At 45.1% G+C, this 72,089-nt stretch overlaps 2 protein-coding genes across 2 annotated transcripts; both read right to left on the bottom strand.

Annotated features, from left to right (window-relative positions):
- Positions 1 to 14,786: 14,786 nt before the first annotated feature.
- Positions 14,787 to 39,718, bottom strand: LOC144148393 (uncharacterized). The gene is made up of 4 exons (XM_077679933.1): positions 39,599 to 39,718; positions 38,313 to 38,557; positions 21,188 to 21,403; positions 14,787 to 16,234 (listed from the first exon to the last, which is right to left on the bottom strand). Exons 1-4 carry the CDS (start codon positions 39,716 to 39,718, stop codon positions 16,018 to 16,020), a joined length of 798 nt encoding a protein of 265 aa, XP_077536059.1. The 3' UTR covers positions 14,787 to 16,017.
- Positions 39,719 to 49,216: 9,498 nt separating this feature from the next.
- Positions 49,217 to 65,208, bottom strand: LOC144149362 (protein spaetzle 5-like). The gene is made up of 3 exons (XM_077680930.1): positions 64,948 to 65,208; positions 58,472 to 58,684; positions 49,217 to 50,943 (listed from the first exon to the last, which is right to left on the bottom strand). The coding sequence occupies exons 1-3, from the start codon at positions 65,028 to 65,030 to the stop codon at positions 50,724 to 50,726; spliced, it is 516 nt and encodes a 171-aa protein (XP_077537056.1). The 5' UTR covers positions 65,031 to 65,208; the 3' UTR covers positions 49,217 to 50,723.
- Positions 65,209 to 72,089: the final 6,881 nt, after the last annotated feature.

The raw sequence follows: 72,089 nt of genomic DNA, 5'->3' as shown, positions 1-72,089 counted from the left end.
TCGATTGTTGTAATATATGCAGGTATACTATTTATTGCGTTAGTTAGCGAGTATATCATGCCTTCAACACCGTAATCATGTCACCATTGTTCGTGTTGAGAGTCAGCTCGTTATGATAACGATATGATTACGATAGAAATTCGGAGCACAAAAGCCGCCTTCGAGTACTATATATATGGACAACGTTGTTTAGGGCGCGATCGCGGTGGCGTAGCACAAACCTTCTCATTGTATTTGCATGTGAATGAACAAAGCACGTTGCGGATATGCACCTTCTTGCACGCAGCCGTAATGAAAGCCAACTTGTGAAGAAGGGAATGTATGCCATACAACATGAAGGAAATATCCACACGATCTTTATGAGCCTCCCAAGCATCCCAAAACCTCCTAATAAGACGTTTGTGACGGCGCAGAAAATATAATGCGTTGGTCAGAAAAAAAGAAAGAAACATTTATCTGATACAAGACAACAACAACGACAGAAATAGAAGAAAACCGCTTCATTTCCTGGTGTGCGATGCGCGTGTAGGGGCCGTTGCTTGGTACGTAGTATGAGACCGTTGAGTCTTCATAAGACCATCTACAAAATACTGAGGGAAGCCTACGCATTTTGAATACTTATCGAGGAGCTCTGATCGCTGATCCTCGCGAATAAGCTAGAAAGGACGATTTACACACGATCTTCTGGCCGACGCTCTGAATAAAGTTGTTATCTATCTCCTCGTGTGTTGCAAACTTGTGGGGGATACAGCTTCAAATTATTCAGATGCGTCAGAAGCTGGCAAAATAACTGAGTCACTAGAAATTCGCTTTTCAACGCACTACAGCAACAAAGTGGGCGATTTCTAGCACAGGCACTGCTGCCCCTCACAAGCGGAGTGTAGCAGACGACAGCGGCGCGAGTCCCTAAGCTGACGTCAGAGCCAGGGGGCGCCACTCAAACATCTCACCGCCAATTGAGGGCCACTTGTCAAATCAAAGGGCGCGGATCGCTCGTAAACGAACGGGCCACAGTGTACTGACCCAACTTCAGTGGGTTCCGCGAGACCAGCCCCAGTCGCAGGTGATCCCGGAATCGTGGCGTAAATCTATAATAGTCCACCCGATACCTGGAAATATGCACCCGAACTACCATCAAGGTCGCAGAGAAGCACGCGCAAAAACGCCGAATCAGATCTACTCCCGAGTCCCGACGACGACCTACACCGACGCAGCCCACTACAACGGTAAAAAAGCCATGGTGGCCGTGGTGACGGACGGGTGTAAGCATTTGACCAGTGCATCTATTTCAAGAGCCACGGCCAAAGAAACTGAAGAACTTGCCATCGCTCTCGCCCTCACGCAAACCAACACCACGACCGTTGTCACAGACTAACAAGAGGCATGCCGCAGCTTCATGTCACGATGGATGTCACCCGTAACGCTACGCATCCTGAAAGCAAGGCGCCGGACAGGAATGTCGTAATTGTGTGGTCACCGGCCCGCTCCTTCATGAGAGGCAACACGCCCATCTCATGGCCCGAGATCTCGCCCACCAGGCCGCGGAGGAGCCACCAGAACCCACGTCACTCAGAACCTTCCACGAAATTACCCAACACCACAGGGTGATTAGAAGAACATTCCCGGCACCACACCCAGAGCTCTCAAGGATCCAAGAAACCACACTCAGACTAATACAGACAAATACGTTTCCACATCCAGTGAGGATGAAACTTCTATTTCCTACATGATTCCACGCGCAATGTAAATTCTGTACTAGACCAGGCTCTCTTCGGCCCAAAATATGGGAATGTGTCAAGAACCCAGACCAGCCAGCCGCCATTCCTTCCCCTACCCAAGAGCAGTGGGAGTTACTGCTGTTCAGACCCCTCCCTCAAGATCAACTTCTGGTGGTCGAGAATGCCAGTCGAGCAGGGACGGCACTTGGTTACCTGAAATGAGGAACCACCCCACCTAAACTTAGTTCAATGAGAAGTTTTGTCTCTTTCTCTCAAGTATAGCACGGTAGTACCCTCAAGAGCTTTGGTGGTACGGCTCTTCGACATTGCCAATGAAGTGTTCATAAAAAAAAACGGGTTCGTCTGTCCGACACCAACATCAAAATGCAACTCATGCGGAGTTTAAAAAAAGGACTCTACTACGTTGTGAATATGTATTCTGGGCATTCTTTTTTTTTTCTCATACTGTACTATCGAATCAGCATTCATTAAACGCCAATGTATTGTTCATTTTTGATGTGGTTTTTGTGCAAGATATTATTATTCGTGCAGGTGAGTAACTTTTATTTTGCATATTTGAAGCGCAGGATCCTGACTGCGCAATTGAAGACCCAAAAGAAAGCACCATATGTGTTGCACTTGTAATAGACCAGCGCCACACTTACATTAAACAAGTCTGCAAAGACGTCCACTGGTCCCTGAAAAAATTCGTCTAGGAGCGCTTCTTTGAATTCATTTTATCTCCAGATAATATGCTGCCAGCAGGGTTCATATTCCCACATAATACGTAGTTCGATGTGACTGTTAAATTGTACAATTCATTTTTCCTTAGGACTAACCGATACCGGATTTTAATTTTTAACAATCAAATGTGACGTTAATGTAACGACCCGTTACAATGTCCGAAGTGTAACTGGAAAGCGTTCCTTTCTCACTGTACAAACTTGTAACGGGAACTCGTTTCAAAAATGGGGAGGAACGAGGAACGCGCCTTCGTTAGGATTTTCGAGCAAGGTTTACAACACTGCATTAGGCGACCAGGCCAAAGGTCTGCTGGTCGTGGCCTGTGCCCACTGCCCACAGGCAGTCAGTACTTATAGCAACAGAGACGCCAGCGACAACTCGCTAACGAGTGAGTGTCCGTCTACGGGCGTGCTGCGAACTGGCTCCTGGGGCAGTGAACGTTACAGCCCAAAATTGGTAAATTAAGTGTAGAAAATATCGGCCGAAAACGAAGAAATCAACTTATAAACGGAAAGGATGTATCCTCCGGGATTGGAACTTCCGAATTGCAAAACAGCATACCTAGCGCTCCATACCCCTCGGCCACTAAGCAGTGCGGCGGGGTCGTTGAAACATAAGGTATATAATGTATAACCAATTTACATTTTTATTTAATTTCAGCATTTAAGGCACCTACATGACTATTTGTTGTACAGCGCGCGTGCAGTAAGTGTCCCCCTAATTTCCACGATATCTCATGTCTACCAATTGCATTTGTTAGACGGAAAAGCATTCGCATATGTGTGGTCGTGCTGCTGACCGCTGTGCCTGTTCAGCAAGCGTACTGTAATAGTTTCTCTTGATTTTATTTCCTTAGTATCTATATTACTTCGCTGACTCTTCTCCCTTCAATTCGCCTTAGACTTTTCTACTAGTGTACCAGTCAGCGAAGCGCGCAGGTGCGCTTGTGTAGCGCTTGTTAGGAGTGACTGGAATTTGAGCATGATACAGTGTTAAACTAACAAACTAAAAAAAGCATATTCTGGCATTCACAAATGTGTCGTGCCTTAGCTTCAACTGAGCGAACGAATTGGAACGATCCGTCGGCGGCCGGCGGACTAAACGCTGGGCCGACTGACCCTGTTGGAAAGTCGGCGAGCCGTGCAGTAACGTTGTCAAGCGAAGTCATTTTTCCCGGACGTCACCCTAAAACGCTACAGATAATGGGCGAGGATGCAGTGAGGAGGGCAATATTTTCCGTTTGATTTTTCAACTAAGCAAATTCGCGTAATCGCACCCAGAGTGGTATGAATATTGCCTCGGGACTCCGGACTACAATTTGCGCTAGTAATTACACAATGTTTACAAATAACTTCAGTGTCCTTTAAGGGGCTGAAAATTTCGTTCCAGATGGCCTTTAAGGCGCCGAGCAGCACACTCCCAGCTGATTAGTATATGTCCATACTGGTTCTGTGTTGGGCTGAGACGGGCAATATTAGGTCGAAAAATATTTCTGTAGTGTTCATGAATGGTTGGTATTATTATGATAAGGGTGATGGTGTAAGCGAAAGATGGGCTAGCAAAGTAAAGTGCGGAGTAGCTCAGCTGCCTTCTTATTCCCTGCTTTGACCCCGTTGAACAATTCACGCGCACCCAAGGAACGTTCTGAAATAACACTCTTTGTTCGGCACGCCGACCGCGACTTATTCAGAAACAAAAAAGCTTCGATCCCTTGTTATGGAGAAGAACCGACCAGTTCCGTTTCCCTGAATCCGGTGCGGGCTCATTACGGCCTTAAAGCATGTTTTCACGATACCAGGAGCGGACGTTTTAAGGCCTTTTTGTTTGGAAATGGGTTGGAGAACAGAGAACACATGATTGAACAAACCCGCCTTTCTTAAATAATATAGTGGTGGAGAAGAAAGTACGTTGAAATTAAAATGTAATAAAAACTCTCCACCGCTGCTTTGTAACTCCCCCTTTGATAAGTTCCGTTTCTGAGTGCTGTGACGTGCTTCTTAAGATATTGCTTAACATCCACTTGTGCTTCTAATCTTGAAGGTGGTCAAAGAAAGAAGCGCACGGTTGCACTTATGACCAAATAATTCGTTCCCGACGTCTACATCAAATTTAACAACTGTGCAAAATCGAGTGTAGTGCTATATGGATCTGATGACACGTCCAAAAACCTGTTGCGCGGGCTATTTTATTTGGTTATAGTTTGCATTGATCTTCGGTGACCACTTCTACGATCAAACCGGGGTACGTAGTGTTTTGAAAGGCTTTTTGAGCAGAAAACAATATCGGGCACATCGATGAACAAACGGAAAATAGTATCGACTTTCAATGTCTTGAACAAGATTTTTTCTGCTGCTGTCTTGGTGACAACTATCATATCTCTAGCTTTTTACCAATGACGATGTAGTTCATTGCTGACGTGTCGTCTGTTGTGTGTGTTTTATAACAATCTAAACTAGAAACAGCTGTTCTATTCAAAGTTTCATTTTCTGTCTGGAACGGCGCGTTTGTTCTTGGCACAGTAACTAGTGTTGCATAGAACTCTTCCATTACAACACATACTTTTTGTTGGCAGCGTACACGCTGCATTCCCTTCAAATGTGTTATTATACGTAGCATAACCCCTGATAACCTTTGTGATATGTTTTTATGAGATCGTTTACGAGAGAAAACGCGAATTCACACAGTCATGCAGGTACTAGGGAAAATGACAAACAGAATAAGGCGGATTTCTGGGCAAGTTGGTATTCCATCGGAAGACCGTTCAAAGCGCAAAACGTAAAACGAGGGACGACGAGAGGTGCAGGGACACGCGTGTCCCTGTGCCTCTCGTCGTCCCTTGTTTTACATTTTGGGCTTTGAACGGTCTGACAAACAGAAATAAAAAATTTTGAAACTTACGCTGAACTTTAGCGTAACCTATATACCTACATCCAAACCGAAAATTGGTAGAAATGCGTCAAATGAAATTTCTTTAGTGTACCAGACAAGTGTTATGAAATTCAGTTTGCAGTTGTATTAAGGCATCCCTAGAGTGATTAGAGTTAGGATATGGGCGCAGCAGCTGTCTACCTAGCGACAGTAGGCTGAATCCACCATCATTAAATACAAGGCATTCAAGCATACTCATGCAGATCATGCATCAGCTACCGAGGTTTTGTAGTGCCTGTAGGGGTGCCCGCAGAAGCGCAACACAAGGGGTTAAACAGAGAAAGAGGATGCAAGAAAAGCTTTAAACAAAACATGCCTAATCCAAAAAACCTAATTTTGACAAACAACTTTATAAAAGCGACGCATGGCAATAAAAACGGGACAATAAATTTTTCACTAAAATTTGTAGTTTTAACGGCTTAGACTAAACCGATTGAATTATTGAGCTAGAAAATTAATAATTATTTATGGTGTTTTGCCCAAATTAATTACAGAAAGGCTTTTCAACTGTAAATGAATTCATCAATGACAGCCAAGGAAACGCGTAGGGGTTGGACAAAAGCAAATAAAAATGCAAGTTCAACGCAAACATTCTGCGGTGTGCCAGCCTTTAAATGCCATACAAACACATAAAAACCGAAAGCATTTCTCTCTATGTATGGCAAGTTATAAGCGCTCATCCTATACACGACAAAGAAATCAAACCCAGAATAACTATTGTGTGGTCGGCATACCTTTATGTTTATATACCCTGAGGACCAAGCTTCCTCTGTCGCTCAATCGGCTGTGTACAACCAATGCGTTCTGTCTGTAGTAAAATACAGGGCAGCAACGTGCGGTCTCACAAAGGACGCTGAAAAAACAGGGATGGCCCAATCAGCCAATTAAACAAGAAGCTGGTAGCCACAATTAGAGATAAGAAACGCACCCTGCAGTAGGAAACAGCCCGCGTGGGAAGCGTTTTAATTCGAAGTAAGCGAAACAGATGGGCTTGAGCATGGCAGGATAAGCCTACGGGGGTTAGCAGGTGGTATAAATCCTTAACGCTAGTCAATGTAGCGTGAAAAATAGGGGTGACCAAGGATATTGTGCAGGGATGAACTATATTAGGATGGGGAAAATGGACCTCGGTTAGCTCATTGTAGAAGGCGCTAAAAATCTTCGAGAGATGCCGCTTCCACCTGCAGGAAACACAATTATGCAAATACGGATGACTACGAGGTCAGTTCCTAATTTGTCGTACCATACATTACTGTCCCTTCTTCGTGTCGCCATTGCTTATTTGCTTATCCTGTGATTCGGCATATCAAGTTGTATTGTTCTTCTAAATAATATTCCTGTCATATGGGTGACCCAAAAACACCACCATTTCCTCCATTACTTCATTGTGACAGCTGCGCTGCCTACTTTCTTCTCGGCACAGCTCCTGCTTCAATCGCCCGTGTACGTACACCGATAGCATTAACAAGACTCACCCATAAAATAAAGTCTTTTTCTTAGCTTAATTCAGATGGCGGCATCAGATTAGATGAGCGCCGCTAAGGCAGCCGTGGTAGACGAAGATTCGTTACGTACGCTCTAGAGCGGCAAGAAACGGCGATTCTCCGCTCGAGCAGCAGTGTACACCTTTAAGGCCATTACTAGAATCTTCGTATTCCGATGAAACGTCTGGGCTAGGAACGTTTGTTGTGGCTGCCACGGAAACGTTCCAAAATATTCGCCCCCATATTTATTGCCTGATGGCCCGCGATTTTGAAATTCGCTAAGAAAGGCTTTATTACTTCGTCAAACTTAAACAACCTAAATGGTTGAGTTCACTCGCATGTCGTGAAGTGTTTTGAAACACTCGTCGGGGAATATGTGTCACTCTGTCGGTGGTGCCACTGTGTTAGGACGAAATCTCTCGCGTATTCTTTTTCTGATGGCATGCACATTTCATCTACAGCCTTTGTACCCCGTTAAACGAATCTCCAGTGGTTGATATGCAGGCTCACACAGTGACCTTTGGAAGAACCAAATGACGTGAAATGAATTTTAGTGAAACGACTCACCTTTCGTGGGCACACGGGCTAGGGGCAACAGTGCACCGAGAATCGTTTGTAATTACAAAGTGTGCAAAGGGCGAATAAGAAATACGAGCAACGAATTCACAATATTTTTTTACCCGACACATAGGCAGGCAATTCCCCATAATATCACTCAAGACAGAAGACGACACGGAGGACCAAGTGGCTCTCACCTTGCGCACACAATCTTATTGTCCCATGTACAGTCTGTAAATACGTCCATCGCATCTCATTGTAAATAGACGACTTTCCATCAGCCAAGAACAATCGTCAGTTCTGCCGCCACGTAACAATAGGGCGCAGAGCCGCATCTGGAAAACTAACGTGTAAGTATTCACATTTCTAGGGTAAATCATGAGGGGATTTCAATTACGAAGGGTAACGATTACCGTGGGTATCGGACTACGTTTCTGGGGCGTACCACACATGTAAATTTTTGCAACCTTATTTCAAAGAATATGGAAATTTGTACCGTAAACTAGCGCTATTACAAAACGTATTTTTGGTTCAAATAGCTAAGTTCGCTTACGAGAAACAAACACATCATTTCCCATGGTAATATATACTTCGCGGAAGTACGACCAACGACCTCAATCACTCGGCGGGAATGAATTATCGACGCCCCACTCACACGGAAAAACACACCCCAATTCGAGATATTTAGAAAAGACCAGCTTCTTTAGCTTCTCAACACAGAATGCGAGGTGGTTTGGTTGCGTTGCCTTATAAGGGGATTTTAAAACCGCGCCAAAGAGTAACATTCCCTTTTCGAAAAAAATTGCGACAACATCAGCTGGGCAGTTTAAAGGTCCTCGTGTTATCGGCAGTGTTGTACACGTTCCTCTAAAACAGGGACGAAATCTAGTTCCTCTTAACTTCGAAATTTTGAAACGAGTTCCCGTTACAAATTCTTTAATTCGAAAAGAACGCGTTCCAGTTCGAATTCGAACATTGCAACGTGTCGTTACATTTACGTTACATTTCATTCTTAATTTAGAATATAGTGTGGGATTACTGCGACAATTTAAGTGAGAAATTTCAAACTCACATCGAGCTACGTATTTTACACTAATATGAACACCGGTGCAAGCAGTTTATCGGGACATAAAAACAATCAAAAGAAACGCTCCTAGACTATTGCTTTTCAGGGCGCACCGGAAAAACTCCAGACATGTCTAACTGCGATTTTGGTCCTCGTCTATTATAGGTGCAACACATGTGGCAATTCCCACTTCGGTCTAACAAATTCGCAGCAAGGTTACTGCGCTTCAGATATGCAAACACAAAGCTACTCACATGCACGAACGTAATAAAGTCTTGCATAAGCAATCGCATCGAAAGGAATAATATCTAGGCCTTTAGGAATGCTGATTTACATCTAGAACCATTTTACAGTTTATTTAAAATACCTTACAGTCCCCTCTGCAGGCAATTCAGTAACGGGGTTACAAAGGTGAAGCTTTGCGGATCATATAGCACAAATTTGCGAGTAACAAAACACAGCAGAACAAGTAATCACTGCTATGTTTGCAATCCAATTCCAGGTCGGAAGAAGATAACCAGAAAAAAAGCCAACAGCGTAGTCACACATGAAATCTACGCACAAGAATTACAACGTATGCCGAACACAATCAGGGTAGTAGATTAAGGACACAACCAAAGATAGCCAAGAACTATGTGGACGCGACGCAACAATGAGTTGCGGTAGTCAGAAATACTCATAGGGGAAAAGCACAGGGAATAACACGGAGCCTAATCACGTGCGTAAAAAAATTTACACTCAAAAAAATATAGTCGGACACAAAGTGCGACAATATAAAATAAAAGAAACAACAATAAATAAATAAAAGGTATTGGAAAACAAGAAAACACGCACCGTGGTACGTAACGACAGCTGGTTTGGCTCTACAAGCAGAAGAAAGTTAAGCAAATAGCAAATATATAGGATAGGGCAGAAGATAAAAAATGTAGAGTGAACGAAAAAATGTGAAAACAATTAGTGGGAAAAAATTTTCGAATGCATAGTCGCAACGAATTAGAGTCGCTTCTTTGAACTCAGCAAGAGTTCAACTCGATGTTGGAGTCAGAGAGACGAACCCGTTTTTTCGTCAACACTTAGTTGGCATTGTTGAAGAGCTATTCAACCGAAGCAAGTGAGGGTACTGACGTGTTATACTTGAGAAAAGCTGGTTCGGTCACTCGAAATTTTTCGTCTGTGGCAGCGGGTAGTCAACTGGTACCAGCAGGTACTGCGCCCGCTCATTATGTGCCTCGGCTGGAAGGGTTTGCTGCCAAAGGAAAAGAAATCCTCAGGTGCGGACGAGGTGACAAAATCTGCCCTGGATGTCTCGGTCACTGTAGCCAGCTCTGTCTTTATGTCGTTGGTTACCTTGTCTCGCATACTGTCTGGGTTCCATGATAGCTTAAACCTTGGGATGAAGCAACTGGTGAACACGAGCTCTCGCTCTGCTTTCAGGGTTCAATCTGCAATCCCGAACAATTCCCGGTGGCCCGGTCAGCCTGCAATGTAGGTGACCCAATGAATGACCTCACAGCCATGGCAACTCCCTCGACAACAACGCACCCGCGCCTCGAGCGCACTAATGGGGTAATTACCCCTGACAGTATACGGTGGTTTCACAAGGTACCTAGGTACCTGCAGCGCCGCTCGGACGTAGAAACCTTCCCCGGCAGGGAATAACTCTGCCGGCCAGACGCGCATCTTGGCCTCCCCAGACAAACAATGAAACATGAAAAGAATTCTCCTGGCTGCGCTATTCAGCCGTCGAACGCCGGGTAAGTTCAACCGGCATGAAAGCAAGGACAAGTTGTGATCCGCTGTGTTGTTATTATTCTGCCTTTGACCTTCGTGGAAGCACGTTCTGCTGAAGGTTGAGCGAGCTGGCCAACTTATAGGAAGAGAAACACAGTAGCGACTTGCGGAATTTTTGTACTCAGTCTTGCAATCAAAAACAGGCAATTCCTATCGATGTAACGTTTGCAGAAGGAACGCCGTTCCTGCCATTTCTTCAAAAACCTAACGAGTTACCGTTACAACTCCACCAACCCTTATAGAATGGTGGCGTTCCTCCGTTCCTCCAAAAGGGAACCAGTTATAGGAACCACGTTCCTTGGAACGCCGTTCCGTACCGCACTGGTTATGGGTAGCTGGTGAACGGTAATTCATTCAGGCCCTGATGGATGCCCGTACGCGTAAATCAACTTGTCTTTCTAAAGTAGATTTAAATATATATATATATATATATATATATATATATATATATATATATATATATATATATATATATATATATATATATATATATATGTATATATATATGTATGGCATGCTGGCGATGGGGCCGAAGGCGTGGTGAACACAAAGTAAGAAACCTCGGTAACAGCAACAGCGGAGGGTTTATTTCGACGTTTCGACTTCGAGACAAGTCTTCTACATCATTCCTGTAGAAGACTTGTCTCGAAGTCGAAACGTCGAAATAAACCCTCCGCTGTTGCTGTTACCGAGGTTTCTTACTTTATATATATATATATATATATAGGTTGGCAGTCAAGAAAACCTCGGAAAGCAAAGGGGAGGTTGTGGTGGGTTATAGAAGCAGATGAAGAGTTTTGTGAGTCAGAAAGAAAGTGGTGACTCAAAAATGCCCACCCGGCGGGCATTTTTTCACCACTTTCTTTCTGACTCAAAAAATTATTCATCTTTTTTTGACCCACCACAACCTCCCCTTTGCTTTCCGAGGTTTTCTTAACTGCCAACCCTTATTTTCTGTCTTATTTCACCGAGCGCCTCATTTTCTTTATATATATATATATATATATATATATATATATATATATATATATATATATATATATATATATAAATCTAGAGAAAGATAAACTCACAAAGCGCGCAGAAATAGTATAAGTAAAGAGTCGGATACACAGCAAGAACAATAACAAATTAGGTTTACTTACGTAGCGGCAACGGGAGTTGCCTTCATCAGAGTAAAGTTACATGATTTTGCTGGACAGCAAAATCATGTAACTTTACTCTGATGAAGGCAAGTCCCGTTGCCGCTACGTAGGTAAACCTTGTTTGTTATTGTTCTTGCTGTGTATCCGACTCTTTACTTATACTATATATATATATTTATATATATATATATATATCGTGAAATAAGTCGACGGACAAGTTTCCCGTTTTTTGTTGGCAACAGTTCAGTTTCGGAGTTAGAAACCCCTTCTTCAGGGCTGTATTTTAATTTCTCACATTATGAAACAAGGCATTTAAACACCTGGCGTGACGACCCGAATTTCGCCTTTGTGAGAGACTTGAGCGTAGCGCATGCGGAGCTTCTCCATTGATCACTTTCTCGTGACATCACCCATCTCTATGGAGGCTCTGTAGGCAGAAGGTGCTGCAACGTAGTGTCTTTTACCTCGGCAGTGTTAATAAAGTTACTGGTTAAAATAAAGTCTGATCGCTTCCGGTCGATTTTTGTGCGATGCTCAAGGGTTATCCTGCGTGTCCACTGGAATACAAAACCAGAAAACTCAGTTTCCCAAGAATGTGTCCAAGACAAATACGCCGCAGCATAACAAGACCAGGTGGGCTGTTACAAGAACTAGCGGTAAACCGACCAAAGTGACAAGGCTTCCGATAAAAGACACGCAATAATTTCACACACCTGCACCGTACTACGCGAAAACATTCGAATTTCTTACAGGACCTTTCAACAGCAGACTTTATTAATTCGGTTTGCCCAATCTAGAGAAAGTCCTTAGATTGAGTGGTTGTGTAAAGGGCCACTCAGTATGAGCTTTAGCGCAACTGTAACACATTATATGAATTTGAGAGAAAGTTACATGGAAGATTTCTAGCTGCGTCTTGAAGAGTTTAAGCCGGCTGAGAAAGCCTCCTCTCCTCAGAATGAACGCGCCACGTGAAGCAACGCCATCAGGCGTGATCAAGGCGCTGCAACAATAAAATGCGTAAACGTGTGCGTCTGTTTCATCGCACTACACAAAATCATCTGGGATGGTGAAAGCCGCAATAGTAGCGCCAACGTTTTGAGGCAAAAGCCTTAGAATTCTGTTTGTGGAATGTAGTGAAGATGGAAATTAGGTACAGAAAATTGGTGTTAGCGAAAACCGGAGCGCAGGCCGACGAACGCGCCCAGAAAAAGAGAGTCAGCGACGCGGAGAAGGGTGACAGAGTGGGCGTGGTGAAAGGCAAACAGCAGCGACCGTTGAACTTTCTGTGCGCCTTGCATTCATCACCGTGTAGGCTAAGAGCTACATCATATATCTCTATGTGGGACGACACAACACGCCCTAGTGGTGAGCTGCAAACATCGAGATTGTACCTCACGGCGGAAGAGGCTAGAGGAAATCCAAATGCGACTCGTTATAACATCGACAGAGACTGGTTATCGATGAACCCGCGGCCGCGGCCTGAGGATAGCAAAATGAGAGTTGAACACATAGTTCGAGAGCACATAAACAAAATTTCCCTCTATCCATTCGTAGTGACATGCTTCAAAGCTCTGAGCACGTCAATATTTGCTAAAATTTGTTAATTTCGCTGAAGCGATTTGATAGGAACTTGTAAACATAAAATGGGGTTTGACGTTTGCTGTTGGCTACCAATTACTGTGAACATTAATTCTAAAGGCCAAAGCAAGCGAGATTCGGCTTATGTATGAATGGATATTAGTTGGTTTATGAGTGAATAGGTATTGGTTGTTCTCTCAAACGTGAACCCACAAATCCCAGCCAATGTTGTTGTATATAGAGCAATTTTACTATATAACTCAGGTCCGATTGTCCACTACAAGTGCTAGTGGGGCTAGGATTCACTGTACGCGAGTATTTGTCTCGCAATTGCTCCACGCAGTGAGACAGTACTAAAGCATTTACTGATAGAATGATCGATTGATTGAACTCGCTGGCGGAGGGAGATGAATGAGTTGATCACGAGTATTCCTGTTACAAGCCATCGTATATTACGCCAGTGAGAAGGGGTGCCCGAGTGTTGGTGTGTGGAACTCCGTTGGCTTAAAGTGCACATGCATTCAAAACACAAGTTTGTTCATTCAAAAAATTGTTCTTGTTAGAATCACACTGAAAACTCTTTTAACGTGAACTTCAATAAAAAAAAGCTATATAGTTGGAATGAAGGGAAAGCCACGCACTCCATGTCTCATTTCCTACACGCAACCCTATGACGCAATATGCACAGCTCTGCCATTGGCTGGGGCCAGCAAAAGCAAACGCCAATTAGGGAGAGCTCACGAGCGTGCGAACGAGGTATTTTCGCTTATACGCAATGTATATTCATTTCGTATCAGAAAGAATTGTGGGGTAAACAGTAGAAGTTACTGAAGTGCATGTAAACGTAGAAGTACCAGTGCGTACTGCTGTTGGTAGTGCGGGGTCAATGCTTGCTATAGCTGCACATCGTTTTGACGCTTTAACGTTGTCTGGCACGAAACAGGCCGATTGGCATAGGCGATATTGTGTTATGTGACCCTGGTTATTAAGCATCCGCCATGTTTCAAGACACCATTTCAACCAACGGTAACGAAAATGCGCCAGGTGCAAATACGATCAGAAACAAAGAAAAGGCAGACAGCGGTCCTGTGCAGTATGGTGGCACGACCTAGAAGAACTAAAGGTAGAAACGTGTTTCGCAGTTCCTGCATAGCACACAACACACTGAAGCTCGCCTAAAGACCTGACCTTGTTACGTCATTTGAGGCGTAAGAAAACGCACAATTTTGCGGGACAACCACATTTGAACCTAAATTTAGAGTTTCTCAGTGAAACAAAGCATCGTTTGCTGCCGTACCGGCTCTGGAGGCATTATAAATCACCAGATTTTTCAAATAAAGCAAACGCCTTTTTTGTCTGCATGGCTCTTTTAATCATACCGCCACAGATTGAGCCCTACGCACAGAAAACATTACCGGGTACAATACTGTAAAGTCAAGCCCTATATGGGTTGGCAAAAGATAACTCGAACCACGAGCGAGAAGCACTGCTTTCATGCTCAGATGAGTATCAACGTGCGCTTAATGCAATTTTTCCTGCAACCCCACAAGAAAAGTAACTTTCGTTATATATGTAATTATTGAGCTGCCAATATCTTAGATATGGGCGTTACACTTTCTACAGGTACCTAGTTGCCCCTTGAAATCCCGACTTCATGTATATTTAAAACGAACATGAAGGGAATATTTCGTGAGCTTGTGCAAGAACTAGCGCGTTCCTCGAGAAATTGGTTAGAGAACTAACTTTTGGCAACCCACTCGGCTCGCTACATTTCCGGTGCGAAAACATTTTTTCTTACTTCAACAGACAGGTCGAATAAACATTAAAAGTTTCCTAATATTCTTGTCACAGTGTCGGAGTACGGGTATGAAAGATATAACAAACGACAGCAAGAAAAACGAGGCTATTAGTTTGTTAACTGGCGTTCGAATTTAAGTTACCCGATCAAATGAAAAGCCCTCACTGCAGTCGGCCACTCTCGTCTCTTATTGGAGACTTCGATCGCCGACGGCCATTGCAGAAATGAGATTATCTGATGCCGTATAGATGTATTACAAATCTGGCAGCGTTTTTATAATAACTTTTAATGATCCGTTTGAGCCTTGCGATTATATTGTGGTCATTGTTAGTTGCACAAATCAGTCTTTCAAATAAAACGGTGTTTATTTTCCTCTAATGAACCATCTATGCACTAAAGATTGAATGAGAAAACGGTGCCCGTTATATTTTTTCGTCTTTACAGAAACATGTCCGCCTTCAAGATTTTCTGATGCGGTGCGAGTGTTTTTATTAGAACCACGTGGTATGACACAATGCAGGCCTCAAATATTATTTAGCGACGAGGGAGAAGCCTGCATATTTAAAATAGGCGGGCTTCTTTAGACAAGCATATCTCTTTAACCAGATACATGCAACCATATGGTATCAAAACCTGGTCTTCTTGGCGTCCACTATTGCAGAACCGTGAAACGTCGCGTCATATTTGTCTTTAGATTTTTTAATACGGCCTTTATACTTCCATTTATACTTTTAAACTGTAGTAGGGGCTTCTGGATAGTTTTTTTTATTGTTCTAGCCACACGTAAACATAAAATAGACTGTACACGTAGTTTAGTACATTTTGTTTTTTTAACTTTCACCTTGAATATATATCACTTTTAAACTGTCTTTAGTAGCCTAGTAATACATACAAATTTCACGACAGTTGGTTTTTGCTGAATTCCTCGAAAAAAAGCTTTGCTGTCAAAGTATGCAAAAATGCTTGCTTGCGTTTTCAACCATTATCCGATATTACCAGGCTTCCGCATCATCCTAACTCTAAATCATTGTATAGTATGATGCTTGACATGCTGCTTCAAATTTGGGTGTGATGCCCCTGAACACAAAAACGATTTTCTGTTCCTTAGAGTCCTCTAGGTATGTAACGTCAAGTATTTATTCAAATGTCGGCGCAAGAGTTCAATCGGTTTGTGCGCTGCGGCCATGCCCACTCCGAGCCTTCCACTTCATTTTCCGTTCCACCATCTTTTATGTAACCTGTTTCTGTTTCGCCTGACTAAGCGACAGACGCAGCATGACGGGAACTCGAATCTCTCGCTGAATGCTCCTTTTCCCTGAGGGTCCACGGCCAGCAGCCAGCGGCTTGACGTCTTCTGAACACAGACTGGTGCGTAGTGATGAGGAAGCGGAGCGTGCAAATGAGTGCACTCTTCTCCAGGATTCCTGCAAATAGGCAAAGAAAGAGGCATAAATGAGAAGTGAACGCTGCATTTTTGTGTAGTGTAAAAAGGAAGCAAATCAAATAGTCGTCGTAAACCAGCAGCCGCTGAATGAACTCTTGATGACATGATCAGCGAACTGTTTAGCGCACGGACGGTTTAAAATAAAATATTTTATTTAATATTTTTTTATTTATTTTTTATTTATTTTTTATTTATTTATTTATTTATTTATTTATTTATTTATTTATTTATTTATTTATTTATTTATTTATTTATTTATTTATTTATTTATTTATTTATTTATTTATTTATTTATTTATTTATTTATTGCGCACTCCATGCCTGCACTCCATGCCTAAGTTGGTCCATAGCCGCAAGGAGCAAAACAGAGTAGATCACCCTGGCAAATAAACAGCACATAAACGTGTCAGCAAATTATGGCTAACAATTCTCAACCATTGGAACATCAGCACAAGAAACCAATTCAGTATAGAAATCAACAAACCGGTAATCCACAAAGCATGACAATATGAAATATCGCCTTTGTATTTACTATTAACGGCAATATCACGATGGTAAGCAGCTCAAGTGCAATTCCGCCATACTATCAAGCGATGGTTTCATTAACGTTATATTGATTACCCGGTCACATTTTCCCTACCTTGTTCTAAGCGTTTCCATATTAGAATTCACCTGTCTAACATTTGCAACATTTCCTCGCTTTAAGAAGCTAAATAATGGACAACCTCTAACAGCCAAAAGATACGTGAGTCTCAGCAACTGTTTTTGCGTATCTTGTAAAACGGAAGATAGGTGGCAGTCAGCAATATTTTCAGTCGAAGGTCAGCAGCGAGAGCAGTTTAAAATAGCTATACAGATTTTCAATACACAATCAAAGCCCCTTTTCTAAGAGAAAGGTGGTTAAAACACGAGGATTTCTCCGTTGCAAACGAAGTCCAAGTGAAAGCGCAAAACACAAACAGCTTACACCTAGTAGGAATGGCCCGATCAGAGCGGCGTCAGGTTTATAACCTGAGGGTATCAACTTCCATTCCCACCACTGGAAGCAATTAATTTTCCTGAGGCATTTTGAGTTTCATTATTGGCATCATCATTTGCCCTTTGCTGTAACTCATTGTGTGAAGTTGGTTTTCCTGAAACCTAGTGTTACAAACAACGGTGCAAGTGAGGTATAAAAAGCTTTGATTTAAAAACCTAATCCCTCCCTAAAACTGCATTGGCGCGCACAATTTATCATCGCAAGCTTTCACATACGCCTCGAACACTGCCTGTAGGGGTGCCACTGAAATCCCGCTAGCGGCCTATTTCAAAAGCAGCCGCGGGAGTTCCTCGCCCTCTCCCTACTGTCGCTGCTGTTTTTGGTGTGATCTTAGTCGAGTGCATACGGTCTGTATGAGCGCCGTGTGTGTCAAAGGCCAGAGTCGCGAAGCCCATTACGTATGCAGCCGATTAGAATTTCTGTGCGTTGAAATTTAGTAACAGTGTCTCGGTAAGCAGCGTTTCCACAGATGGCTAAACAATGACATAAATAGGCTTTGTGCCTTTAGACTATCTAGCGGAGCACTCATACCTGAAAGCAGGCCAGTTATACTTGCCAACATCCTACCTTGGATATCGATCACTATCCTGAACAAGAACAAATTTCGCGAACATTCTACGACAAAAGAAAAGTGTAAATACAAATTTATACCCTAGGATGAGCCTACGATACATACCTGAACGCCGGGTTGTCTTGTCTATGGTGAGCACTCCCGAACCCTCATCTTATGCTGCCTACATCCTCCGCGAGCCGCGCAGCTGCGGGCGCATACAGTAAGCCGCGTCCTCGACTAAACGCTTCTTCGAAGCATCATCCTCTGCCACAGAGAGCCTGCATAAACTAGCACAAAATAGAATCACCAGTGCCTCATCAGATATCGCACTCTTCCAACGACACCTTTCGTCGTTTATGGACTGCCTACCAGGTACTTCAAGAAATGCATCCGCCATGTGGTCAGCTGTTCATTGAAGTAAAAAAACAAAAGGAAAGTGAATGGGAGTTTGTGTGTGTGTTTACTAAAACGTACATTCCTTGATTTCGCTCCGCGTTCGGACACAACGATAGTTAAGTATCCCCTCCCCCGCTCCACGTCTTGGGGAGTGGGAGTGCATTTCGCATCTTGTTGTGTCGCTGGAGGCCTACCTGCGTTAAGTTTAGGCTAATGCCTTTATCATTTACGAAGCTACTCTGGTATTTTTTATTCGCGTAAGTACTATTCTGTTTTGTCGTTACTGGCAGACCGTTTATTATTTCCTCTTTTAATTAACTTTCCTTGGTTCGTGCTACACGGCACGTGAGCACATATGTAACAATGAAGACCCTTGCACCATGCTTAACGTTTTATCGGGGCTTATATTCCCTTGAAAGACACAAGTGGTTGTGAGGTAATCAAATTATCACATCCCCGAGACGGATTTTTCAAAGACGTATACATGCGAAACCAAGCCGCATTCTTGATACGCACTACAAGACGAGGCCAAAGTCTCAATCTGCCGTTATCGCTTCTAAATGGGTGATAATACAATTCACCTGTGCCTGTCGTGTTGGTAGGTGACAGTAGTGATATGCTGCAAGCGTCACTGACGCTTGTAAGAACAGTAAAGACGCGTGCCGAATCGCGTCACCGGATAGTTTTTGCTGGCGTTAGAGCCCTCTGCCAAGCCGCGGCTGTTTTTGGAAGTACCCTTAACGTACTATTCGCTTACAGACGTTACAATAACATGTTGTTTAGGACGCGAAAAGTTAGGAAGAGGTGGAAGTGGGCCACAAGAGCTCTTCCCGCAAACGCAGCGGAGAAGCTGCGGTAGGCGCCGCAAGCATCGTAAGTTTGCGGTAGGCGGCGCAGCCACCGGGAAGCTCCATGCGTGTAGGGAAGTGAACGGAAGGCCGAAGGCGCAAGCGGGGACCCTGAGTCATCTAGGTTGGTAAGGCGATGACACGGGAGTTTGCTGTCCTCCGTGTTCAAGCTGTCTGAGGTGGTGTGTTTCAGAAACAGTCAAATGCCTGCGACGCCGGAAGGAAAGAGAGCCCCATGTTTGTCCGCTAGAATAAAGCTCAAGTCTTTCAAAGTTTGATTCGAGTAATTACTTCGAAGTATGCCGAATAGCAAACTAAAAACAGGTATTTTCTTTCGTGAATTCATTGGTTAGCGCCTAGCTCCGCTGGCTGTCTTTGTCCACGGGGTCGAAGGGAACTCAAATATGTTTCTACTCCTTCAATAGAGCAGCTACTGTGCCTCTTGTTGGTATTCAGTGTGTCGTCCGTGTGTTCACTAAGAAAACGCTTTACGAACCACCAAGAACTCACTACGCTCTTAGGAATCACGCCAGCAGTACTCAGCGAGGCATTAGTTTGCATAAATACAAGCACAAAACACGCCTTCAAAACTCCTACGTGCTGACGTGGAGCTTCCTTGACCTTCTGGAAACCTGAACACCACGCAATGTACATAGATGTTTTTCCCGATGCCGATTAGCACTTTGCGAAAGCTACTGTAGCGGCGAAATTGCTGATAACGATGGAGTTATGAGCTCTTCACAGTCCTCAGCGCAGGCGTTTCCTGTTTAGAAACAACGGCGCTAGCCGATGACAACTCTCATGGTATCTATTTTCCTATTGTAGCGGCGCAATGAGGATACCACGCACAGTTAGCACATTCGAGAAGATCAAAATATGGGTTTTACAGCACCGAAGCAGCGCCTGGGCTACGGGGAGCACAGTCATAGAGGGCTCCGAATCAATTTTGACCGCCGGGGTATGTTTAACGTGCACCGACATCTCGCCATACTGGAGTTCTCGCTCTTCGTCTCCAGCGGAAAAACAACCACCACTCCCAGAATTCAATCCGTGTCCTTGAGGTCAGCAGGCCAATTCCTTAGCCCCTGAGCCCCTATAGGTGGTGTGACGTTACGAAATCAGCATTAATACCAGCAGAGCCGACCTAAACAAAACCAGCAGTACGACCAGCAGCGTTCTCTGACAAAATTTATGAACTTCGTTCCCAAGAGGCTCGGCCCAAGCGCACCCTAGCACAGGGTACCTGAATGATGGTTTTCAAGACGCTACATCATCATGTACCCCACTCCCTGTGTCTGCGTCTGCTGCACATGTATGTGTCAAGTATGGCAGAAAGGACGACTTACAAGGCATCCTGTAACACCCGTCCTTGAGTAATATAGCAGCCCATCACCAATCCTGTATTCTCTGGGGTACACAATCAACTGAGGCTGCCTGTCTTTGCATGAAGACTAGTAATTACTGCTTGAGCACTACACTGTCAATGATGGCAACACCTTGCGCCATTGATCCGTGGAGAGAGACACACAGAAGATGCGACAACGGCAGGGATCGTGAAGAGAGAGGTGATGTCAAGTCGGAGCGTGGGCTCTTCGCTCAAGCATATTTCCGCCTTGCTCAGATGGTGGGAACTCGCCGCCTGACAGTCGCGCCAAAAGGCGTTGCAGAGAAAGCGGGGTGTGCCATGAGTACACGGCAGAGTAGGTTACAAAGTTGAAGGAACGCAATTGACGGCGACGGAAGACGGCTGCTGCATTCCAACAGAAGCCGCAACTGGCAGCCGATTCCACCGTTAAAGCCAGCAGACGTAAGCACTTAAGAAGTAAGAACGCAAAGCACGGCTCACACGGTATGCGAGGGACAATTCAAACACGATGTGTTGTGGCCTTCTAAAACAGAAAAGATGCATGCACTTAAATCGGAATCATATCCGAGTGAGACGATAAATCCGATTGACGCGACGCTTAGTAGTTATTGACAGAGATCCAGCAATGCATATTTAGGTACATTTTTGCTTAAAATACCAAGGCAATGCTTATAACAATCTGTAGTTGTATACGTGGATATTGCTTAACACTCGTAATCTTCCGCTCTTACCTGCATAGTTCCATAGTTACGAGCTGATCTTGCCCTAAACCATTCACGACGAACAACCACTCTTTGTTGATGCTCATCGCGACCTTTGGACGGATGACCACCACCTTGTAAGAACACAGGTACTCAGAACCACTTAGCTCCCCCGTCTTGTCTCCTGTTGGTCTCCCGTCCCCAAGGCTCAAGTTCAGGTTCTGCAAAATCTTCCTCACTTTCTGCCTGTGGAATACAACGATTATACGTCAAGCAGGATATAAAAAATGCAAAAGAAGTGCTAAAAATATAGAGTACACAAAAAAGTAATAAATAAACAAACAGAAATACTACTATATTCTGAACTACCTGAAGAAACTACTTTTCCGCAGATATCCCCTGGTTGTTCCCAAAGGGATTACAAGGGCACGTTTCCTCACTGCTGTTCATTGGAGAACCATCGCTGCGTTGGTTGCGGCAATGTTGCAATAAATATCGATACATCTAGCACGGCATCCCTCCGAGATAACTAACAAACCATCGCCGTAGTTTCCACTTATACGTCAGACAATAAATAATTGTCATTCTCTGTATAGTGTAATAGGGGACAGAAAACACGTAGAGTACCATTCGTTTTCTGGATTAACCCTTTCGGCTATGGAGTCATCATTTGGTGACTCAGTATAAAATATTTTCTTCCACCTTGCGAACAAAAAACCAAACTGGTAAATTTTCGTGCAGGAGCTGTTCGAGGATGCCTGCTGCGATAGACCATCACGATTGTTGCATTTTCGTTGATCTCGACGCTATGAAAAAAAATCTACAGCGCACACAGGCTATGATCACAGCGTGAGTAACGAAGCTGATATCCTGGTAGGTCAAACCCTACATAAATCTGTAAATACTTCGGCTACAAACTTTATTTTTTTCTATAGGTCACGTCGTGGTATGTTTCATAATAAGCGAAAATAAAACTTCGTATTTGAAAAGAATTTAGTTGCCTAATAAAGTGCACAACGTACCTTTCACTATCGGCTCAATTTTTTTCTGTTTCTGAATTCCAAAACTAAGAAAACACACAAAAAAAACACGTTTTGCTGAAAAAACTCCCGCCTCCCCTCGCGGGAACCCCTGTGTAGATGCGACGCATTGGGGGTTCCGTTGTTGTTTCCGTTAAAATGATTCTCTCATCGCGTAAAACGTGCCGTGAACCCCTTTCCGCGGCTATGACGCAACGGGCCGCGACTGTGACGCAACACAATCCAACACAATCCACTTTTTTCCAATCCAATCCAAATCTAAGCCATTCCAATCCAATCCAATCCAAGCCAATCCAATGGAATCCAATTTAATGCCCCTCGCGAGAGAGTGTTCGCTATCGGAGACGAGAGCCACGGCTATGACGCAACGTGCCACGGCTATGACGCAACACAATCCAACACAATCCACTTTAATCCAATCCAATCCAATCCAATCCAAGCCAATCCAATCCAATCGAACCAGATCCAATGCCCCTCGCGAGAGAGAGTTCTCTATCGGAGAGGAGAGGGGGTGAGCGGTGGAGAGCGCAGCTGGCGCGGCGAGGACAATGGGGGCGGGGCGGACAACGCCAACGGCGACGACGATGCCGGAGGGACAAGGCGAGTCAATTAGATGCTCTGCATCTCATAAATTTCACAGGCCTGATAGGGTTCTACTCCCTAGCAGCTCCTATAGTACCTTTGTTGTGTTCCCTAGGGCTACAGCAAGGAGGCCCCAAGACACACTTGTTCCTATTTTACCTCAGCGGCCTACCCACTCGAACCTTTTGTCTTGTTATATTCTTCCTTACGCATGCATAGCCACCTGTTGCGCCGATGTTTTAAACCCATACTTTAGTGTTTTCACTACTGGCGTCTGTAACGCAAAAACGCCGAAGTGAAAGAAAATAAAGGTCTCCATGGCCGCAATCGAAACTGGGTTTCTCGCGTTATGAAGCCGGCGTCTATTCGATTTCTGCATTTCAACATGGTCGAAGCAGTGTGAAAAACTAAAACAACAACCAAAGTAGATTGATTGTAGGGTTCAACGCGCCGACGCAACGCAGGCGATGAGGCGCGCCGTAGTGGAGGTCTCCGGATTAATTTTGACCACCTGGGGATCTTTATCGTGCGCCGAAATCTCGTACGCACGGGCGTTTTTGCTTTTCGCCTCCATCAGAAAAGCGGCCGCCGCGGCCGGGAATCGAACCCGCGACCTCGTGTTCAGCAGCGCAACGCCTTAGCCACTGAGCCACCGCGGCGGGTAACAACCAAAGTATCCGCCACGAGAAGGCTTCCCGTTCGTCCATCGTTATCCATTGACAGAGGGATGCATAATTTTTGTTTTTGTTTCAACTTGATATTTTATTTTTTATTTTTTTACAAAACTTGCTTTAAATTCATTGCGGCGCTCTTCCCGTGTGTACCGTGATTGCTCATGTCTTCATTTTTTCTCTTTAGAGAAAGTAGTCCTACCCAGGAATTTTCTTCCCTTTCCTTAGTTCGAGCTCTGTTAAAATGTCTTTATTCGCAGTTTGTGAGCATTTTGTAATGATGCCGCAGGATCATTCCGTTATTACCTGGCCTCCATCTGGCGTTATTAAAATTCTCGCTGGAGCCCATGTGGTGTCAACGCAAGAGTCCTTCTTAATGGTCTTGTGTTCTTAAAAGTATCTGGTAAAGACTGACTTCCCTCTTGCCGGCTGTCCGTCCTTAGGAAGTAAATTCCAATCTCTCTCTCTCTCTCTCTCTCTCTCTCTCTCTCTCTCTCTCTCTCTCCCTCCCTGGTTTTTTATGCCTGAATTAGCCACACTATGCTTGTCTCTCGGCACGCCTCCTTCTCTCACTTTCTGTTGGTCTGAGAAGACGGCGGGATGTCTTCTTGTCGATATGTCGGCAGCAGACAGAGGCCGCCTCCTTGTCCAAAATTTATGGTTTTGTCCAATTTATATTGCCGCGAAGCCTTTGCTCCCTTCAACATTCCACTGTGTTTAGGCAGCCGTTCCCCACTAATAAAACGCCGCACGCGATGCGGCCCCAGCTTACGTTTCCGCAAGGGTGTGCAAGGGTAGTGGCTCCATACATGTGCAATGAATAGTACACTAAATTAGCATCATCCCGGCTGACGGGTGTTCACATCGCCATGTGCCGCACGATGTCACGTTTAGTCGCTCTGTCACAGCTTTCTTAGGATCGGGTCTGTCCAGGCTCAGCAATTAAAGTGACCCAATCATTGAAGCGACGAATCCAGCACTGATATCATTGCGGCTGTCGTCTTTATTCAGAAGCTTTGCTTAAAGAAGTCGCATGGGCGTCCGTGCCACCAGCAACTTCGTTTGAAAGCTTATTTTAATGCATAAGTACTATTGCCTTTTTTCTACGCCCAAACCTCGCAATCGGCAAGTATTAAAACAACGAGAATGTGTCGATTGGTTGCAGACTCAGCGGAAAATCCTGCTTTTTAAATCTTAAGCTTTCAAATTATACGAAATATTTTTTCCGCTGAAACTGCAAGGTTACCTCGCACAAAAAGTGCTACTTTGTGTGAACCCATACACACTGGCGGCGGTAACATCAGCGCTAAGTACAATCGATGGTCCAAATTGGTCGTAAGATCTTGTAGGTGTCGCGTCCTTTAACTATTAATCTTTCACCCTGAGAGATACACCAGGTGCCTATTGAAATGCCAATGGTCAGGGTGAGTAAAAACAACATTTCAGCAATTTGCTTCGGTCAGGTCGTAAGACCGCCGAAACCCTCCACGTTTATCAGCTCGGGAAGGGGACTTCATGCATCAGCACTTTCAATACCTGTGAATTAGAAGGGGCCGCACCACTGCGTAACCTGGAAGGGCATCGGAATTTTTGATACCCCATTGTGCACGCTTTTCCCATCAAGATTCGCGACCGAGGGTTAGAGAACTCGGCTGTAAAAGCCACGAGAGATCATTGCAAGGCTCCGTCTATCTGTATTGTAGTTCTGTTGTTAGGAAAGAAGTTTAGTGAACCCAACGAAAATTCTGCGGATAGAAAGTATCACCTCAAAAACCGCAAGCACTTGATTTTAGGCACGTGTGCATTATCGTTTCAGGATAGAACCACCTAAGTTATTAGAAAACGTTTACAATGCTTCCCGATCAAAGCCATTTCATGATTACCGCGAAAAGGAGACATTGGCTGGAGGAGTTACTAAACACGGGGCGCTGTCAAAACAGCACACGACGAAAGGGCACGCGACAGAAGAGCACCGACATAACAGCACGGCGTCAAAAGGGCACCCGACAAAACAGCACGCGACAAAACAGCACGGCGTCAAAAGCGCACGCGACGGAACAGCACGTTGACAAAACAGCACAGCGTCAAAACAGCACAGCGACAGAACGGCACGATTTTATGGAACGCCTAAATGGGCAAATATTTTGATTTTAACATGAATAAAAACATTTTAGTGGGCGCAAACTGCTCTCTCTGAGGTTCTCTTCACGTTTCGTTAGTCTTTCTCGGGAAAAATACTACGGCTTTAATTATTACAGCATGTGGGATATCTGAAATGAAAGAAGCAAAAGCCAGGGACGACATTTGGTAAAACTTTTGTTCCTTTTTAGGTAGCCCTACAATTTTTATGATAATAATAGCAATAATAATAATAATATTATAATAATAATAAGAAGAAGAAGAATAATTTATTTCCGAATTTGCCGCTGACAGTTCTCCAAGACTGGTAGGCCCGGATCATTTCGTGTGCAGGCTTTCACATCTCTCCCAAAGTGGACCGCGTTAGCACGCGCTAAAACCGGTGACCGAGTCTAAAGTCAACGCCTGAGCTACGAACCCAAAGGAAATACTGATCGCCCGGAATGCGATCAGAGCAAAATCGGTAATAAAAACCGCAGGGTAGTCTTGGTATGTCTGCTTTGCGCCGCAGAAACATTTTGCATTTTTTTGATACGAGCTTTTTATTTTAGCGCCGTCTATGAAGCGACCGCCGAAACCTCCGCGCTGGGCTGTTAAATGCGCCGTTCTTTGCGTGCGTCTGCTCGGAATCCATGCATTACCGAGTGAACCGTAGTGGTTTGGCGTTAAGTTAGCGGTTGCAGTGCTTGTGTGTGTGCGTTCTGTTTTGTTGTCATCATCTGCGGACGGATTTTAGGTCCTGATTTGCTGCCAGAGCGGGAAATTCCGACCCCGGCTGTTGAGACCAGCAGCAGTAGCAGTGTGGTGTGGGTGCCGGTGGTGCTCCGCAGTTCCACGATGAAAACGTACCGGTATGGCACCGACTGACATAGAAATCGATATCGGGGAGTAAATACGTGTTTTCAATGCCACCGTGCTTGTTATGTTCACCGATTAGTCATGTTTACGGAAGCGCGGACGTCGAATGCGGAGCGCGCATAGCATATGTGGGTCACGGTGATCCGTGCTCGCGATGGACTTTCGACGAGGCGGTTGCTACGCTGTTGGCATTGCAATGCAATATAATCTTTCTTAACTAGACTTATGACGGTTACTGACGAAACAAAATTACCCGGGCGGAAAAATAACGCCACCACACAACCAGTCAAATTACTATTCGAAGGTTGAGCAAAAGGGTTGACGTTCGGGCGAGTTAATATTGGTTGATCATGATCGTGATCATGATTGACCTAACTCTGCGCAGCGCATGTGGCCTGTCACTCGGAGCCCACCTTTGTGAAACCGCTGCTTTCACCACAAATGCTTTACGCGACCAGCAGTAACTGTTTTGTAATTGTAATACTTTAGATTCCGTGGCAACGCAAAAGGATCAAAAGCTTTTCCTTTGACCGCGTTGTGAACAGGTTGAGCTATTTTCCAAATGCAGCGTTCACGCGTACCTCGAGCTGCGTTTCCACATTTGGCTGCCTGCTTATCCTGCTATCGACCAGCAGTGTGCGATGGAGAAAGTTATCCTTTCAAATCGTTTGGCAGTGTAATGCGTTGGCCTGAAAAAAAGTAAACAAAACGCCGTGATTTTAAAGGTTAGATTAGATTAAAAGGGGATGGTTTAATGCCAATCGGCTGTAATGACCAAACAATATATGGTATTTTAAATTGACTACAAGGAACCAGAAGTTATTGTAGTGTTGTATTGTATCGGCGCTCGTGAAAGATCCCCAAGTGGTCAAAATTAACCCGCAGCCCTCCACTACTGCGCGCCTCATCACCCATGAAGCGTCGGGGCGTTAAACACCATAATGAATGAATGAATGAATCAATCAATCAATCAATCAATCAATCAATCAATCAATCAATCAATCAATCAATCAATCAATCAATCAATCAATCAATCAATCAATCAATCAATCAATCAATCAATCAATCAATCAATCAATCAATCAATCAATCAATCAATCAATCTACCAACCAATCAATGCTGTATTGCAAAGGATAAAGTTGCTTCTAACATTTCAGGGGGTTCCGTTCCCTGTCGCAGCTTTGCGTGTGATAAATGGATTTTGATCCGTCTGCTTGCCGTCCAAGTGCACCCAACAAACCCTGGAGTTGGTCGTTGGTACAAAGTCGTTGCGATTTATCCGCTCTTTCCAGCCCCTACAGGTGGCGCTGCGGAAAACAGCAATGGCGGACGAGACGGTGATCGGGCCTTCGTAGCAGCATGTGCCCCAGCATCAATAGCGGCCTAAATGAAACTTCGCAGTTCCGCTTTAAACAACTACTTTCTTGAAACATTAACACATGCATACGTTGCCGATTGCGAGACAACATTCGATTCGTTTCAGGGTGTCTGCTGCGGTGTAAAAAGCGCTGCATGCGAGGCAATCCGCTGTGCATGGCTCAGGCCTAACTGAAGTGGTTTGAGAACAATACCGCCTCATTGGGCAAACAACCTAATACATAATGTGCAACGCTAAATTTTGGGAGATTATTGCAGTGTAAGTCGCCGAAGTGCACGTTTTACTGAGGCGTGTTCATTTTCCTGTGTACATACTAAGCAGAAGCCCATGCGCACAATGCGCGGGCGATATGTGCGTATTGCGGTGTTTTTCTTAGATGTCCTAAAACCTAGTTGTGACTTTGGGCAGTAAAACCGCGAAGACGAGGCTCCTATTACGTCGTATCAAGTGGTATACAAACGAACATGCTAGCATTATATATGTAAAAAAAAAAAAGGTAAGCGTACGTGTGATATTGAAGCGTACATGAAAATACAGGCAGTACTTTACAGGTGCGCTTTTGGCTTGTGATAATTAGAGAAACCTCCTGGCTGTAAGTACGTTATGTTGATTTGACTGCCGGTAATATTTTTAAGTGCGTGAATGCTTATAACCAAAACCAAAACGGGGGCTACAAAATGCATTCAAGAGCTCGCATTTGAACTACCAGATGAGGTTACTATATAGTCATTGCGAAAACATCTTGCTTCGACATATATATGTATTTTTTCAGTCATTCATCAATAAACACATCCCCACATTTGCTTCTCGCCTTCACGTGCAAAAATGTTTCATTTGTTTCTTTACTGAAAATAAAAGCAAGCGGATTTGACAGCCTCTGCTGCTTATATGTTTGAAAGCAGTGGAATGGAGCGAATTTAAGCTCATATAAGCGAAGATTGGTTGACACATTATGCGGCAGTGACTGTAAATAGTATCCGAAAAAGGCGATCACAAGGTTGTACAAAGTTCCTACAAAATCGGCGCCCTCACAGCAAATAACCAATAAATGTGTTAGCCATAATTCAGGAAAGAATAATTTAGGCACCACGCACGCATGTGTGGGTCCGAAAGACTTCCGTTTTTCTCCGCAGCAGACGCCGATGAGGCCTAAAACTCTTTCATTTACCTGCAGCTTCTATAGCTTCAAGAAAGTTGAGAGAATATAAACGCGCGTTCTGCCTGTATTTCCCGGTTATTTACACGGCATTGTCGATTACTATACTTGCGATTACTATTTTCCTTTCGCTTCTGCGAGGCTGCAAGGATGCCGCCGGCCGGCTCCGCCGGAGCGTCCGGTCCGCCGATCACCGTCTCCCGGCTTCAGACAAATTCCACGCGGCGTCACTAGCGTCGCTGGAAAGAGCGAGATTCCGATATCTCAACTCTGTGTGCGCTGGGAAGCGATGCCGCAGAAACACGCCGCAACCGCACTGCATTTTCTCCAGGCAGTGTCGTGCACATGCGTGCTGTCAGCGACTGTTTCTCGCTTTCTCTGGTTGTTCAATAACCCACCACCGCGCAGTGCTGACCAGGCGACGTTTGCGCCTTGAACGGCATCGCAGCATTGGCTAAAACAGTTGAAAGTTCCGCAAAAACTAAGCACGCGGTGCGAAATACTCCTGAACTACGCAGTGGAGCACACCACGCCGAGCGATGTTAGCAGTTCAGCGCGCTCAGGCAACGCTGGTCGGCCGCCGAGAGAACTGGTTTGAGAGTATTTTCCTCCTTTCCCGGCTGCTTATGGAAAATGGTGTATAGCAGGGGAGCAACTCATTGTACGTCTCCGCGTGCGCATTGTCCCACTGCCCCTTTGTTCGTCTTGGCGGCAACAAAAGCCGACCCAGCCCTCGTTTTCTTGGAGGAGAGGGAGGTGGTCGAGGGGAAACGAGAGGGGGCAGTTGCTAACATGCGCATTGAGTGGAGGGATTTTGAACACGAGCCAGTTTATTTTGAGAGCGGGACTTGGAAACAGGCAAAACGCGTTCGGGTTGTTTCGTGGTCCACCCGTTCTTGCATCAATTGTTGCATCAATCGTTGGCTTTTCATTGTACCATGACAAGTGACAGTCTTTGATTCTCGCAATTTCTGGGAAAGTAAAGCCGTCAGAAAGATGCACACGAACATGTTTATGTATTTTAGCGAATGAACTGCATATGTTTCTGCACAAATGCGGTTCCCAACAACAGAGTTTGTTGTTTATGGTGGGTGACCTGTTTTTATGAGCTCACCTGCTGCCGTCAGCAATTGTTAGGCTCCCGCAACACGCCGGCAAATTGAACAAAGCATGTTAGCCAGCAGTCTTCTAAGCCTTGCAGCAAGATAATAGGTGTCATAGATAATAGCTATATGTCATATTTTCGGGGAAAATCAAAAGTATCGAAGCTGCAAGCTGCAAAAGTATCAAGGTCCAAAACCTTAGTGCCGCTTCACTTGATTCTAACTGCAGATATCGAAGCATTTCAGATGAAGAGCACAGTATCGCAGCTTAGGTAACGCAATAAACCATTCATCGGGTAAAGTTCGTTTTTTTTTTAGCGAGAAATCGGTGAGCGTGATCGCTAGTACAGCTTTATGTTGTCTGATATTCAGTGGTGCCGGCCCACTCCCATTTTCGATACATCATGTAACCTAAATAATATTGTGCCTGTAAAAGCGCTCAATGCACAGCCTGAATCGTGATACTCGCTTCTGAAGCGTTAATAAACGAAAGGATACAAGCAATGGAAGCACGGGAGAACATACTCGTACGACGACAAATTCGCATGCAGCATTTATTTCAAATAATTTCAGCCTTAGCAAATATATTATGTACGGACCGATGCAAATACATTGTGCACAAATACAAACATGTAAAGACAAATAAACTGACCCCCTCCCTGCTTCCGTTATACAGGCGCTCATGCATAGGTGAAGCAGTGGTGGGACATTTTTTTCCTACTTTGAAGTTGGGAGATGTTTTCCGGCACCATTTGTTCCGGGACTATCAGTTCCGGGGCCAGTAGCTCCGGGACCATTTGTGCCGGGACCATATCGCCCGCACATCGTGCGTATGGTCTTCTGCTTAGCAGTTACACAGGAAAAAAACAAACACGCCTCAAGTTTAACGTACACTGCGATGACATACACTGCAAACACCCCACGAGATTAGCGTTGCACATCCTATAGCAGTTTTTTTTTCGCAATAAGGCGGGTGTTCGCGAACCACTTCCGTGCGGCCGGAGCCATGCACAGCGGATTGTGTATAACGCGGCTCTTTTTACGCCGCACCAGGCACCCTGAAACAAATTTAACGTTCTCTCGCATTTAGCAACATATGCCTGCGTTTATCTTTAATAAAGTAATTGTTTCTAGTAGAGCTACGGGCTTTTGGGCCTCTATTGATGCTGGCGCGCATGTTGGTATGAAGGCCGGATCACAGTCTGGTACGCCATGATGATTAAGATGATGATTATGATGATGATGATTAGAAGCCCTTCATCTGTATCGGGACGTCCGTTGCCACCAACCAACTTGCCTGTCTTATTCTACTCATTAAACCTACCCTCTATTACCCTAACGGGTTAGCCCTCCGCCTACCGGTTTTAAACTCGCTTCTCCTATTGCCGTTTTCCGCAGCGCCACCTGTAGGGGCTGGAAAGAGCGGATAGCGTTGAGCCGCCGAGCCAAAGAAAGCGAGTTAGATGCCCGCAATGGTGGTTGCATTTCAAATGAAGGAGAAGAGCGAACACGCCGGAGTGTCGCCGTTTAAATGCACGCGAAGAAGTGTGAAGTCCCTCACTGCGGAGCATCCCATATTCCAAATTTAGCGTTCTGGTTGTGAAGCCTAAAAAAGCTGAAAGAAATGAAAGCTTTTGTGTGCTTCTTTTTAATGAGTCCGCACTGCGAATACAAAAAAGAAAAACGGCATCAAGGCAAGAAAAGACCTTAACCAGGTACCGAGGCATGCTTTGCAGCGGCCGTGATCTTTCGGCTCCCACAAGAAGATCTTCTCTTGCTGCTGTATTCTTTTTCTGCTGTTTTATCGAAAGTGTAAAAAAAGAACAAGTGCCAGTTGCAATAGGCATGCCTCAGGTTATCATGAGCCGCTGCAACCCAAATCACCTGGAATATGATGGAAGCGAAAAAGCCGAAGTGTAATCCTTAAGCGCTACTATTCTGACGGATAATTTGCTTCTTACTGAAGTCCTACACCACTTAATTCTAATTTATACATGGGGGTTTAATTTGTTTAACAGCACAGAGGAGCTCTTATTGGGTATGGAATATTTCCGCAACAATATTGCGCGTCAAAGCAGCGTCCGCGAATATGAGCTACTGTGGATCGTGGCTCATTGGTGACCCGGCCGCTCACATTCTTCACTTTAGTGAAAAAGACCGTCACTATACATCGAAGTTTTCAAAAGAATGGCTTCAATGAGCAAATGAATAATTCAAACAACATTTATAAGAAAAGGAATTAAATAATAGAGGATCCACTAACAATCCTCAGTAAATTAACACAGAAAAAAGTGTTCACGAAATATGCAGATTCATGGCTCTGCGTTAAATTACCACGAAAAGGGCACAGATGCCATCTTCATAAAAATAGATCCCTGAATTCATGACCAAAAACCAATCAATACAACGGGATCGAGGAACCACCTTTAATAGGCAATTACTGGAGTAGTCGTTTCATAGAAATAATTGCACATATAACCATGCGTGAAAAAGAAAGTAATACGAACAAGTAAAATCTGTAATTGATATCAACGGCTCACTATGTTGTGTTGCTTCAGCCTATCACAGGCACACCTAAATCTCTTCCTGTACCGAAATCGCCCTCCACTGGAATAAGCGGGTGCCTAAATGTCCATGTACTGATATGTTCCTGCACAGATAAGTCTTGTAAAAATAAGTTCAAATGAATGTGCTTTTCTATTCCTTACTTGCCGCAGAGTTTGGATTCCGTTCCGGCTAGTGCACTATGCCATACTACCTAGCAACGCCACCTCACCCAACTTTTACAGTGCTCATCTCTTGCAGTGTGCTGTTTTGTCGCGTGCTGTTTCGTCGCCGTGCTGTTTTGTCGCCGTGCTCTTCTGTCGCGTGCTGTTTTGACGCCGTGCTGTTTTGGCGCCGTGCTCTTCTGTCGTGTGCGGTTTTGTCGCTGTGCGATCTTGTCGCTGTGCTGTTTTGACGCGTGCTGTTTTGACGCGTGCCCTTTTGACGCCGCGCTGTTATATCGCTGCTATTCTGTCGCGTGCCGTTTCGTCGCGTGCTGTTCTGTCGGTATACCACTAAACACACTCCCGCAGGTGGTTGCTAGGTTGATAGCAGGGTTGCTAAATGCTCACGAGACAAGGATTTAGCATTTCTGGTTGTATACATTTGCTAAAAACCTCCTAATGGTTATACAATCATACAATCGGCTTTTAGGCACTCGATAAGCCAGGCTGCAGATCTTTGCGACAAGCCTTTGTCCTGCACCGGACATAGCCAGATTTAAGATAGAGATAACGAAAGAGATAAGCAGTTGGCCACACTGAGGGTCCTTAGGCTTCACAATTGGGCCACAGTTTGGTCAGGCCTGCCGGGGAAGTAGGAAAGATTGCATGGGAATTATAAATGTAGTAACGGACACACACGCTCTACGAGGCATAGTAGTAGATGACGCATTTGGTTTCACGGCCGCTGCAACACCAACGCACCCTCCGAGCGCATCGATTCCTAGAAAAGCACTTTGGTTAGGTTTGTATATTACTGATCATGGCACGTTAGACCCCACTGGTGTCGCATGTGTGCCCTGCTACGCACCGCATGCGCTCAGAGTGTCAGTTTCACGGTGGAAAGGCTAGTAGCTGCCAGATCACCCATAGTGCAGAACGTCTCCAAAAATCTTAATATATAAATACACCCAATCACTTACTGTAAATCTGAAAGTAATCGTCCCAAGTGAAGCCCGCCCTAAATACCACTTGCATGCAGTGCCGCTAACCAATCAAGCGGAAGTGGCTGCAGTGCGAAGCTCATTCGAACAGCTACCGCTGCCGTCACGCCCTCTCCGCCATTTGTCGTGGCACTGCCGAAATTGAAGTATTGTTTAACCGTACGCATGGTTTGGTACAAATGAATAAGTTACCCCTCAAGCAAAAAAAAAACGGCCGCGTCCCTGCAACTTTCGTTGCAAATGTCGAGAAAAGGTGGTAGTCGACTAGGGCCCCTGCCAAGTAAATGCCTTTCTTTTGTTTCCCGCCCACCTCTCATGGTGTTTTTCTCCCGTCCCGTTCTTCCCAAGATGAGCATGCTATAGAAGTTTCCTCCAGTCAAATTAACTTGACCGCGTGTCAGTACACCAAGCCGGGTGTCTCGATGCCAGCGCTGCTGTACGGCGGAGACGCGCGTGAATAGAGACACCCGACTACAACCTTTATAGAACCACGTTGCCCTATTACACGAGTGTTCTAAGCGGAAAGGGAAACTTATCTAGTGGAACATTTTCTTTACGTTGCCGTTTGAGTTCATAAATGCTGCCAGGAGCTATAGTAGCGCGGTCAAACAAATCACTACGCTTTCCCGCAGTTGACTTAGTATTTCATTTGCTATCGCAAAAACCATACATTCATACTTTTTAAGTGCGAATGCACTTTATAAGCGACCCCAAACCATCCACCGCCGGCGGCGGCGGCGGCGGCGGCGGCGTCGGCGTCCGCAGTGCTCCTCTATATTTAAAAAACAAACAGCATCCGGCGCCAGGTTTCGATCCGAGGACTTTGCGGCCGCAGCGCGACGCTCCACCGACCAAGCCACGGACACGACGCTGATATCAGTGTTAGTGACGCGCCTTATATCTTTAACGCATTCAAACTACGTCGTCAGCGGCGTGCGTTGGCGACTCAGCGGCGTTATAGCGGCTTGATAACTGCGTGGTGTGCACGTGATACTACAAACCCGATGGAAGAGATGGAAGAGAAGGCGGCGAGCTGCGGGGGCCGAGCGCAAGCGCCGCAAGCGGGCCGACAACCGTGCATTCGCACTTTCACATTCTCCCCCTCGGGGAAATGTGGGGGAATTTTTTAATAAAGGAACACCGCAGATATCACATATGTGTTGATCTTCTGCCCTACATTTGCGTAACCTCTTCTCTTGTTCAACAATATTGACAGGTATGACAATTGACACCGGACTTAGATGTTTAAATTTGGCTATATGTGTATAAGACTATTGCGCGGCTTCTGTTTCACTTTGAAAAGGTCGCTCAATTGAGTCGCAGGCACACAGAGAGACAGACAGACCGACAGACCAAGATTTAAGCGTTTCAGTAGCCCAAGAAAGACTATCCTCTTTAACAACATCCCAGAAGCACTTATTCTACCCAAGGGTGGCGTTGCTTGTTGACAACTGGTAGGCTGCAACAACGGATTGCCCCGTTCTTCTTTGTTCTTTTCTTGTGTTTTCGCGTAACTTACTTCGACCAGCTTCTATACTGCTGCACTGTGTATGAGTCTGCTTCTTCGCTTTCATTGCATCGTCTTAGGGAGAAAATTACGTCAGCAAGCATACCAGCCCACGCTACATCTTCTCTACAATCAGGGTTCTGCGTAGGTGGCGTGCACTTGTTCTATTCACGGGCCGTCACATTCAGGTGTGACGCGATACGCAGTATTTTACTTTCACGTTTCCTATTGGTAGTTTTGTGAGATTTCAGTAGCTGAGAAGTTGCCACACTAAATTCTAAGTTGAAATCTAAACTACGAGAAGCTAAAAAGCGCTTCTATTCAACCACCCTTGGGCGCTTTGCTACCGAATTCCCTCACAAATTCTGGCAATTTTTATCATACAAAGACTCAAGCAGCGTAGATCAAATAGCTGTTGGTGCTCGCATTGTTACAGATAAAAAATAAATTGCTGAAACGTTTAATTCCAATTTCCACAGCGTATCCTCAAGGCCAGCCACGCTGGTTAATATGGCTTACGTCAACGATAGCAACAAATATATCCATATTACTTTCGAAGGTGTTACTGAGCTGCTCCTACGATTAGATCCTAAAAAATCCGCAGGACCTGATAACATTCCCACCGCATTTCTTAAAAGATATGCAGAGCTGATGGCTAGATTCTTGGTACAATTGTATTCTAAGTCTCTTGAAACTTCTTCCCTACGACTTGAATGGTTGGTTTCTTGAGTGAAACCAATTTAAAAAAAAAGCCTCTGTCACCGATTATTGTAATTACCGGCCCATATCTCTCACTTGCACAGTTTGTAAAGTTCTTCAACACGTAATTGCTAAACACCGAAATGATTTTCTTGACAATAATAATCTTCTTACTAACGTACAGCACGGTTTTCGAAGAGGGTTTTCAACTGCAACTCAATTAGTAGTTACCGTCTATGAGATGGCACAGGTGCTTGACCAGGGCGGACAGATTGACGCAGTTTTAATAGGCTTCTCGAAAGCGTTCGATAGAGTTCCACATTCGAAATTAATAAAAAAAATGAAAAACTTAGGCATCCCATCACAAGTCGTCAATTGGGTCATTTCACGCCTAACTGGCCGCAAGCAACATGTTGAAATTGACGGTGCCTGTTCTCGTTTTCTAGATGTTTTCTCGGGCACCCCTCAGGGCTCGGTCTTGGCACCGGTCCTGTTTAAGATTTATATTAATGATATCGGTCAACTTGTAAAGCCCTGTAAAGCCCTGAATGAATACCGCTTCGACCTCGTATATAGCGCTATTTACTGAATGAAGTAAGTCCGTTTAACCAATTTGCTCCAACAAGGCGACAAATTATGATGGCATAAAATCCTGTCATCATGCTTTCGCTTTTAAAACAGATAGTATGTAAGCGGAAGTGCGCCGGAACCCGCTGCTACCAAAAACGTTTTGTTTGGAGTCGTGTTTCTCCGAGTGTGGACGGCTTTTCGTCTACGAACGACTCAACTCTACCCCATTATTATTACAGGTATTATTCATGTAATATGTTTCCACTGACTGTAACTTTTAAATACGCAAGAAACTTTGTTTAATGTAGAAGTTAGGCGGTGTACCTGCTTGCCTTGCTGCGAATCCCATCGATAGGCGTCGCTGTTCGGGCGGCCCTACCTCGTAAGTTTTTTTTCTCTTCCTTCCTCACACCGCTGTTATCCTTCGCAATCCCCCATAATGAAAGCATTGGAAGCTTGCGAAATTCAATTCAATTTTCACCTTTTCGTACAGGTCGCGCGCCAAATTTGGACTTTTGCGTTTTTCTTGGAACAGGTCCAGGACACATGTTTTGCTGAATTAGTCGACAGACCGTCGACCACGGATACAGACAGACTAAATTATTTGCATTTACGTTGTGCAGGAAGCAGTATATTCATTAAATTGAAAGTTAGACTATTCAACAAATCAGTTAGGAAATGGAAGGAAACAACCTTTTTTGTGTGTTCTTCGCTTCGAATACCGTGAGTTACAGAAATTGGCCGCGCATCTGTCCACTACGTTGCAAATGCTATATTAAAGACGATAATCGTCTGAGACCCTGACACGTAAATCTATTCGGGCTCACCGTGTTTCACAGCTCCGCACTCAGGTACTTCGCCACGTGCGTTACACGACCCACTAGTGCACATGGTATGCTGTCATGCATGAACGAGCCGCAAAACAATTTGGTGACTGACTGGTCGTGCCATCTGGCACTTGCCATTGGAAACACATGATCTGGTGTACCCAAGGACACTACCAGATGGCGCCAGCGTACCGCAGCAGTGAAGTTGGCGTTGCTTTTTTTACAAGGAATTCCACGTGCAATGTTTTATGCACTGCATGTAGTGTTTCATTTGCCGTAACAACAATTAAGCATCCAGGAATTTTGCATAAAGCAACATTTCAAATTCTACTTGAGTATTGACGTTTTGTCTCGGGTATGCGGAATGTTTTCTTTTTGCTCACCATTTTGGACAAGTATGATTATTGCCACCAAACTTGCCTAAAAGTTAAGAAATGGTGGTCGGTATCTGAACGTCTTCTTCGTCATCTGCGTTAGCTCTTGCAGGGTGACTAAATAGAGGGGCAGGCAAACGCAGAAGGAGTCAGGAAAACAGCCATAGAGGTCGATCAAACTTTTCACATTAAAAAATCCCAAGAAAAGGAATCGCCTGTAAAAAACTTTGTTTCACATTCATTTCTGTATGCTCATCAATTGCGGGCTGTGCTCGGAAAAAGAAACCTAGTTCAGCAATCTGAGTAGGGTTTTCCAAATAATTTAAATGTCACGGTAAAAGAGGCAGATAAAAAACAGCTTCAAGATTACTCAAGGACATTTTTGTGCTGCATGGTGGCACCAGGTTCGTTATCAAAGCAGTCATGGCCTAACCGCTGCTCACAATATCCACCCTCGGCAGTTGCATCATGGAACTCTGGCTTTCGCCATAGTTGACGTTGGGTGAGAAAACGGCACAGGAACGGAAGCTTAATAACGTACACTGGGTAGGAGGCGTGTTCTTCGCAGTAGGCACTTGGTCCGAGGATGCGAAGTTTGCAATCTGGCTCCCCCTCGCTATTCTGGCGGGGCCTCAGGTCTTCATTCGCCTCCTGTGCTAATACGGGACAGGCGGCGGCGGCGTTCCGTGAAGACCTGTAATGCCTTCGCAGAATCCTGGATCCAAGAACGTTTATAGTGGAATCTCCGTGCCAGCCTCCCCGTGTCAGCACACCAAGGGAGAAAACCTGGCAAGAGAATTTTTGTTTTCAGCATGGCAATGAAGATCTGCTTGAAGAAGCTCTTTATACGCAGAAGAGGTTACCAATGCACCTAATGGAAAGAAAATATTTTGTTTTCCAAAGATACGCGTACATTACGTCTTGGAAAACAATTACATTAACTTTGATGTTAATGCGGTCCAAAACCATTTTAGAATTCTAAGAAAATCTTATTCTGAAATAGTAGGTCAAGTGTGCTTTGTTGCTAAAACATTTCTTGAAAAGGATGAGTATTAGCGCACTTATTGTGTAGCCAAATAGTTCTTATTTATACGTATTGTGGCCACCTTTCTCAAGCCGCTGCGACTTATTTGCGACGGGAAATGTCCTATTCGTGTCACGTTATCGAAGAGGCTTCCGCTGAAAATTTCAATTAACTAGTGTATTCGCCGTATGCTCTGGTCGTCCTGTCTGCAGCACTACAATTCTGCTTTATGGTAGGAGGTATCGCAGTAAAATCGAGTGTGTGGCCTACAAGGTTCTACCCTCGTCATTACGATGGCGACTTGTCGCGGACAAATGTCTACGTTGGAGGTAACCTCGGCACACAATAATCCTGCTACATTGCAATCGCATATCTAAAAGAAATATTTTGCTGCAAGATCGACAGATTTCTTTTCCTAAAGGGCTCCTGTAAGGAGCATCGCGAGTACAGTGTCGGCAATCAGCGCACGCGCATTTCAGTTTATCCGAACCTGAGAACCCGGGGTGGTGTAGTCGGTCACTCTTTCTTCACGAGCCCTGAAAATTCTGAGCACCCATCCCCCAACCGACACCATGTGCCTGTTGTGGACTCCAGCCCACACAGGCGTAGGCGCTAATGAGCTGGCGAACGTACGAGCTCGCGAACTAGAAGAAAGGACAACCGCTTGATCTACACCTACACGCGGTACCCTTTCCAGTAGCCCCGCCAGGCTCAAGCATTACAGCTACATCACCCTTCACTACCGCCTCCCCCTCCGCCAGTATCCTCCACCACATCCCCAACACACCCTAGACGCAGCTCACTGCCTGCGCATCCTCCGTGCCCACACCTTCCCCCACCGCACTCAGCTCATTTACACCCACCCACACCTTTTTGACTCCCCAACATGCCTTGCCTGCGGGGCCTTCGACACACCGTATCATTCCTTGTGCGAGTGCCCAGCAGACCCCTTACCCCCCTTCCTTACCCCTCCCTCTGGGAGCAGCCGCTGCGCGACTCCGAGGCATCGAGTCAAGACTTGGTGATCACTCGGGCCCCAGCGGCCGCGGCAGCCCTCTGTACCACCCCCCCTCACCTCATCCTTCAGTTTAGTAAAGTGGCTTTTCTCTCGTCTCTCTCTCACCTCACCGTCAGGTGTTACGTGGTTGTAAACTTCCTTAGTCCTCCCATCGCTGGCCTTGCAGCCGGTGACGGCACATAGAACATATAACGCAACCACATTATTCGACTCGCCAGGTAGATGTTAAGCTTCTTTAGTACACTAGACACACCTAGAAAATGTTCCAAGGCTTAAATAATAAAGACACGGTGAATAGGGGGAAAATAATGTTTGGTAAATTTGTGTCCCGTTGGAATTCGCACCGGTTTACTGGAAATGCAAGAATGGTTCTAAACATCGACAAAACCACCAAGCAATGGCAACTCTAGCTGACTGAAAGTAATCGTAGTTGACGAATCGTTGTTTTCGGAGAAGCTGCCGCGAGTCGAGGACCGAAAGCACGACACATATCAACTCGTGCTTTTTTATTCGCTGCGCTCGAAACGGTAATGCCAGTACCTTCGTGCGGCGTCATTACGGCCACCGACTAGTCGTATTCTTTTTGTACCTTTTCGCGCGGTCCCAAGGTCGTCCAGCTGATTCCACCAGGTACAGTTTTTTGCATTGGACAATTTATCACATGACCCGTTGTTAGTCGCACCGCTATAAATCTAGCGACATCGTCAGCGCAGTGGGGCAACGCCGTCACTCGTTCCGGTTACCATAGCATTGGCGGAGCGTTGTCGTCATGCATATGCACGGCTTCATCTATCTTCAGTTGTGGTTGAGCAGCAGGGGTACGACTGTCAGCTGAACTTAGTAACAGCAATTAATAGCCTTTCTCACCTTCGCCACAACTACGCCGTCACCCTTTGATGGTAACGTGCTCGCTGTTGCACCTCGGCTTTGGTTGTAGACGTCTCGGCCCCATCAACTCATGCGGCAAGGAAAGTGCGCACTTACCTATCAAGAAGTGGGAAGGCGTAAGCGGTACTCCTTCTTCGGGTTGTCTTCGATGTATGTCAGAGGTCGGCTGTTAATAACGGCTTCCACTTCGCAAAGGGTAGTGGTCAGGGCTTCGGCCATGAGCCTGGCTCGCCCTAGGGAACACTTCAGACCGTACTTGGTGGGGCGAATGAGACATTCCCACAAGCCACCCTACCAAGGCGCTCGCTCAACGATGAACTTCCACTTCACGTTGACCCCAGTGGCGTACTCTTGCAGAGCTAGCTGATGCAGCCGCTATAAATTGGCGAACACAGAGGTGAAAAGAGCGCGCGTTGTCCGAGTAGACCGTCTTTGGTGTGCCGCTTCATGACATGAACCGACGGAACGCCAGTAGTGTGGTAACCGCTGTCATGTCTAAAGTAAGTTCCAAATGCATTGCTCGAGTGACAGCACATAAAAACAATAAAATGTAGGCCTTTGAGGGCGGGCTTTTGCGCGGACGTATAGGGGTCCAGAAACAATCAGCCCGACCACCGAGAAGGGGTTCGCTTCCGTGATTATGTCGCTTGGCCATGGAGAAAATGGTGCTGTTTGTGGGGTTAGTCTTCGGCGTCTGCCTGTCAAGCATTGTCGCAAAAGCCATTTGACCATCTGCTGTGCTTTAACCACCCAGAATCACCCTCGAGTGTCGGTGAGCGGGGCCTCAACTCCACCATGAAAAGTGCGGTGATGGGCTGCAATAATGATGATTGAGGTTAGCTTATCCCTGGCATGCAGGAGGATCGGGTGCTTAACGTTGAAGGAGATATTAAGTCTGTTCAACCACCGTCCCACGCGTATCAGGCCTTCGACATCCGATAATGGTGAACGTCGAAGCACCGGTGAAGATGACGGAATGGGCTCGTCAGCAGAAAGGGCTCGTGCTTCGGTGTTGAACGACTCCCGCTGGACGTGCCGCCACCGGAGGCGTTCAGTATCACCTCAGTTCAGTTATATCGTAACCGATAACAAAGGTAAAGTGCTTGGTGATTGAGAATACAGAAAGAGATCCGGAAGTGTTGCGTTCAGCTTCCATTATTTCGGCTGCCATGAGTGGAACGCTTACGGATCAACCTCGTCACCGGGCGTTATGAGCAAAACGTCGAATTCAGGTAGCGACCCGCAAAAGGTGCCTGAACGTGCTGTAATTCTCTACCGTCAAAAGTGTTCGTGACTCGACCCCGCAATGGCAAACCGATGTTTCCTGAGACCTTTTGAGTTCCCTAGTGTCAACATGTTCTGTATGCGGGTCCGGAAACTCGTGTTGTGAACCTACGAGCCGCGACAGTTCATGCCACCAGTGCTGTGAGTGAAGAAGAACCGCTTCTGATACACATCGTGTAAGTAAATCTGCCTAGTTCTCCTTTCTGCTGCATTGCCTCCATTCTCTACATGCGGTTACTTGTCGTATCTCACATACGCGGTTCTCCACGAACACGTATTGTTTACATTGGAGCTAGTAATCCAATGTAGTGCGACAAGGCAGTCCGTCCACAAAGTCACAGGGGAATCATCCAGAATGGCGATAGTATTGGCGTAACATGGAATTAGTGCTCCAATGACGCAAGCCAGGAGCTCTAGCCGGGAAACAGATACGAGATTACGGCCGCCGACTTGTCGTCTTCCTTTTCCGAAGTCGTTTTGACTTGGAAACATGTTTGGAGAAATGCACTGAGATCACTGGATACTGAGATAAGAGGGATAACTTTAGGACTTACCCACAGAAGTAGCAAAGTAAATGGTCGCTAAACAATCATTTTTTGTTAACGTCACTGGTCGCAGTGCCGAGCAAGGAAACAGAAATAAATACCACAGACGCCTAACAAAAACGATAACATGCACCTAGTCAATTGGTTGTGTCGTTTGAGTTAGAAACGTTTGATGGATAGACGTACATAGGCCACCTTGAATTTGAACATGGTAACTACAGCAGTAACCGCTGCGGAGAAGCAGTAAACAAAAAAAAATATGTAATAGAAAAATGTAAATTTTGAAGTGGTATAAAACGCAGGACAAAACCCCCGTGCCCGTGACAACCGCAAAATAACTTACAAAAGCCGCAGCGTGAACCCAAATCATCTTGAGATGGGGCGCCTATATTTTAGTGCAACATACGCGGTAAGCGCGACGAAAGTAATGATGGTGCCTGACGGCAGGACCGAAGAAAGTGACGGGTGTTGCGTGTGTTCTTCGGTTTTTGAGTGTTCAAACGATGCCCGTAGTTAGTGTCCAAACTGGGTGGAAGGTGAAGCAATCTTTGCAGCCGCGCCTAGAAGGCAGGCAATACAACATGCCACCTCTGCAGGCGTTTGGAGAGCTAAAGCTGGAATTTTATTTATGATTTAAAGTGAGCATGTATATGAAGAATAACAAGCTGCGCAAACGTTATTAGCACTTTCACAAAATGGTTCAGTTTTACGATGCTTTCTCCTACAGGAACGGAAAAGAAACAAAGGCTGCGAAAATACGACAGATACAAGAGCAATTAAAATAAAGACAATGTTTATGCGGCTTCATTCGAACTTGCCTCATAGTTCGTGATGATGGTCGCAGCTGCTCGTGAACTAGACCTCTATATAAAAAATGGCTCCAATCCACGCTATGAGGGTGCTTGTAAAGCAAAGCTTTGAACGGCACGCACAACTATTGCCCATGCAACGTCACTTGAATTCATACACGTGGCTCTACAAACAGTGAAACCAGAGATTCTGGCAGCCTTTACCTACAATTCCCGGGAGCGGCGTCCGGAACGCCGCAGCAGCGTCGGCCATGGCCCGGCTAGAGCCGAGGACGCCACCGCTGTATCTTGGCTGTTAGACGAGAGAAAGAAAACGGAGTCAAGCGTCTTTTGAAGTGTGAGACCGCGGAACCTAGTTATCCTGATATGCTAGCATGGGGCTGACAACTGCGTGGCCAAAGCGCTGACACCGAAAGAATGCGGCATGTGAGTTCAGTGATTCCCATTAATACAAATCAATTCACACACGTGGCACGACCAAGAGTAAAACCATAGATTAGGTATGACAGCCTTTACCTGGAATTCGCTGGGGCGGCGTCCGGAACGAAGCAGCACCGTCAGCCACGGCCGGGCTAGAGCGTCGGACGCCACCACTGTACCTCGGACGTGAGTCGGGAGATAGAAACCAGGGAGGACCGTCTTTCGAAGGGTGGGACAGCAGAAACTAGCCATCGTGATGTGCTAGCTTGGGGCTACACCACCGCGCTTCATAAGCGCAGACACCGAAACAAGTCGTGAGCTTAATGATTCCCATTTATACCGATTTAAACTAGTTAGTTTAGTAAGTTTGCGGATTGCGAGAACGCTGAGGGAACTTTTACAACCGCTATTCATAAAAACCCGTTGCTCCTTTCACCTTTTTTAATAACTCTGAAAACACAAAAGAATTAGAATTCACCAATTCAGAAGATGGAGTCGCATTCGTAGCAAGCAGTGCGCATAATGTAGCGTTTCCCTAGCGGCCAGATGTCTCTATGTGGTTGGTACATTTTGTTTTCCCGCCCTGAAAACCAATCCTTCACTTATCTTTGCCGTATGACTACTTAATTCCGTCGGGTGCTGGGTACCCAGGAGGTGCAGTCGAACAAGTCAAGCCGTGCGAAAGAAGCTTACAATGGACGCGATGCTGAGCGAAAACTGGCTCAAAACAAAGCGTGGCTAAGGCACACGACAACGCCGTACCGGCGACGCCGCCGCCGGCGAGCAGGCACTTTCGTGCGGGGAACGCTAGTTAAATTCGCCCCGCCCTCTACTGTGTGCTCCTTTAGGGAAACCCTTCGCCGAATCCCTGCGCCCCGCCGACGCCTCCACTTCGTTTAGAGTTTGTTGTGCGCAGGCCACGAAAGAAGCGTTGGCTGGTAGAGCTAGAAAACTGCTTTAGAAAACGCTTTCGGGAGCAAAAACAAATCCTTCTCAGTCATGCTACATTTTTGGTCTTTTTATGTGGCTTGTGATTTGCCATTTTAACAGATATATTTGAACAACGTTACCATAATTGACAAGCGCGGTGAAATCGCCGATGCACTGTCGTGAGAAATAATGGAGCACCGGCCATATTTGGCAATGGGTGAATTTTTTACATGGTCCCATCCTCAGCAGTCATTCAGGAATTACGGAACCACGGTATAGAAAAGCATTATTTAAGAGTTCTAGACAATATCTACAATCAGTCCACAGCTACCACAGTCCTCTATAAGGAGAGCAGTAAAATACCTCTAAGGAAGGACATCAGGCAAGGAGACACAATCTCTACAATGTTATTCACGGCATGTTTGCAACAGGTGGAGGGTTCATTTATTGGGAGAAGGTGTGCCTAAGGGTGAATGAAGAATACCTCAGTAACATCAGAATTGCTGATGGCGTCGTCTTGCTAGGTAACTCGGCAGAAGAATTGCAAAGCATGCTTACCGCGCTGGACAAACACAGTAGAACCATGGGACTGAAAATAATATGCAGAAAACTAAAGTAATCTTCAAAAACCTCAGGAGAGCACAGTGGTTTGAGATATGTGGCGAGGCAGTGGGAGTTCTAAACGAAAAATTACGCCCACCTGCCTTCGCGGGACCTTTGGTGTGATGCGACGCTGAAGGGGGTTCCGTTGAGTGTTTCCGTTGGTTCGATTAGTCGAATTGCGTGAAACGCGTAGTGAACGTGAATTGAGTTTCAATCACATCGTTGGGTTCCACGCGAGGGGATGCGGGCGTAATTTTGAGCATAATAGGAGACGTTGTTGTTGTCGTTTAGACGGAAGCTTTATTAAAGGAACCCTCGCATCAAGCAATCGTCGGTACTGCGAGAGAGCAAGCGCAAGAGCAAGCGCAAGCGCGGGCGACCGTCGACTGAGAGACCGGCCAGAGCGCGGCACGCACCCGAAGGAGAGCAGACCGCGGAGAGAGAGAGTACTGCACATGCGGACAGCGCGCAGCGCCGCCCACCGGCGGAGTGAGAGTGCTCTGCGCCACGCGCCCGCCGATGTTGGGCGAGAGTGTTCGCTATCGGAGACAGGTGAGGGAGTGAGCGGAGGACAGACGCAGTTGTGCGGACGCGGACGACAACGACGACGGACGCAGGACAGGGCCGCCAGAAAGAGATGCTCTTCTCAGCGTCGCATCTTATATATATGTCCTTAGGCCAAGTAATGACCCGGATCACAACCATGAAGGAAAGATAATTGGAAGGTTAAAGATTGGATGGAATGCATTCGGCAGGAATTCTGAGACAATGAATGGCCGCCTACCTTTGTTACTGAAGAAGAAAGTGAATGGCGGCTTCACCATATTGCTACTCACCTACAGTGAAGAACCCTGCAGGCTCACTCAAAAAGGTCAACTTAAATTGAGGACGACTGAGCGAGAAATGGAACGAAAGATGATAGGTGTAACATCAGGGACAAGAAGAGAGCGGAGTGCATTGAGGAACAAACGCGGGTTGAGGACATAGTAATGTAAATTAAGAAGGCTGGGGTATAGCCCGGGCATGTAATGCGAATGCAAGGTAGCTCTTGGTCATTAACGGTAACAGAGAAGATTCATACAGAAGGCAAGTCTGGCAGCGAGCGGCAGAAAGTTAGGTGGGCAGATGAGATCAAGACGTCTACGGGGATAAATTTTTCGGGTTTAACGCAGGAGCGGAATAATTCGAAATCTGTGGGAAAGTTCTTTGCCCTGCCGTAGGCGCAGATAGCTTGATGATGACAATTTTTATGTTTATGATTGTTTTTCGTAAAGCTATGCCTCCAGCATGCACTTGAATGCGCTCATTGAGGCCGCTTACAGTATTTATTGACAGTGCCTCGCGCATTATTGGTAACCTATTCTTTGGTTTACTACAAATCAAAACGACAGGAACTTTCTGCATGTTTGCAGTGACGGATCCAATTTGATTCCTTTTTATTCCCTCGACTCTACCTTGTATAGTGGCTCCGGAACAATAATGCACTTTGGTTTTTCCTGACTCGGATTAATTCATGTTTGCTTGATCGGTCTTCGTAACTCAATTTACCAGGTCTCTTCACGTTCATTTCTCGCAGCTCAGTTTATTCCGTGCATAGTTCAGCTAGGTTCGTGGTAATGCACGCTGGTTCCTCTGACTTCAGTTTGATTATCCCAAATGCCTTTGTCATATACTCACTTTCTGTTATGGTCTGGTCTTCCCTAACCCCTCACATGAGCAGTGGGAAAGTACGCTGGCCAGCTCCTGCCCTGAAACGCAGCTCTTGCTAGCAGAAAGGGCGAAAACAGCCGGCTGTAACAACGAAGTCTTGGGCTGAAGACCCCGACCCCAAAAAGGCTGACTTCAACTCTAAATAAAGTTTTTTTCTCTCTCTCTATAAGTTCCTTTAAATTCGCTGAACGTGTAAAGATGCCTTTTGGGCAATGGGTGTTCACTACGATTTCCGCTCAGCTTCACTCTGTGACGAGTCACATCAGGCTTTCGCCTTAATCATTTCTACTGCAGAATATTTCAGTTCAGCGCTAGGTGTAAACATGTCCTGCATTCAAACTGCTCGACGTAATAAATAGCAGATATCATATACTAACCCGTAAAACTTCCGAGGATGGTGATTGCAAACTTCCTGTAAAGTGGCACGGAACCTAACCATCTCGAATTCAAGTCGGCTGTTCAACGGTCGCCTCTTTTCAGCCTCAACTGCGCACTAGAGGCCCCCATGCTCATGAGATGTTCGGACAATCATTGCAAATTTTCCTACATGATATCCCGCACATAAGTTATTTAGTTTTTTTTAGCCGGTTACAACGGCATCCCAATGCCAAATGTCTTTAGCATGTCTTTCACGGCTAGGGGCGTGCTATTGTTCGGAATGCAACATTGATGCAATTGCCAACTCTTGGCGACTGCACTGGATAATTGGGAACTACAATCCCTCCAATACACTTGTCTTGTTTCGTGAACTGATAGTATCTCCCTATAAGTGTGCCGGATCTACTGGTGGTGATAGCCCCCCCCCCCCCTCCTACATAGAGAAAACAGTTTCTACTGAGCGTTTTTTTTATTGGTGCATGCGTTACCTTAAGTAGACAGATTGTTTATGTCAGCGTTGAGTTTAATAACCTCAGTTACAAACATTTCGAAACAATCTTATGTTGCAAATGGTTTCGCTGAAATTCTATTCCGGCAGTGTTTTCCGCGATATTGTGAGTCATCAGTCACAAGTAAAAACATGCATGAAACTTTTGCTTGTATCTGTGCTCGAAGCTGATGACACTGACAAAATGTCCGGTTATGCGCTACTTTTGTCACTTGAATAACGTGCCACAACACTTTCCATAGACCCAATGGTTACATACTCACAGCAATGTAAGTGCCTCTCTCTGTAAGCTCGTGTTAAACACAACGGCTAAAGTTTGAGTTCCCAAACCCGTTCGACGCCTGGAAAGCTTAAGCCGAAAGTCCTGATTGGTGAATTTTCTTATATTGCGTAGAATTCTGAGTTTCACCGCATTCATTGGCCTTCATTTCCCGGCACTTGTTTTTTCTCCAGCCGTAACACTCTAGTTTAAGAAGTGGCAATATGCCGTAAATGTTTCGTACACACGACCGGTAGAGATTTCCTGTTCCGCCAGCCTGTAAAAGTCTTCTGTGGGCATGGTAGCGCACTCTTACTTTTATTTATTACTTGGCTCACCTCTTTCCTGTGCCTCTTTTCTCTCCAGTCTAATCAACTGGGGTATGATATCCACCCAAAGGACGAACAATCACACCTGTATTTACTTGAGGAGAACACGACGGACTGTAAATGCTGCAGGCAGAGACAACAACCATTTCAAACAATAACCAATGTTTAGACGCTCCTTTCCTCAGTCGGCCTTGCGCCATTAAGATCCAACCCTCATCATCAAGCATTTTAAACAGAACGAGCATAAGTATTACTAGACCCGTCTGACATTTGTAGAAAGGGAAGTACAATGAGTGGACGAAATGTTCCAAAAGACCATTTAAATTTAAGGCCAAATATTTATTTTTGAATTATTTGTGCGATATTGACGGACTGCACGGTCCTTTGCTTTTGCTATTTTGTATCGCAGGAGTGCCGGAGAAGAGAGGAGAAAATACAAGGAGAGGCCAGGAGGTGGAGGAAGATGCGCATGCGCAGTGAGGGTGTGCATGCAGCAGAGAGGGAGTGACTCGTCTCGTGCCGGCCCAGGAAGACACCGGCAACTATAGTTCACTATACCGGCAACACTGTCGCTCCAGGAGCCCTAAAAGGGGGAGCGTGCTCGTCTCGTACTGGCCCAGGAAGACACTGGCTACAGTGTCGCTCCAGGAGCCCTTTAAGGGTAAGACACCACCGTTTGTTCAGCAAACCGAACATGCGCACTAGAGCTTAGGACGCCGCACGGTGGAGGGAGCGACATAGCCCATACTATAGGATGCTCTGCATCTTAAAAAAGCTCTCTTGTTACGACAAAGCCATCTGTTGTTACGCCACACATTTATGTGATAACTACAAAGTCAGGTTTCTCACCGACAAACATTTCTGTAGTCACACAGATCTGACGGTCGCTACGACAGCCTACACGCTGTCGTGACATAATCAGCTGCCAGAATCACGACACAACAATACGACAAGAGGACAGTACGACACACAAAAATACGACAAACTACAGAAATGTTTCGTGTAGCAATTTCCGACTGAAGGCTGCCTGAATGGCTACCCCAATTGCGGCATTTATTTTAAATTCTTCTGCTGCGGTGAACTGTGTTTTACGGCTTGCTCCCCAGGATACGGTTTACGACCAGTGCCTGCATGAATCTATGTCATTCTACATCCCTCATTTCTGGCTCTTGCACTGGTTAAGCGTGTTATAATTGCTACCAAGCGACTACAGATTTCCTGTATTTGGGCAATTGCGGCGTCGACTCTGCCTCTTTCCTGTAGATCATGGCTAGGATTCGTAAGTGTCTCCTCTGTATGATTTTATTTTGAAATATTCTACACCGATCGTTTAGCTTGCCATGGTGTGTCATCTCCCGCTTGCCGGACTGAGCTTGTGATAGTTTCGGGTCCGCAAGTGATTAAAAAGTAGTTTAAAAATTCATGTAAATATTGGTTGTCTACTTATTTTAATTTCTTATTAGTACACATTATAGCTTGTTGTACCCTAGACCATCTTCGGGTTTGAGCGCCTCGTCTTAATTTTTGCAACTCTTCTACTTCGAGCTGTGAGAGTCGTTTTGCGGCGACAGCCAGTGACCAGGACTGCCAAGTAGCTTGCTGCCACCGACTGAACGTAGCAGGAATTCTCCTGGGCAAGCGCTCCGCTTGCTTACTTGCAGTGTCTTTATTTCCTTTCCCCAAAGCGTATCATTGTCCTACTCCCACACTCCAGTTGCCGCTGCGCCAGCTTCCAAATTGAAGGAAGCTGCCTCTGGTTGCCTTGGCGATAGCAGTTTCGGTAGGCAGCGATGATCTCTTTGCGGTCGCTTCATGAGATCGGCCTACAGAGGACGGCTAGCACCCGCGGTGAAAGTGCAGAACAAACCTAATAATCTCATCACGTTAAAAGATCTAATTCATTATCAGTGGAACAACAGATGACTCTCAATGTAGATAAATTCAATGCCATGCCTGACTTCAAACTTTGCTGCAGGTAGAAAGGTACAAGAAGAGTGTGTTTTGCGTTTTCCTATTTTATCTGCCAGCACGTCCTTTTGTCATAAAGTAAAAGCAACACTACTCTGATGTGCCGAGCGTCGTTGGTTTGTGAAAGTAAGCAGTGATACCACAGAACACAAGAACGATTTCGTTTACTTTTTCGCCATTTGAGTGTACTGGGTTAACAATTTATTACATCTGCTTAAACGTATCCACGATTGGGAGTACACTGGGCGTAAGCGTGGACGGTCCTTTGTTTCAGCGGTTTCAGCGGCCCTTCCTCTTCAATTTCTTATAAATCTTATAAAAATGATGTCGTTGTATTTTGCAGACACAACATGATGGAAAGTAAAATTCGTCCGTAATGAATTCTTTACCTTCAGGGTGTATGACGAGAAGTTTCACTTTGGAGTGCTTCTGAACACAAGTTGACGTGTAGCCATAAGAAAGAGCTTCAGCGATACGCCCACATGGTTTGTCTGGATTTCTGCAATAGTCACAAGGAACCGTATTAATTACAAAAGATGCTCTGGTTTGGCGCTGTGCAAGAAGAAATGAATTTATATAATTGGTAATAATAAATACCGCAATGTAATAAAAGAAATTTGAACAAATGTAATGTCAGAATGGAAATGTCTGTCATGTGCGAAATGTTTAAAGAAAGTGCCGCTCAACAAGAACAGAACTGATAACAATGTCTATCTGTAAAGAGTTCAACATTAAACAAATTTATGCTCATTGGAGGAGGCTAATCGTAAACACTGGTTTTCCGCTTCTTCAGGCGAAGAAGCGACAGAAGTGAGAAAATGTTCAAAGTGCCGGTAAAGACCTTCACATTAAGGAAACCGTGTTGATGGCTTTTATTGCAAACATTGTTCGATACCTCCGAGTATTTTCATGTGCTGCTTTGTGCGATACACCACGAGTATGTTTTGTGCTTCGCATTGGCGGACATCCTGGCTCGTTAATTTTTCTTTGCAATAGCACTATTACTGAATGTTTTAAACAAATTTGTTGCCTATAAATTACACAGATGGTGTATGATAATCAGCCATTTCTAGCTTCTGAAGCGCCAAATGTCGTTCCAAATCTAGAAATTATACGAAAAATAGCCTGCAAACGCCGATGGATTTCAAAGCGTAGCATTTTTCCGGCCCAAATATGTTATTGCAAAATCTATTTGTATGCTTTTTGGAATGCGTGAGACGAAGTCAAATCTCCCTAGGCGAAGCAGGGGCTCATCAATGTGCATGCCTGGCGGCAGCTTTGGCATCCCAGAAGACTGCACTTTCCATACGCCAATCGCACACTGTGTAAACCGTGACTTTCATTTTACCGCTGCATGAGGTTGCGTTTGCTTCTGCGATTAATGCAAAAAATAAAAACGGCCGTCTTTACGAGATTTCGGCTCATGTTTAAGATCCCCCGGTAATCAAAATTAATTCGAAGCCCTCAACTACGGCGCGCCTCGTCGCTGGCGTTTCGTCGGCGCGTTAAACCCAACATTGAATCAATCAAATCTTTAAGAGAAGCCTGCTTAAGTTTTTCCCACTACAAAACAACTCTCCTCATACATTTATTCAACTTATTTAGGGTTAACACAAGAGACTGCATTCTGGTTTCTTCATTATTATTAAAATCTCGACTGCGTATTCTTTTTAACTGTGGCGTGAAAATGCTAACAATATTTGCTACTCTATTCGTGGGCGACTAGAAAAAAGAGATGCACCGTTCTTCCGACCCACGAAATCAATTTGAAAGTCATTGTGCTTTTGTTGATAGAAAAGATGATGATGAATAAACTTTATTTCAGACAAGGAGCTGATGTTAGGGCATCCGCCCGGTGAGAGGCTTTCTTAGTACGGGATGCCTAGGCCTATGCTGGCCATCCATACCCTCTCCACTAATCGTCGCTGGTGTGGAACGTCGGAGCTGGTCAGCAGCTCCACCTACTGCTCATAGGTAGGGATGGTCCGGGGTTAGGGACGAGGGAAGGAGAATGCTGGCATTCCCATACATTGTGGTACAGGGGGCCTGGTTGGCGGCAGGATTTGCATGTGGCAGGGTATGTGATACATGGCATGTAGCAGGGTAGGAGGTAGTCTGTAGTTGCCGAAATGTAGTAACTTCATCATGGGAGAGTTTCTGGTGGTGGAATGGGTATTAGAGACGCTCGTTCATGTAGTGGGCGAGTATTTTGGCGTAGGTTTGCAGCGGAATGGGCTTAACTGTTGCTTCCGATGGGGGTTAGTGGCCCTCGTGGGAAACGGCCCAGTGTGAATGAGCGAGGTAACGGCGTGTGCCTCTTCGTTACTTCCCAGGGATTAGTGACCTGGAGTCCAAAATATTTGCGGTTACGGGAGTGGTTTCGCATGTTGTAGACTTTTTAAGACGGGTTGTGATATGCGTCCTTTTAGGTAGTTCCTGCAAGCGGCTTGGCAGTCAGTAAGAATGGTTAAAAATTCTTGGCCTGTTGTGGTGGCAAGGGCAATGGCAACCTCTTCAGCTGTTTCGGTGGATTTGGTGAAAATAGTCACTGCAGTGAGCTCAGTTCCGCTGGAATTGACCACGCTGGCGGCTTGCGCAGATTTTTAGGCATATGGCGATGCATCCGTATATCGGGTGCATAGGAGGTGATGGTATTAGTTATGAATGCTGCGGTATCTTGCTGCTCGACGTGCTTTGTTGTAGGTGTGGTGCGTATTTCGTTGGATCGGAGCAACTGGAATGATTTGTCGTATAGCCAGGGGGATGTGACATTTCTGGTCGTGGATGGGCAATATAGAGTAGTGAAGTTTCAAAAGCGTTGCCCTACCATTTAGAGTTAGTTTAAGCCGTTGTATTTGAGAGGTGTGGTGCACTCTTCAAGTGATTCCCATGTGTTGTGGACGCCAAGCTGCATGAGTTTCGTAGTTGCGGTCTTGGGAGGGAGACCCAGGGCTGTCTTATATGCTTGGCGGATCGCTGAGTTAAGTATAAGGGTCTCGGCAGGTTTTAGGGTTAGGTATGGAGCACCATAAGCTATCCGGTTGATGAGGATGGCTTGTATGAGGCGAAGCATCTCGGTTTCTTTAAGGCCGAAGCGACGACGGGAGACGCAATGTTTGAGGTCCATGAGCTGTGCGAGGGTCCGCTGTAGGGGGAGGATCGTTTGGGAAGCTGAGCCATCCTTTGGAATGGTTATTCCCAATATACGGAGGTAGGGGACTGGCTGGTTGTTGATCTTGAGTTTCGGGTAGGGTATATTTCGCGCTGTTTTCGTGGTTGTTCTTTTGCTGAGTGTTAAAAGGGCCGATTTTTCTGGAGCACATTCAATACCGCGGGCTTGGCGGTATTATGTCACATAATATTGCAGTGAAGGGCCCCCTCCTTGGGCACAGATGAATCCTGTAAGGGTCCATAGTGTCAAATCATCAGCATAGATTCCATAGAGCAACAAAAATTCGACCTTACCGCTACCAGATACCTCTTTTTGGTATGTGTACAACATTACTGCTGTTGCTTAATTCCTGGAGTTTAGTGCCTGCACTCGCTGTTACTGCCGAATTACTACGGTACCGTAACCCTTTCTAGTATCAACGGTAACACTGTTTTTAGAAATATTCCATCTTCATTACCACAAACGGGCACGTTTAAGGTGACTGTGGGAAACCTTAAGTAGTGAAATCACGGCCGCCCCTTCAGAAAGCGGGCTAAGTTAGGCGGGAAGGCACAGAGAGGTCCCAGTCAAATGGCGGAAAAGCGTCGTAGAAGCTCGGCGGCTGACCTGACCGGAATTTTCTTCCTTGTACCACGCGAGTCTAATGGTCTTTGATTCTTGGCAACGTCAAATACACACGACGGGAACCTTTAACCATCGGCTTCTTCTGAGTGGCATACGCCGGAACGTTTTGCACGAAAAAGGGTTGCAACCAATACAAATAGTGAACACAAAAAAAAATGCAGGAGCAGGAACAAACTCGAAGACCAACAGCACAAAAACAAGCGAGCACTTCTAATATAAATATAAAGATGCTGAATTACGTGGGCGTACTGCTCAGGACTTCACACTATTTTGGTCGTTTCTGTACGTGGGTTTTATAGGATTTGAAAATTACTCACGCAAGAAGTCAGATCATATATGGAAGTGTCGTAGAGGTGTCATGTTGAATTGCTAAAGAAAATATTTTTGGGTTCTCATTGTTCAAACGTAGCTAAATGTGATGTCAGCGACCACCGCATCAAAAACATGTTCATGAAAACAGGTCTATCACGAAGCCCCGGAGTACACCAATGCTCCTTCTTAATGTGTTCTGTGGATAAACAGGGTGATAGAAGTTAAGTCGACGGGTATTTTTAAAATTAGACGCTTATATGTACGTGAACACCACCGCTACAGTGAGGTTATGCGCCAGGGGGGACACACAATCAGGTGGTAACCATTGATATCGGTGGCTAACTTAACTAAAATTGCTTGATTAACCTTTTAGTGGCTGCAGTAAGCAGGCATGTTTGTATTGCTAAGTTAGAGGCAATCGTGTTCCCAACGCAGTTTCATTTGCCAGAAATCTTCTAGCGCATCCGTACTCCTAGACATCGATCTGCGAAGTTTAATTGCCGTTCGCATGATTACGCACGCAAGACAGTAAAGACTGGCGCAAAGCTCCTCCCTTTTGTGACGCGAGTGCTGTGTACGGTGTTTAGTTCGACAACGGCGTGGAGGCATAGGAAAAATTGATAACTGGCACCATTGCAGTCTTGGCTGGCGTTATCGCAATCTGCAGTGCTCGGAACCGCTAGCGAAAAGAAAAACAAAGCGGAGGAGCTCCACGCCGGTCGTCACCGTCTAACATGCGTAATCAGGCGAACGGCTATTAAAATTCCCAGTTAGATATCTAGGAGTACGGATGCGCTAGAAGAATTCTGCCAAATGACACTGCATGGAAACACGATTGCCTCTAACTTCTCAATTCAAACATGCTTGCTTAGTTCAGCCACTAAAAAGGTAATTATTCAATTGTAGTTAATTAAACCACAGACATCAATAATTAGCCCCTCATTCTGTTTCCCCCTGGGCGCATAACCTTACTGAAGAGGTTGTCTTCATGTAAAATGAAACACCAGTAGAAAAAAAGTCTGTCGACTTAACTTTGATCAACCTGTATAGCAGACGTTCCCTAGGGTGTGACTAGCGCCAAAACAGTTCTTTTATACGGGGTGATCAAAGTTTAGTCGACAGGTTTTTTTTTTAAATAGGCGCTTAGATTTACGCCAAGACCACCTCTACGGTGAGTTTATGTTCCCATGGGGACATATAAATAGGAGGTAATTATTACATTCGGAGGCTTCGTTAGCTAAAATGGATTAATGAACTTTTTACTGGCTACAGTAACCAGGCATATTTGTATTTGAAAGTTAGACGCAATCATGTTTCTACGCAGTTGCAATAGGCAGAATTCTTCTAGCGCATTCGTACTCCGAGATATCGACTGCGGAGTTTAATTGCCGCTCGCATGATTACGCATGCTGGAAGTCAAGACCTGCGCATGGCTCCTCCCTTTTGGTCTTGGTATCCGAGTGCTGCATATTGCGATAACGCCAGCCAAGAATTACGGGGGGCCATTTATAACTGGTGCCTATTACTTCACCCCTTTGTCGAACGAAACACCGTACACAGCAGGCACGTCCCAGATGGGAGGAGCTTTGCGCCTGTGCAGACTGTCTTGCATGCGTAATCAAGCGAACGGCAATTAAACTACGGCGTCTGATATCTCGATCTACGGATGCACCAGAAGAATTCTGCCAATTGAAACTGCGTAGAGACATGATGGCGCCTAACTTTTCAATTCAAACATGCCTCGTTACTGCAGCCACTAAAAACCTAATTAATCAGTTGTAGTTGATTACGTCTGGGAAATCAATAATTCCCCCCTATTTATAAGTCCCACTGGGCGCATAACCTCACTGTAGAGGTGGTCTTCGCGTAAATCTAAGCGCCTATTAAAAAAAAAACTGTCGACTTAACTTTGATCTCCCTGTAGACCTGCCGCTTTCGGTTCTACATAGTGGTGAAACAGCATCCGCTATTCAGTTAGCTTCTATTGGAATGAAAGACAACAGACACCCATGCCTTTCATTCCCAAGAATACATTGTTGCGGTTCTTAGGATATCCCTGTAGTCAAGAGCCAGGAAATAAAACCTGTGGCGGGCCGCTTGGCGCTAGCAGCTCATAGCAACCTGGGAACCCGAAACAACGAAGTTGCAGAAGGTGCGGGAGCGGCTAGAACTTTAATAAAAATGCGAAGACGAAAGCGTAGCTGGACTATCTGTTGAACTATCAGTGAATTTAATTGGTGGTCGCTCCCATCACAAAACCATCAGCCCCCGGATTTCGCACTCCGAAACTTTTTCCCGTCGCTGGTCATTGGGAGGAGGCAGATGCTCGGTCACGCCGGTGCCTTCACCTCTCCAGGCAGCTCGTACCGGGCTTCCGTCCGCGGTCTTCCCTCGTTTATGAATGGTTTCCCTTTACCAGTACCCACTGCGTCGCCATTTCCCAGACTCCTTTCCTTCTTTCTAAGGTTCTCATATTGCACAGATGCCAGGTTTTCAGGCAAGATATCCACAACTATCGCACTAGGTCCACACGAAGAGATGAAACGCCTCCATTCTAATGCACCTTCTTCTACAGCTGCTGAAGTGCAAACAATTGCCGATTCCATCATGCTGCAATCCCACTCAACTCGCCATACTACCATCCGCTCGGAAAGCCAAAGAGACCTCCTCCTTACCTGACCACATTCATCTATAGTGAACAGTCTGCATGGCAGCCCATGGTCACCTGCACGTCCTTGCAGGTGACCATGGGCTGCCATGTAGCCTGTTATGCAGGGTCCTGTAAGCGCATCCCGGCATAACAGAGCCCCAATTTCGGCAGCCATGAGATGGGCCGCTGGAAAACAAGTTTTCTCTCTCTCTCTCTCTCTCTCTCTCTCTCTCTCTCTCTCTCTCTCTCTCTCTCTCTCTCTCTCTCTCTCTCTTCTCTCTCCGTTTCTCCTGCGGCCCTGCCTGTTTTTTTTTCGCCAAGCAATACCTGCCTCCCGGCTGCCGCGTCCATTTTCTGGGCGCCTCTGTGTACGACAAAGCAACCTTTTGTACTTTTGAAATAGGCCGATCGCGTTTCGGTGGCCTGCGTATCGCACCGCCACCTCGTTTTTAGCGGTATCAGTGGTATAGGCCGTGCGCCTTCTTGTAGCGTCAACGACCCAGCAACCCGTTTTTGACGCACCCTCCCTCCACCGACCAACACCAGTATGGCGCGGCTACTTCTGGTGAAGCCACCCATGTGTTACCTACTAGGCGTACCGCACCAACCCATCGAGACCAGCTTTGGTGGCTCAGTGGCGAAGACCTTGCCCTGCTGATCCCAGGAAGGCGGAATCAATTTTCTGCCGCGGTGGTCATTTCTGATGGAGGCGGAAGGCAGTGTGGATATTCCAGAGCACCTTAAAGATCGTAAGCTTGTCGAAAGGTATTTGGCGCCCTCCACTACGGCGCACTTCATAGCCCAGGCTTAGCTTCAGCGCGTAACCACACAATCAGTAAATCAACCAACCCTTTAAGGGCACCACTGCACACGGACACCTGCTATGATAAAAATATCTCGTTACGCCAAAGCAACGCTTCCATCAGTTCAAGGATAAGCACTTGGATAGTAACTTATATCCACTTTTGCTTAGTACAGCTTGCGTAGAAAAGTTGGGGCGATACAACTTGTATCAACGTTAATTCTTTCTTTAATACTAATTTTTTTCATTGCTTTGTTCTGCTTTGTAATGACTCCATGTAATATGTTTGCAGGTTTCTCGTTTGTGATATATGAGGGCCACAATCATCCTGCCCGATTTTGCTTTGTCCATTCGTCTCTTTCCGTCGAAACACGTGAAACACATGCAATGTTTTTAACAGTGGAATTTTATAGTGCTCAAAAGTCTTAAAACGGTCCTACGCTCTCCATTCAACAAGGCTTACTCACAAGCATATTTCTCCTCTCACAACCTGTCCCAGCGTCGTTCCTTGTACTAAATAAACCCATTCCTTTTTGCTATTCAACGCAGTCTGGGGGCCAATAATGCGCACTTTGTGGTCGCACACATCTGTTTCTTCATTCTCGTCGGTGAAGGTTCGTTGACTGCTCGTGTGACCGAGGCGAATATTCAGGTTCTGCATAAGTTTCTCCACTTCTTGCCTGCGAAATACAGAAGCAAAAGGTCAAACGGCGTAATAAATAAAATTAAAAAAAAATATTTATAGCCATAAGAGTCGTATTAATGCTTGTCATCTACTTTTGAGAAATGGTAAACCCACAAGAAGGTGTTACGTTCATACAAGTGTGACCCGCTCTTAATGCTAAGCTCGCAGTAGTGCTCGGTATGATGCTGTCAACACATGGTGAAGACTGCAACCAGATTTTTTTAAATAGTAACTACGAATACTTTGTACCCAGTTTTTTTGTCATGGCAGGGCCAAAAATCACTGATCATTGGAATGAACCCAATGGCTGGAAAACATTTTTTTCCCTGGAAAGAAGTCAACAAATACATGTAAAAATAACAAAGAAGCACGAGCTCGACACTGTGAAGACAAACAAAAGACGATAACTTACAGACAGAGACATCAAGAGGAACAAATTTTAGCTTGGAAGAAGCGTCATGGTTCATCAAGAATTCAAAGCTATTCATATTACTAAATAATAACTACAAGCACACATTTAGAACACATGGGCGATTTACTCTCCGGGAAGAGAATGGCAAGGAAAGCTCCAGGTGAGACCATACTACCCACCCCATTACTACAATCTAACATCCTTTCCTAAAGAACGTTAAGAGAAGCGCGACGGCCACAATTCTCTCCGCTGTACAGGTGAACGCATTATTGAACAATTTAAGTGTATACTGATACGTGATTTATGACATAAAGGTACACTATTTTACTTCTTAGTCATGCTCGGTGCATGTATTTTCTTATCCAGAACCATTATTTTTTTCCCGAATTTCAACTCACCGCTTTACACAACAGAAGCCCGGTTTCTCTCACACTGAGTCGTCTTAGCCGGTAATTTAAATTTAATTTGTTTCCCTATACTTTTTATATCACAAGATTTACAGCCGCTTTCCGCAATCATACTCCCACCATAGATGGCCGTGCCTAAGTACAGCACAGTTGTTGTGGGAAAACCAGCCTTGAAATACCAAGCTTACAAGGATCTCCATACAGTTTCGATTGTAGGATTTAACGCGCCGACGCAACGCAGGCGATCAAGCGCGCCGTACTGGAGCGCTCTCAGGATTCATTTTGAACACCTCGGGATCTTTACGTGCGCCGAAATCTCGTACACAGGGGCGTTTCTGCTTTCCGCCTCCATCAGAAAAGTGGTCGCTGCACCCAGGAAGCGAACCGGCGACCTCGTGTTCGACAGCAGAATGCCTTAGCCACTGAGCCGTCGCGGCGGGTGATCCCCATAAAGTGAACTTCAACACTAAACGCAAACGTATCGCTCAAACCGTCTAATGTCAAAATATGAAGGCCCTAGGACCAATTTACATTTTGGATGGGAGCTTTTAGGTCTGGCAACCAATTCTGGGGAATTGTATTAGCTTTTTGAGAGAATGCCGTCAATCCCACTAAAAAGGTTTTTGCTTTACTGAAGACGAGAAGTGAAAAACCGAGCTCTAAATGGCAGCATAGCCTAACTACGACACACCACACGACGTGGAAGCTATTTAAACGCCGAAAAGGAGAGAGGGGTGAGGGCAGACACCACCACTCCTAGAGGCGGTGAAAACTGTACCACAAGCGCTTCGATGGAGGAGGAGAATATTTATTCATCTAATCCGTTGGGAATGCGGTCGCTCCAGCCCAGTAAGGGGTGTTCTAAGTCAAGCTCTGCCCGGCTATAGCCAGCCCTCTATGCCCTATTCACCAGCGGAAGAAAGCGGAAAAAAGAGGGCAATTTGAACGCAGACTTTCGAGGCGCACGTCACACGGAAGAGAATCTTTGAGAAATCTTTAGCTTAGAGCCTACTCATCTTGAAACTGGTGCATATTAGTTTCTATCCTACTCGAGATATGTTCAGAGGCTTACGGGTTTACCCGGAAGCAATAGATTTTATATCTGAGCGGACTGTTAACCGTGAAGATATTTAAGCTTGAGCTCTGTGCGGATCGTTAACATAAAACTCCGCTTGGAGAAGTGGAAGGGAGAAAATGCTAGGCCAAGCAGGCCAAAAAGCGACGAGGACGCAATGATCTTATGAGGAGGGTTTAGATTGCGCACCTCAAGAAAAGAACGCCTCCTGTTGTCTGAATCACACTTGGATCCGTCGCGTCGTGAAATCGGCGTCTATCTTATTACCCCATCATCGCAGTAGGGGATCTTGTTGCACTCATTTGTTGGTCGAAGAGCAGCCTCGATGAGTGGGGTACTCAGTCCAGGTCTGAAATGGCGGACGCTATCCAGCGGGCCCACTCGATCAGCCGTTCCTGGTCTTTCGGGGCAGTGTTGGACAAAGCAGCCTCCCAAAAGGAGAAGGTGGGGATGCGTATAGAGGTGAGCCCGCCTGGTGGACGCGGACACTCGCATACAGAGTGGTAGAGGGTGGCAGTGGGGTTGTTGCAAGCCGGGCAATGGCTAGGGTATTGGTTGGGAAAGAAGAGGTGTTTGTGGTGTAAGTTTGGCAATGTGTGTGTCTGGAGTTGCCGCCATGACGTGGCGTAGGCGCGGGATAGGGAAGCACAGAATTTCCTTTGGGTTCGTCACGTGGGCGGTTGCTTCGAACTCTGTCAGTTTGGATTTTTGCGCTGTGGGTGGGGGGATTGTGGACTTCGATTTAAGCGAGTTTGCACGGAGAAAGCTTCGCTTTTAAACGCAGAGCTGTCCAAGCGTTCTTCTGTCCGTGTGGATTGTACACAGAAATTCCGTTCGGTGAAGTGAAGGGAAAGTGAGAGGGAAACTGGCGAGGGTGCGAAAAGCCCCAGAGCATGTGCTGGGAGTACACGCTTAAATAAAATGGGGGTCATTGAGGTCCCGGCAATCAAACCCCTCACCATTGCGCCGTGAAACCGACAATCTAACTACTTGCGTGCAGGAGGGTTACGGTGTTAACAGCGGCTAGGAAAGAACACATGTGCAGCACAAAGAGAAGAACAAAATGCTTTCCGTGGTAGATAATGAACCAGGGTTCCTTGGTTTATAAAACCGGCGTCTATCCCATTGCGCTATAATCGCATTCGATGCGGACAGAATGTTCTTTAGAATCGTAGCAGTGGGTGCTCGAATTGTCCTTTGGCTCAGTTAAAGTGAAATTCGGCTCTGTATTTTGGCAGTTCTAGTTTTGGACTTCTGTAGGTTGGAGTGCGGACTTTGATTTAACTCAGTTTGCACGCAGAAAGTTTCGCCATTTAACCATCGCTCTCTTAAGCAAGGGGCCGACTTAGGGAAACTCAAGGTAAAGCTAGTAAACACCGCCATCTACGCTTTTTCCTCAGTCTTCTCAAACTGATTCCATTAAAAAAAAAGTTGTTTTGGCTTTTCTAAGATCAAATATATAAACTTTTTACCTAAAGTTTAAATTTGTTTCGTCACATAAGTAGTTCGTGTTCTCGTGGCAAAAGCAGACGCCAGCTCCAGATGGCATCAAATATTCTTGAATTCTCGGTCAAGCTGGTAATTATAACTTCGAAGAATGGCTTGATCAGCATTTAGACCGAAGATTCGGGCCTTGCAGGTAACCAACGATAGCCTTTTTTTCTTTCAGACTCCTTGAAGCCAGTCCAAGTCCACACGTGTCTGGACATACACGAGCAAGCCGATCATCCTGAGGTACCGCCACGACCGGCTTTATAGATGCCAGTTATGTGAACTGGGCAAGTTGGTGAATGTTCATGGTGAAAATAGCCATCAAAGACGAAGACAGAGAAGGGAAAACACAAACACAGCGCTTCACGGTCTTCTCTGTCTTCGTCTCCTATGCGCTGTTTTGACCATGAACATTCACCAAAATATTAAACAAAGCTGTTGGGCAAGTTGGGGCGTTATGTTTGAAAATAGGGAGTGACAAATGCACGCTTGTCCCGTCGCCCTTGTTTACTGTCGTTGTCCAAGACGCGCTGTATTTTGTAATCATTCACCAACCAACCTTCCCTGTTCGCCGCATATTATATGTGATTTTAAGTACAGTGGGCCCTTTTCTGTGCATAAAAAAAAACAGTGTGGTGTTTGTGTTTTCTCATCTCTGTATTCCGCTTTATATATAGCGAACTGCTCATTCTCGCCGATTCCGCGTGCCGAATTTGTTGTTGCAGGCCCTACGTTGGAAGAAGCGATGCTGGCGAGTTTTTGGGATTAAACGTAGCCCCACCTGAGAGAGCGCGCCTTCCATACACGGCCATTTTCTGGACCTGCTGGCTCCCGTTGTCGCCGCCAGCGACGGGCAGGTCGCTATATATACAGCCGGCCGTGGGTAGCGCTGGCGTCGTGGTAAGAGAAACGAAGACCGGTGCATTGCATGGCACAGGAGAGATCAATTTGAAGCTGATAGTTCCAGCGATGACCGATTTAAGCAGAAAGGCTGCGTTACGTAATCACTGTACGTGGTGATGGGAACGTCGAGTTGCTTCCGTATCTTTTTTCGTTGTTTCTTCAGCAGCTGTTACCCATTCACTAGCAAGTCCCAGTTTACGTTATTTACATTGCAGAAAAAATACAGCGGTAAGACTGTACATTTCGTATTCTTCGGTGTGTGAAAATGGGCCCAGTCATTTCCAAAGTTTTCGGGCGCTTAGCAACAACAAAGCTTATCGACGTTTGCACCGAGGCGTGATTACTGGAAATGATACAAGGCAAGAACGCGTGCGCTTGATAAACGCTAAAAAGGGAATAAACAGAAAAAAAGCTGGACAGTTTTTCCTGCGTGCGACCTAATTCTTACTGGAAACAGACTACCAGGAAAAAAGGACAGCGCATTCCTTAACATCGCAGTTCGACTATCATCGCTTGCTGGTGTTGAGGACTGGGAAAGCTCAAGGTGTTTTCGATTGTGGACTCAACCTCATTGCTTTTCGCTGATGACCATGTTTACTGTCTATCTCTTTCTTTCTTTCTTTCCGTTGATGATGATGATGATGATGATGATGATTGGTATTGGTTTCCCCTTTGAAGCGGGGTGATGACATGTCATCTTACCAAAAAGGACTTATATAACAATGTTTTACACTCTTGCTTTAATACTAGCGCTGCTTAGGGCAGGCACTAAAGCTCATTAGGCCCGAAATGATTCTTTTTTTTATTTGTTTCTTTCTTCCTTTATTTCTGTCTTTATTCCTTTCTCCTTTGTCTCTGTCTTTCTTTCTTTCTTTCTTTCTCGAAATGGCCACTATTTATCTAAAGGATCTGCCTGTCAATGCCACGCAATCATCTTGAAATTATTCGCGACTCTACTTCCCAGAAAATATTATCAGCACTCGTCACTACCATCCGTGTGTTCTTGGGGGTGTTAGATGCTTACCTCAAGCGCGTAGTACTAGTGTATTTATTTTTTATTTCTTTTTGTTATTTTTTATTTAAATTAAACTACCCTCATCGCACCCTCAGCGCTATTGTAGGTGGTTACAGCAGAAAAAATGAAAACCCCAAGTTAACCACAATAAAAATCAGACACAATAGCTTAGAAGAGAAAGCTAAGCACTTACAGGACAGCAATGTAAACAACACACAGCACGTAGCAGTTCAAACAAAGCAATACAAACCAAAATAAACACCAACAAACTAATAATGTGCAGTGCATTGGGCATACAGCATCACAAATATGAAAATTATTTTATGAACTCAAAATGCTGTTTGAATGGCAGCAAGAAAATGAGAATTTGAGAACAGCGCGTTACAGTCGTTAATAGAGTTTTTAGTAGGGTTCTAGAGTCCGAGTGAACAATGACCTCTAGGCACCAAACGTGCGAGCATGCCTTCTTTCACGATGAAAAAAAACGGACTATTGAGAACACAATAAGAACAACGTACATTCATATTTCAACATCCAACTATAAGCGCTGTTAGAAATTTATTAAAAAAATTTGGGCTAAAAAAGCCACTTTCTGGAACCCGTCGGCCACACAAATTTAGTTTAAAAGATTGGTTTCAAAATAAGTGCGTTTCCTTTAATATTTTTTCAGTCTTCATGGACACAATACGTACCTACATGGGCACAATACGTATACCTTACTATTGCTCATGCCATGAATGGTGGTATAACGACTGATGATGCAATTTACATGAGTGCATAGATTATAACGCGCTGTTTTATGGATCCCACCGTTGCGCGAGCTTCCAACAAAAAGAAGTTTCGGTTAATGGCCGGGCACACAAGCCACCACAAGTGATACTGTCAATCCATAATGTAAGTTTAAAAATAAAGTTTAATATGAAAAACGTGCAGGAGTGGTAGATAAATGACATACCTTGGGTAGGAGTCGTCTTTTTCACAGAAGCCGCTTGGTCCGACGATGTGAGGCTTGCACTCTGGCATGCCCTCAGCGCTCATACGGGGCCTTAATTCCCGTCCAACCAGGCGTACTGAGGATTTGCTTGCACTTGAAGCATTTGGTAAAGTCTGGTAAAGGCTTTGCTGAAACTTAGAGCCATGAAACTCCTTATCCGGCTCTTTTGCCGCGCCAAAAAAAACTAGCGAGGCATGGCACGTTACCTGCAGGAAATATTTTAATCACTGCATTGCTTCAAAGCAGCGCATCAAAATGCTCACCAGACCTGGAACAGCTAGTTGATATTACCTGTAATCAAGGCTTATGTTTCATTGCCAACGATGGGCATAGCTCTCGCCTTGTATCCCAACGGTAGAAATTGTACATTTAAAAACGACCGTTTAGCGCATTTACTGAATTGAGGTAATGTGGCCCTTGATTGTAAGGATAGTGTCAGGTCTGACAGTCTGCGGACACCTTCCGATTGGGTACCTCGATCAACTAAAGTGTATCGATGCGTTCTCCTGATATTCAATTCTTGAAAGCGCGAAACTCGGTACAAGGGTTGACTAGAGGTTCGATAAATGCCCCTTACGGGAGCTTCTGCTCCCTTTCACCAGATATACAACTGCTTTATGAGCGACGGTGTAGCAGCGATACGTGTTTTTTGCGAAACTGAGCTCCTTCTATCGCCTAGCTTCATTGATTGTATTTTGTGTGTGCTTTCAAACCCTTACTCATTTTGCGTGAAATAATTGTAATCTTTGTGTCGCTTTTTTATATCCGCCGTCCCAGCACTGAATCAAGTTATGTGCAATCGCTCGTTCGGTATCGTACTTGGATTATATTTGTGCGTACACTTTGGTGTGTTCGATTTCACCACTTTTCCTGGCAGAACTAATTTACACCGTCAGCACACAAAGCATTTTTATTGACTTTGGTGCAGTTGTTATTACGCCACAAAATGTTAGAATTAAATAATTTGCCGCAATACGCTTCCAATAAATTTTACTTGTAAACTTCAATGTTTGTGAATATTAAAACGACTTTATATTACCCTAGCTTGTGTAGTTTTCATAATTTCATTTATGTTTTTAACGGTTGCTGTGTTTCGCGCTTTATGAATTTGGGGTTTATTTTTATTGATTTTGTTGGCCCCCGGTGCCACCAAAGGTACTAATCTCATACTTAGGCTCTTGTGGACTACCTCAATCAATGTATTACCATGTGGTACGTGAAATAGCGTGCTGGTGGCTTTGAGGGTTTGCTTTTTGACGATCAAGAGAAGTGAGACAGATGGAGTGCGCGTGCCGTTGTTGGCGAAGAGCGCATGAAAAAAAAAAGATTAAAGTTGAAGAGGCAAAGACGCACAAGAGAGGTGGCAAATCAGAGTGAGCAGGAGCGAGGAGGTCTTGGCTAGTTCCAGGCTTGACGTAAGCGCTCAGGAGAGCTTAACGCCAAACCGCCTCCCCACGTGGCCTTCAAGGCTTGCGACAACTAGACAGTACCGACAACTCTGGAGGTCTTCTTCAACCCGCAAGCGCCCGGCCTGAACGCTATGTCATCGGCCTACAACGACCGAGCCAACGGCAAGGACACCGACGTCATTGGACAAACTCGAAGCTCTTCCACCACACGTGAGCCGGAAATAATTCGGGATAGCACTTTTCTTATAGTTACTGACCGACTACATTAAGCTTGTTATAAATGCAAAGCTTTAGTGTCGTCACCGATGCCGTTGTAGGCCAATACGCCGTGCATAAAAGCTAACTTTATCTGACGATGATGACCAATGAACATGGGTGAAGTGAAAGAAGAAAACGCTTTCTGTGGTAGCAACTGAACCTCTTTTCCTAGCGTTATTAAGCCGCAGTCTCTCTCATTGCTCCATTACAACACGGTCGCAGCGAACGCCATGCACCATGTACCTATTCGCGCCGTACACAGTGCACACTCGAGAGTGGCTGTGGCTATTCTGGAACAGTGGTGCGTTCAATCATTGTCGTCGTTAGGCGGAGGGGTGCAATACTTTTTAAATTGTTATGTTCTGACGGATAACGGTCCCGCCAATACATTTGGTCCGAATCGGACGTCGTCAACACGCTCCGCTCTTTCTCTGCCTGTTTGCATGTCCCCCTTATCCCGAAATCAACCTTCACAACAGTTGTATACTTGTGCAATAGGACGTCCAACGCACAAGACAAACACGTTTAAGTGCGCCAGCGCATTACCAGACCATTTAGTAACTAAATATTAGTCTCATGACGATAATTTTTTATACCATAATAGAATGTCTAGCTTGCGTGAGTCGTTTCTTATTCTGGTAGGACACAGCCCCACAACTGCGTTGTATATTTTTCTTAGGCTTCCAGAGAGGTTAAAGGTATAATGACACCTGATTCGATAGGAACAAGAAGTACAACCTATGTAATTAACCAACATTACTGAAGCGTCACAGAAATTTGCCACAATAAAAAAAATAACCTCATTGGTTGCTAATATTCTAAAATTGCTTATTTTCCGTTTACAACTTGACTAGGGGCTACTTTTTGGGAACTACTTTAAGGTCCACAGTTCGCTACCCTAACAAAATTACAAAACATTTATGATAGATTGGTCAACGTTAATACGATATTTCTTTTTCGACTTGGAGGTGTGAAATTTAAACGGGGTGTGATGCCTGGGCCCTATACCACAGCGAATGTTTTTACCTTGCGTATAAATGTTATGACTGTTTGACGGCTGTATTCAGCACTATAGGGCAAAGTAATGAAATGGTGGACTTTGTTTGAATAAACAAAATACGTCAAAAGCAATAACATTTACTTCCTAATGGCCGCAAGTGTATCGACAAATAAATGAAACTCTCGATAGAAGCATTGCATAAGGACGATACGAAAAATATGAGCGCGGAATCACTGACTTAACGTCTATAACGCTGACTTAAACAGCAAAGCAGCCTGGCGTTCCCCAACCGCAACGCGAAGCACCGTAGAACTTCTCAAAGCCGGCAGACCGATTCACGGTCGCATCATTCAACTTTTGCCGTGTTCCGCTGCTCGGGCCCTCTGCTGGAATATGTTGTTACTTTTGAACTTGGACCACGGCCTCAAAGCGGAGACCCGAGCGATTTCTTGTTTTTTCTTTGGGAATAATCAAGCGTACAATGCTTTTGTTTAATAAAAAGAAGCATGCAAATATTACCTATGTGTTGATGCCTTGCTTCAAATATGCTGAGTGCTTTCTTTTTTCTCAACTATGTTGACAAGTGTAAACATTGAAAGCATATTGAAAACATTGAAAGTTTTTAGAAGTTGCACGTGCATGGACAGCTGCGTCCACTTGCTGCATGTGTGTTTTGGGCTTGATATCTTCCTCGCAGGGCTATCCCTCTCCACATCGCTGCAAAAGCGTTACCTCATTTCGTCATATGAAAGCCTAGACCAACAACACCTTCGCTGTAAATAAACAACGTTATTAAGAACGCACCGCCTTATCGTAAGCGATCTGAGGTAGTATCCAGGATTAAAAAGAAAACAGAGCAATTTGAGAAAGTACCCTTGCGCTAGGGTTTTTTATGGTTACACTTTACCTCCATCTGATCGCCACAACCGTGTAACTACATGTTTGACAGCTCCAGTTTTTTTACTACGTAGAAGTTTCACTTCGCTACAAGTGTTAATCTTCTCTCTACAACATTTATTGAGAAACCGAAAAACCAGACTTGGAAATTACCTCACTAGGTAAACTTTGTCAAGGTATGATAAAGTCAATTCTGTAATCGGGACCTGCAGCAGTGTACGAGCAGCGAAGATTTTCAGCTCAGAATATACAGGCGACACAGAAGTTAGGCGAAAGTTATAGGCAAATGTTGTTTCCTCTGCGTTGGCAGGGGTCATATATGGAAAAGCACACATTGGGAAAAACATTTATTTTTACTCTACTAATCTTCAAAATGGCGCTTATAAACGACAACTAATCTTCCCTCGCGCTTATTCAAGTGATGAGACCCATAAGCTTCATCTGCGAATTATGCTTTTCATTGATTCCTACTTAGCTGGAGGCCACTTTTTATAATCACACACACCAGGAGGTACTTTCTCTAACGCGATGTGCTTGTTCGCGTTATGAAACGCACATTACGTCACAAATTACGCGATACACTGGGAGAGATTTATTTGTTCCGAATAGGGACGCAATTTGTGTACGCTTTGGCAAGATGATTTGTTTTTGTTATTGGCTCCTTGACGATCACTTGGGAAAGGAGCTTTTCCGCTTGTTAGGTGACTTTGTATCATTTAGTTTTTCTGCGCGCACGAAGAAGCCACAATATCTCGGGCTCTACCAAGAGAATGGTCGCTCAAAATCCCCTATGGCGCAAAAGAATGCAACAAGGTACTTACCAAAGTCAGCAGTTGAAGCAGCATAATCCTTAGCGGCTACGCTTGTCTCAGAGTGTAACATAAATTCTCGCTAGAAAAAAATGTCGCCTAGGTTCGTTTTTGTACAGTTCTTACAAAAAAGGTGACTTTTTGATATATGCGTAGGCTAACTATGTTTCTGGAGGTCACAGCAGTGATTGTAGCTTTTGTAAATGAACAGTTTAGGTTCACCAAAATATGGGTGACAGTTTAAATATCCAGGTTTTAAACTTTTTTATGAGGGGTGCGAGACCACGCCTTGGTACTGAGGCACGGCCGTTCTTGTAGCAGAATAAACCATTCCTTTAGGTCTTTCAAGCGATATCTGGGGAAAACGAGAATGTTGTGTATTCATTACGATAGAACATAGAACAATGAAGCATGGTCCCGGCATTATTATCGCTTTCAAGAAACGGCCCAGTTGGTGAGCGCACTTGCTTATTTGAGAAATGCTGCTTCTAAAATGAGACTGCGAAGAACTAACAGCTGCAAGTTTGGGTTAAAATATTTCAAGTATACACATTTACGCGTGTACATTTTTCTTCCCCATTCGTGATATCGCCTACAGATGGTTAAGACGTAGTCTTTCAAACACAAATGCTTTTCCAATAATGTTAAGGGCTTCTCAACGCAACTCCCTAAAAATTTGATTTTTTTATCAATTGCCAGCAAGTCATTCTTGAACATCTACCATGCTTTTTTTTCTCCTACCTGATGTACGCGACAGTGTGGTGCACTAACTGCTATGACGCAGAGCAGATAAGTAAAACCACCAATGCTGACAAACGCCCGCGGTTTGTTTCGTCATTGATGGTTTTGTACAACCAGCCCAGACTTTCATGTGCTCATTCGATCCCTTACTGCATTTTATACGGTTTCTTCGTAAACAGTTTGTGATCTATACCTTCGTTTCTGTGGATAGGAATAAGTAGCTTATGCTTCCCTCTAGTAATAGAGAATAGGGATACTGAACAGCAAATATATCTCCTTCCTCGCAAAACGCACAGCGCGATTCCGCAAGGACGACAGAAAGACGACAAACAACAGCGTTTTTGTTTGTCGTCTTTCTGCCGTCCTTGTTGAATAGCGCTCTACGGTTTACCGAATATGCACCCACTTGCCTAACGGTGTGTTCAACGAAAGTTTCTTAGCTTTAAGTATTTCCGTAGCGGCCGAAATGTCAATACAAGAAATGGGTGTAGAATACATAGACTTACAGTATTTGACCACTTGATCTAAGGGTTTATTACATAGCTACCGAAGGAAAAATCTTGTCATATCTGTACAAATACTGCATCACTAAAGTAAGAAAAATTATTTTCTGAGGGACACGCCTTTCAACCTGAGATTACTACATTGACAGTGTTCTATTGAGAGAGCTTATCCCACGTGTGGTCCTTTTCAGAGTGAATACGCTATTAAAAAGGCTTCAATTAAGGCCGTGTTCTCTATTTGAGCTGATAAGTCTCCCACACTACATATAGAACTAGAGAAAACAAAGAAGTGAACTCACGCCGAACAAAGAAACTGCAGCATTCTTACCTTCAATTTTCACGCCGAATTGCAGAACGTGGCTTTTGGGGTTTACGTCCCGAAAAAAAACTGTATTGCTGCTTCCTCAACGCATTTTTACACGTTTCTAAAGAGTAATGTTTCGTATTGCTGCGTCGAGTACACTGTGCGACCTTGGTCCCGAAAAAAGAAAAGTGAACTGTTGCTCAGACAATGCAAGATTGTCAGGTTTCTTAAACTAATGGTACATATATCTGACTCCACTAAAGTATGTGACCTTAAATACGCGTATATTTACCTGAAGTTAAACAACTTCAAAGCACTAGGAAAAGCTGTCAACACCTCTACACAGCGCTTCCTTTATATAGGCTGCACAAACCAATTTCATAATAGAAGTCACGCAGCCTGCAAACTATGCAATGACGCTCACACAAACACCTCCGGAATTGCGTTACTGCACCACATCAAACTTACGTATTCGCAAACTGCAGATGTGCTCCTCGACTTCACCAGGACTTGAAGATCTACCACACGGATTCACAAATAATCAAAGACGTGCAACCCAATCTTCACTCGGGGAAGACACAATCAGAAAGTCACGTCCTACAGTTCGTGTGCATGTGAGATTACGAAGTTGCCACCATTCGTACTAAAGCGGCCCTAAGAATATATGGTTCAATAAAACCTCTCCCACCCAGAAGGCCGAATATTCAGCGATTCCACCAGTACTCATTTACACTAAGAGCTCTGTCATCCTCGCAAACTCACATGACTCCTGCGGAGGCTTCCGGGGGCCAAGGGTGGATCCATCTACTGCGCACCCCCCCGTTAAAATACCAGCTTGTGCTACTGCGTACTGCTCACTAGCGAAAAATAATTGTTTTCCCATTAGCAAGCCGGCTGGCTCTCCGGCAAGGCTCCAGAAGAACAAACAGATTACACAATGTTCGTCATATTTTAGAACCTTACACAATACTGTCGACTTCACAGACAATATTTCTCTTAACCTCATCCAAAGCTGTCTATGTAAGAAAAATACGACTCCTTGTCGCAATCTAAGAAATGTCTTCGTTAATCCAATTGGCTTACCCGACATGCTTTGTTGTCAGTCTGTTTTCCGCCCACTCTATTTTTAGGCTGGATGCCAGGCGTACTTAGCGTTATTTTATCACAGTGTGCACATAACCT

Source organism: Haemaphysalis longicornis, unplaced genomic scaffold, assembly GCF_048455015.1.
Source record: "Haemaphysalis longicornis isolate Haplotype H1 unplaced genomic scaffold, Haemaphysalis longicornis Haplotype H1 scaffold_8, whole genome shotgun sequence".
Lineage (NCBI taxonomy): Eukaryota > Metazoa > Arthropoda > Arachnida > Ixodida > Ixodidae > Haemaphysalis > Haemaphysalis longicornis.
This window is presented reverse-complemented; position numbering and strand designations above follow the sequence as displayed.

Coding starts and splice junctions, on each gene's coding strand:
- LOC144149362 (XM_077680930.1), bottom strand. CDS start 65,030: ATGAGCGCTGAGGGCATGCCAGAGTGCAAGCCTCACATCGTCGGACCA. Junction 58,685..64,947: donor AAAGACGACTCCTACCCAAG/GTATGTCATTTA, acceptor TGTATTTCGCAG/GCAAGAAGTGGAGAAACTTA. Junction 50,944..58,471: donor GTGAGAGGAGAAATATGCTT/GTGAGTAAGCCT, acceptor TGACTATTGCAG/AAATCCAGACAAACCATGTG.
- LOC144148393 (XM_077679933.1), bottom strand. CDS start 39,718: ATGATACGGTGTGTCGAAGGCCCCGCAGGCAAGGCATGTTGGGGAGTC. Junction 38,558..39,598: donor GCACGGAGGATGCGCAGGCA/GTGAGCTGCGTC, acceptor TTCTCTTGCCAG/GTTTTCTCCCTTGGTGTGCT. Junction 21,404..38,312: donor GAACACGCCTCCTACCCAGT/GTACGTTATTAA, acceptor TGTATTCCACAG/GCAGAAAGTGAGGAAGATTT.